Source organism: Pogoniulus pusillus, chromosome 11 (genome assembly GCF_015220805.1).
Source record: "Pogoniulus pusillus isolate bPogPus1 chromosome 11, bPogPus1.pri, whole genome shotgun sequence".
Taxonomy (NCBI): domain Eukaryota; kingdom Metazoa; phylum Chordata; class Aves; order Piciformes; family Lybiidae; genus Pogoniulus; species Pogoniulus pusillus.
The window spans coordinates 19,171,929-19,244,017 of record NC_087274.1 but is presented as its reverse complement, the minus strand read 5'-3'; positions in this window follow the sequence as shown (position 1 = coordinate 19,244,017).

Genomic DNA, 72,089 nt, shown 5'->3' with positions numbered 1-72,089 from the left:
TTACACACACATATTTTTTTATATATATAAAAAAATCTCGGGGACCACTTCTTTCTAGAATGACAAACTGCTGCACAAGGAGAACAGATGAAATTTATGAGAAATTTATGATTTGCAGAAAACCAAAATTAAGTATGCCCTACAAGTCCTTCTGCCATGTGTTTTACAAGTGAAACTCTCTGTCTCCTGATAGAATCTATATATTCTGCTACAATTGTTCAGACAGGTTATGACTTGCTTTTTGAAAACAGTAAAATAAGATTCCTTCAGTCTCCAGCACCAGCCTAGTGCTTCTACTGCTGTCTGCCACCCCATGTAATGTGTCCTTAGTGTCAGCCGTGCACCACTGGTGCTGAGCAGGAGCTTTGCAAGAAGCAGAAGAGTCCAAACCTCAGCAAAACCATTCAGCTGTGAGTGCTCTGGAGTCATAGCTGTGGAGCATGCCTGGAAAGCAGCAAAACATTGCAATTCCTCTATGAGATATCAAGGGATCCTTTATCTTGCTACAACCGTTCATAGGCCCCTATCACTTTCAGATGATGGCAGAAAATCATTGGCACTAAAGTCCCTACTGTCCAGCCATGACAAAGAAAACATCAGTGTGTATCAATTGTCTTGTAGCAATTGTCACTGAGCACTGACAGCATGCAAAGTGCACTGCCATTCCAATTATTAAAAGGTCTTCTAGGCCACCCTGGTTTTCCCAAAGGTAATTGATATCAATTTATTTATCTAGTTTTTCCTAATTACAAGAAGAAGAAGAAATGACTTGGTGAGATGCATTGGCATTTCATAGTGTTTTCAGGGGGGAAGAAATCCTCAGCAAAGTGGATAAAATATGTTTCTGTAGGAGAATGTGATAAGTCATCCTCTATTGATTTAAAAAACTTTGCGTGAGGAAAGTTTTGCACTGTTTAAAATGAAATTGGAAAGTGAATGCATTGGATTTTTTTTTTTTTTTATCTGTATTATCAAAGTCTGGGGTTGGTTTTGATTTTTTTTTTTTCCCCTGATGAAATGTTTCATGTTGTAATGTAATAGAATTAATAAGATCTGATACACTGACTTTTAATGAAATTTCATTTTTCAAAAATAGGCACATAAAAATGTCTCCATAATAAACTTAATTAGAGAAAATAGAAGATTGTATTATTTCATCATTAATACAAAGAGATGGATAATTAGGAGGATGCGGTATGCATATTGAGTGAAATCCATCCTCCTGCAGGAGGCTGGAGTATGCTGAGCCCAGTGTCAGAAGTTATTCCAGCCAAGGAATGGGACTTACTAGAAGGCTTGCTAAGGAGGTAGTACTCAATCCTCTTCAAAAGTGCGTTTCAAAGTCAGTGCTCTCTTTTGCATTGTTTTTCTATTTCATTGCTTTCTTTATAGCCTAAATATCTTTGTATTAGCCATTTGGTTCCAGGTCTTACCTCAAAAATCCTGCACTTTCTATGTTGATTAAGTTTCCTTTCCTCTTCCTTAGCTTTTCACTAAAGCTGTTCTTTCTTGTTTTCAGTGATTTTTCTTCATTTTCTCCTGGACTAGTATATCTTCATGTACCTCAACAATGTTATTGCCAAGGTCTTATGTCATTATGTAACTCCTCCTTACATCAGTTGATGCACTGTACGTGTCAATATTTTCATTAACCAGGTTATACCAAGGAAACAGTGCAAGTCTTCTCCTTAGCCTGAGAGCAGATTATTTGTGAATGTAGCATAACCTGTGTTATTCAAAAGCCTGTGCTGATGACTGAATGAGTTTCAGTTTTGCTCAAGCATGGAGCGAATTAATTTCCTGATGCGATCAGAATGAAAGGTAGTTTTTCAACTGTTGCGGGTGAAATTCACTCCTGTTCACAGGTTCTGTACAAGGACCTCGTTTCAGTTTAGCTGATGCATGAGACCTTGTGTGGGTACTCTACATTGACAGAAATTTATAGGCCTGATTTGTTCAGTCTATTACATTAGTACTGCTCTGAATAGGCTAAAGCTCATTGGTAGATTTCCTGCTGTAATTCCCCTCTTTTTTTTTTTCCCTGTTACCAGTTTTATGGTTGGTATTAAATTAGTCTTGTAAGGGATGGTAGCTTTCCAACCTCACTAAAATATTGTTAACTTGTTTAAAAAAAAAATACAGCCAATGTATTTGCAAATAAATGTTCTACATGATGCTTATATTGAAAATGAAGATTCTCAGTGACCAACGTTTATAGGAAACTATATAATAAAGCAATGTAACAGGATTTGGGGGTGGGGAGGAAAGTAGCTAGTAAAACATTTATTTCAATCCTCCAATGATATTTTGAGGCATAGTAGTCACTGTTCTTCCAAATTAAGCTGTCTAAGGTGACTTCTAAACTTACTTGAAATCAGTTTTCGGTATGGATGCAGAATGGTTTGGTCTTTCACTTGGAAATAAGTAGTGGGTTTTTTTGTGTGTATGTGTATGTTTGGAGTGAGGTGTTGTTTATCTTGCTTTTAAACAATACTTTCTGCTCCAGGCAGCTGCAGTACAGCATCATGCTGTACCCCTTCTTACAAAACAGAGTCTGAGCACTGTTTTTCAAGGAAGCATGAGGAACCAGAACTAACTTGAAATGCCAGTGCAGCATATTCCTGACTATGTGCTCCCAGAGTTGGGAATTTTTAAAATAGACATCTGTTCCACCCTACCAGTCATGTCTTCTGTAGATGTGTCTCTGCCCTTACTCCCCAAACCACCCATAACAATGCAGCTCCACCCATTAACTGCAGCCTTCCATGCAATGTGTCAAAAACATATCAGTGTTTAAGTTCAAATTATTATTTCCTCATTTAAATTTTTGACACTGTGACAAGGGCATTTTTTTCCAACTGAAGATTTCTGCTCTGAGTTGTTCCTTCTTTCTTCTGGCAAATGTATTGCATCATTGCTCCTCAGCTCATGTCAGTAAGTCTGGTGTCCAAGTTCACAAGAAGCCTGTTCATATCTGACTAGCAGTCTTGATTAAATGTTTGTAATGGCAATCCTGCCAGGAGCATGTCCACCCCTTAGCTTCCCTTCCAAGATCACATCACTTCTTGCATACCCCCCTCTTTCATGGGTACTGTTCAGGGTAAGCCAGGCATCTTGCTCCAGGCTGCAAATACCACTGCAGGGGTCAGACATCTGGAAAAGAGTCATCATGGCAAATTTTTGGAGCTCCTAACAGTAATTTATTTACTAGCTGCTCTTCAGCCGGTGTTAATGGTTAGGATCCTGCAGAAGAAGCAGACCTGAAATGGCTCCTGGGCTGCCTCAGCTAACCTGTATGGATGAGCTGTCTGAATTAGAGGCCTCAGCTGCAGTGCTAGCAGGACCCTCTTCTTAACTTCACAGCATGCCAGTCATTTCTTAAATGTGGTCTCTGGTTTCTGCACTAATGTGGTGCTTGGTTTCTGCCACACCATTAGTAGCAGCTGGCAGACTGTACTTTGGAAGTGTCCCAAGATCTCTCCTTTGACCTTAGAGGGAAGTCTAGCTGAATAGCTTTGATTAGATGTCTGATTTAGATTATGAGATTTAGATGAGTCACACACTAAGAAAAGACAACATTTTCTCTCTCTCTTCATGTGTGGTAGTTTTCTCCACAGCTTCTAGAGTGGGTCTCACATAATTTCCCACTCTGAACTTGGTCTTATTCCCCATCTTTTAGAGAAGTATTTGTAGCTCCCTTTGACCCAAAGTGGGCCCCAACTACCACAAATAAACCAGGTGTTAACCACTTGGTTTATGCAGATTTGGAGCTCCTGGGGCAAGACTAGGGCAATGGAGGCTACCACTTCAGCCCAAGATGCCTTGGTTTTTTTTAGCATTGAGAAGCATCAACCTGCCCTGGGTGGCTACAATGCATAATTCAATTAGAGTGATCCCTTATGCTTGTCTGCTGTTATACAAACTTATTCACTGTTTACTCCTGTGATCCCCATTCTAGATGTATTTCGTATTGCCATCATTCTCTATCATTTTATGTCATTTTACTTCTTTGCTAGAAGCCATATATTTCTTATCAGCTCACATAGTGCATCATCCAATCCTCCTTTACTTTATATTGTATGTTGCTATCAATATTCCATTCTTATATATATATATATTTTTAATCTCAGACAAGAATATTGTATCATCTTTACTTTGCTCTGATAAAAGAAATGTAATATTTTGGTATGGAAACTACTCTGTAATCCACATTAATATACAAGAAATTTTTTTTCTGTATTAAAAAGAGGGTTTTTTTTTAAAAGTAGTATCTTTAAATAAGAAAAGGCATTACCTTTTTTATTAAAAAAAAAAAACAACCAAAACCAAACATGTTTGCTCCTTATAGGATGAATTTAGTGCTTGTGAAAGCTGCCACACTGACAGCTCTGTGAAAAGAAGTCTATATAATTGGCCATGGAAAAGATAAGTAGCAGCAGTATAAGCTTCCTACTCTGTTTATGCATCCACCTGGAAAAATCTATGATCCCATTCAAGTCGATGGTAAAACTCCCTCAAACTTGGAACTCATTTGGCTTCTGAGCCTGCCCATGGGAATAATCCTTATGGCAATGGTAGATATATCGTGTTAAAACTCCTTTTCAAGTGGAGACAATGAATTTGCTCTGAGAGCTGTATGCCTTTGACATGGCTACATCTTTGGCTGCAGTTCTTCTACACCAGATTCACATTGGTGATACAGAGGAGAGAGAGGGTATAGCTCTTTGCTGCTCTGTCAGGCACCCCTTACGGTATTAAAACTGTGATGATGTTAAGTGTTCATGTCCACAAACCTCCTTGAAAGTCACTTTTTAGTTGTAAAAGGAGAGGTATTATCAATAAATAGGTGCTATGGTATATAACAGTCTGGTTTGTAATTGTTATGCCCAGGAGAAATTCTGCTTTATAAACAGATGGATCCTTTTTTACTTGATTCACTAATGCTTTGCAATTAACCAATTAACAGGTTTATTGTCAAAATTAGCAATAAAAAGTGTTCAGGAGTTTTGACCAAAGCAGTCTTTGGCAATTACAGAGATACAAAACAATCTGTGTGATAGTTTGAGGCTAAATGTTCCTCAGATCAGAATTTAACCTGCTGTTTTCAAATAAAAGTTGACAAATAGGATACCAAACCCTGCAAATTTTCTCAACCATTTAATATTTGAAAGCCTCAGCCTTGATTAGTATCAATTACAGGTAGCACAACAAAAGTTTGAAGGGCTGATTGTGCATTTCCTAGGCAAACAAACCAATCTAATGTCCTACATTTTGATGGACTAGCTTCTTTCAGGCTCCTCTAACGATATAGTTCTGGGTCAGGAATCGTTGTGCTTTTCATGCTATAAATAATATTTCATTTTAAAGGGCACCATATCACATAGAAATGTATAGAACAAAGGACACTGAAAATCTAATTACTTAATATTGCTACAGGTCAGGAAGAGAAGGAGGAATTCTCATAAAAATAGACTTATATTTGAGTAATCAGTGCACAGTTCCTATGAATAAATCTGTCCCTTTCAACTTGACACCAAAAAAAAAAATAAAAGGAAAATCAACTAAACCTGTATGATCAGAGTTATGACTAATGTTATTCACCTTGTTAATTTGTCTCTGGATTTATTAATAGATGGAGACCAGTGATTCAGTCACTCCTGACCATGAAGGCTTCAAAGGAAAACATACACAAAAATACAAGGCACAATCAAGTCAGGAAAAGAGTAGTTTGCAAGTATACTGAGTTGAGGGTTGTCGTTCCTATGCAACCTGATGTAGGTGAGCCTCCTTAGCAAAGGGCTTGGACTAGATGGTCTTCAAAGGTCTCTTCCAATCCCTGTCATTCTATGATTCAGTGATAGACTGTGTGTGCCCATCCATGTATACTAGTTCACTATCCTTTGTGATTTCTTATGCTTTCTAGTGAAAGTTTGGTTTGCCAACTGTTTAGATTTTTCCTTTTGAACAAAATCTATCAGCTGAAGGTAACACTTAAACTGCCATTGTTTTACAGACCACCCATTTTTAAGTAGAATGGACAGAGAAATAAATGTATAGCTCTATTACCAAGACAAGAAGTTTTTTTCTAAATACTTAGTAAAAATATATTATTTTCTCTCAGTTTCTAACTAAGATTTACCAAACATTTTAAATTACTGGTAGGAAAAAACTGTCCTATAAGTGACCAGAAGAATAAAATACTAGTTTTGATTTTGAATAATGATATAAAGCCTTTAGGACATGGATTTATTAAGACATGATGGGTTGTTTGTTTCTCAATACTGGGAGGTTTGTGTGGAGTGGGAAGATCGTTGAACTTAGCTATTGTTTTAAATGAAAGTTAAGGTCATTTTTTTTCTGATGACTTCATTTTAGTTCATTGTTGTGCTAATTTTTATTCAGTTCAGAAGGACTCCTTTTCTGACTCATAGTTATGTGAATGAAATATAGACATGCTCAGATTGGTTTTGAAGATAGTCCTTTATTTTATATTTAACAGTATTAATATATTTGTTTATCTTGCTGTGTATGGTAGATTGCACTTTTTAAGGAGTACATTGTGTTATGGATTCAATTAATGAACTGAAGCATATTTGCAGTAATTTATTCACAATGGGCCCCTTGTGTTTGTGTGTATTTGAGAAGGACTCTGCATGAGAGGTCATAAAGATTAGGGAAGTTTGGAATTGCTTTAGATTGCTAGAAATTTGCTTCTTTAATATTCCCAGCATATAGGCTGTCCAGAATATTTTATGAAGACCATATGTACTAAAAGGCAAAATTTCAATTTATATCAGTTTTCTCTTAACTGGTCAATGTTATCATTCCCTTAGAAAGGAGCATTATAATAGAAGAAACACTTACACATTTAAATACAGCAGAGCTAGTGGGCAGTGCTATTGTATACAATTCATCCTATTTGGTATTTGTTAACAAGTACAGTGATCCATGAAGAAGATTCTTCTTTGAGGGTTTGTGCCTGAGTTTAAATTAATGATTTGGGAGTAGAGTGCATTACTGAGTGCTATATAACTAGCAACTGCTTAAATTCAACACAAGCTACACACTGGGTCCTAGCTAGGGTTGCGATTGGCAACCAATCATTTCTGTCTCATTTACATTGCAATATGTCACCAGAAACACAAGTTTGTAAGATACTTCATGGGTTTACTGTATGTTTGATTTCATGTACTCAGTTGTAGGGGGAGAAAAGCAGTAACTTAGCGATATTACTACCTTGTTGAAATATGAAGTAAGGACATACATTGCTTTTCAATCTATCTTGGCTTTTAAGGAAAGAAACAGACATCAACAAACAGCAACCAAACCTTTAAGGGCAGTTGATGTAGTCGTATGCCAGCATGGTCTACACAGCAGTGTAGTGAGTCCCAAGAATAGTAGAGATACTATGCAAGTGAAATAGAAATCACAGAATGGTGATCTGAGTATCAGCAAGCAGGAAGGTTTTGACCTTGAAGAGGTTTAACAATGCATTCTGAAAAGCTATCTGGGACATAATTAGAGGCATTTTAACATGATAAGCCCTGAAGATTGCAAACCATCATCTGTGCACACTGGAGAGTAAAAGATATTGCTTTTATGGCTGTGGAGCTTATGGTCAGTAGTGATATGAAATATTAGGAATGTGACAGTTTAATAATAATTTTATTCTCATTGTAATAATTTTCATTTGCAGCATTTTGTCAGTAAATCTCAGGAAGGGCATTAAGTATTTCTCACTTCAGCTTATATTGTCATATTGCAGAGTCTCTGTGATCCCATTTGGTTTTTTTTACCATGGAACTGTGTGTGTACACGTTGCAAGCAACAGGCTTTTCAATGATGCCTGTTATTCAAGCTGACAAAAGCATAAGGAAAAAGAATTGTCACAGACCTTTTGCTGAGTTTCTGTGTGAAGAATACACTCCCAGATCTCCTGAAGTCTTATAAAATGCAAGTGTGGTATTTCAAGCAAGAAAATAAATAAGACTTGTTGACTTCTGCAAACTAATTAATGCCAGAAGATGAGAAGATGAAAAGTAAATATGTAGATGAGAAAACTCAGTACATTTTCTTTTTTCTTCTTTGAACTCTGAAGCTGTCTAATCAATATCCTCTGGACCACACCGGGGGACGTACACCACAGTGTAATTTACACAGGATGGACTATGTAATCCACCCTGTGGCTTCATCACAATGAAATTGAAAACCAGTGATACATTACATGTGAATTTATCTTCTCCTGAGAAGTATGCATGGTTCCAGAGCAAAGAAAAAGCCATGCAGTTGAAACCAAGATAAGTGCTTTATTATTATGGGGGAAGTGCCATAATTTGCCTGCCTGTTTATGACTGATAGCTTTGGCTCCTCAAGTGACTCCCTAACTCTCTTTCTTTAGTTGGGGAATTATTTGTCAGCAGATACAGTAGCAACTTATTTCTGTATTTAAATGTTGTGAATCAGCCTGATATCTGATTGTAGGGTAAACTTTAGCCAAACACTGTGCACCGTGCAATTAAAGTATTTGCATTGTCTCCTTAGATAATCGCTTCTACCTTAACTTGTCAGAAAATTCACCCTCCAGATACTCAGGCTAGCTCTCCAAGTCATGATGTTTCCAATTATTTTTCTTAATAATCATCATAGCATGTCTAGTCTAGATCTCTTCCTCAGTGAGGCTTGTCTGCTGGGAGAAATTGCATTTAGAAATGTCCCATACTTTTAATTTTGGACTATATATGGTCAAAGTGTCCTACAACACAAGAAATGTGTTATTCTCACCATCACTGGTTTCACATATGATTAAAGACTTTTATTTAAACTTTTAAGGATGTCAGTTCTGGGCTAAGAGCAAACAAGGTAAAGTTGTCCTCAAAAGTTTCTTAGGGAGATGCATCAATTTTGAAGGTGATGGAACTGGACTCCATCTGAGGTGCAAAGTGAGGTCTCTGTGACTGGCTCTGTGCAATCTGAGCTACATAAACAGATCTTTTCAATCCTTCACTTCCCCAAATACCAAATGCAACTTTCTTACGTTTTTATTTTTGGTGGATTGTGTTTTTTCTTTTTTAATCATTATCACATTGGAGATTTATACAACTACTGCTGTCAAATATTTGTGAAAGCCTCACAACTGCATCACATCATTCAGATGTTTACTGCGAGTAGGCTTTCCTAAAATGAAAGCTATTGCCTGTACTTACACCTACAAGGAATCTTCAAATTGAGTCACTTCCCCAACAGGTATAATGCATTCCTAAGATGCTAAAGTAATCTGAAAGATACTGTAGAGTCTTGCATATAGATAAACTGCAGTAAGTGTAATGTAACAACTATAGCAGTTCCTCTGAGATGAGAGAGATACTTCCCTTCATCAGATTTTTATTGTTCTCTGCTGATAAGGCCTTTTACTATCCTTAGGGTACTTCTATTTAACCAAAAATGAAGAAAGCTATTTTTATCTCTGAACAATATTTAGTTCTGTGTAAAAATCTTTCATTTTTTGACATGTTTGTAATGCTTTGAGCTTAATGCCTCAGTGAAAGTCTATCTGTTCTCTGTGTCTGCTTGTGGCACTCAACAGAAAATTTTTTATTTCCTTAGTTTATTCATCTTTACATCTACACCCTGCTTTATACTGAGTGTGTAGCAGCATTCATAGCTTTTATTTATGTCTATGTTAGCCTCAGCACTGATATACATTGTTAATTAAAGATGTACAACATTTATTTGATGCCATGAAAGATGCAGTGACAGTTTCCTGCCTTGTAAACTGAAAGGCTAGAAAACATTTAATCACATTAAGGCAGACAGTAAAGAGTTTGCTTCCTTCACATGGGCTCCCAATAGCCACAGAGAAACAGGGGGGAAAGCTCAGTGTTTATTTTCTGCATAAATATTCTTCAGATTTTAAGCTTCAATTCAGAGTGAGAAGTTTTCAAAGGAAGAACAATAGCCTTCAACTAACAGTGTTGGTTTATGATTTCAATTCACTCACCTCCTTCAAAAAAAGGCTAACAGTTTCAGACTGCCTACTGACACTATTAAACTAAATTAAATAAATATTAGTTCAAAACGCTGTGCAGCTACAGAAGAACAGTAGACTTTGTCTGTAGAGTGCTGCTTACATAAGCACAATGCTAACTAACTCGCAGGCATTGATTTGCATGGTATCTGTGTAAGATGCTCCAGACAGACAGATTAATGAGCTCCTCTGCATTTAACCACCTTCCCCATTAATTTTGAGACTCGGAGGAAAGGAGAGGAGAGGTATCCTCTTATGCACAGCTATGTATTCTCTCAACTCTCTCAAAACTTCAGGCTTTTAGATTAACATCTTTACCAATGGTACTGATGGCCTCGCTTTACAGGATTTTATTCTGCATTTCACTTATTTTTACTGTACCGCATCTCCACTGAGGCTTTTAGTAAAATGGAGTCTGAGTCTTGCTAGGTCCTGGCTACATCAGTGAAAAAGATGGCAGAATGTATTGTAGGTTGCAATAAAAGTAATGTTGCTGATATTTTCACTCCTTTCAACCAGTTTCCAAGGTTCTGTGGATTTGTGGGTTTCTGGTTTATTTTTGCTGTGCTAAGAAATCAATGCTAATGCTCAAATGTATTCTGTGTATGATCTGGTTTATCTAGCTCCATACACATCTCATCAGAACAAAATGGAGACAAACTACGAGCAGTTTCCCTGACCCTTGAAGCCTGTGACTGCACATTACTTTGTACCCAATAAGCTTATTCTCATCTCTTCCAACTCATAACCTTTTTCTTAGGTTTTTACTTACAATGGACTCAACTAAGTTTCCAGGTCTTTTACTTTGCTTTCAGACAGACCTTTGCAGCTTTGCCTGAGCTGCTTGGGTGCCCATCACGTTTGGTCAGTAGTCCAATGACTTTATTTGTACAGCAGGTTGATTACTCCCTTTGTGGGCAGGAGAACAGGCATTGATGAAGTCATAATTTAAAATAGTAAATGTGAACTCTGTTGAGAAAAGGTATTTAGATTTATTGTGACTTAGTGCCAAAGTACTGGGGCTTTTCTCTGTTTGTTGGTTGTGGGGTTTTTTGTGGGGGTTTTTTTTTTGTTTTGGTTTGGGTTTTTTTGCATCCTCTTAAGCTGAAAACTGTGCCTTTAAAATAAAATTCCAGGTAACATCTAGAAGAAAATCCCAAGACCTTATCTGATCTGGCATCCCTAGGTCCTTCAGACAAAAAGAGCATCTGAGTTCTTGAAATTCTTAGTTCATATCTTTTAAATTGTGTTAGTAAGTTACAAGCGAAGTAACAGGCAAATTTCACTTTTGAATACTAAAGAAAGAGCTCCTAAATAATTTAGCCCAGAAAATTAAAGTGAGATCCAGAAAATAATGTGAGGAATGAGGCATGGGAAATCTTTTGAGGTTTTTTGATTATTTTTACAGCAAAAAAGCTTTGGGAGGTACAGATAACAATATTTAACTAAATGCCAACCTAAATCTCCTTGACAGATAAAGCTATCAGTCTTTTACATGTAGATGTCTCCTTGATACTGACTGTATTTCAGGTCTAATTGCTTGGATGAGCCTTTTGTACAGACAAAATGAAGAAACAGTACAGTTTTGATGCTACTTGTAACACACAGAATCACACAGAAACGTCCAGGTTGGAAAAGCCCCTAAGGATCACCAAGTCCAACCTAGAACCCTACTCTACGAGATTTCACCTTAAACCATATTTCTAAGCACCACATCCAAACCACCCTGAAACACATCCAGGCTGGGTGACTCCACCACCTCCCTGGGCAGCTCGTTCCACTGCCTGACCACTCTCTCTGTGAAAAACTTTTTCCTAATGTCCAATCTAAACCTCCCCAGTCTCAGCTTGAGGCCTTTCTTGTTCTGTCTCCAGTTACCTGTGAGAAGAGATCAGCACCAGCTTTTACGCAGCTACCTGTTTCATAGATCAGTCTACGAAAACTATGTAATCTAGCAAAAAGGATTTTGCTTTGACTTTGTTAACCAACTACCTGTCCACTGATATATGAGAATAACTTCCCCATTCTTGAATTAACATTATTCACTAACTTGGAAAAATGTAGGCAGTGCAGAATCAAAGAAAGAAATGCAGCATATGCAATTCTTTAGTAATAAAATTAAAATACTGAGAGATTGCTTATTTTTGTTCTACGTACAGCCATGTTCCTTAGGAAACATTCTAAGTTAGAAGCTATGAAAAAAGTTGGCACGACCAGTAAGATAATGATTGAAAACCAGTACAAAAGGATATTGCTTAGAATCATAATCATGGTTTTAAGAAGCATCTCAGATAGGTGGAAAGGACTTCCTTCCTTTGAAATGAAATGAGAAAGAAATTTCCCTTGTATGTCACACAAAAGATGGAAGGTGAAATAAAATATAGTTCTTTACTCTCAAATTGCAGTACAAGACTGGGATACTGTTCTTGATGTTTCACTCTGCTCAATGAACCTTCTGGGCAGCATTTGTTATGCTTAGTAATGCCAAGGAACAAGGAAATTTTAGCTGTAGTAACCATAATAATGTCTTGTGTTCCTTCAAGAATAGTCTTTTGGCTTGAGGCGTGAAATCCTCCTGCTGTCTGCATCTGTCTCATCTGAACTTTTTAGGCCAAATTATTCTAAATAGAGCTTTTTGACAAATGGAATTAACCTGATATTCCTGCTGCTGTGGATAAGCGAGGGAAGTGAGAAGGCTGCATGACTGCAGCCATCACACCGTGCCTGAAAGGAGAAAAGAAGACAACAGAGACTGAGTTATGCAAATTAAGGAGTTGGATACGATTGAATTCCACAAACTGCAGATCAGTGTTGAACCGAATTGGCATTATTTAATTACCATTTAACTCCTCTCTTTGATTATTTGCTGCTAAGTTGATGGCCTAGAAGGAGAGGAAGGGAAGTCTGAATGTTTCAAATGTTCTAAACGTGCAACTCTGCCAAATAGTTATGGCCGCTACAAAGGTCTAATGCAGCACATCTAGTTGCAAGAAAATAGCAGGAGACCTCCCTCCTTTACATGCCATGTTCTTATTGAAGATCTGGGAAAATAAAATAGCTGCCCGTACACTCTTAGCACTTCTTTCCTACCCGTAATGACTCTGCCTCTCTTTCTTTCTGTGTCCAAGCTAGCTGTAACAGACACCTTCCTTCAGAGAGCCCTTCACCTGAAAGATGCTTTCCTTCTGTTTATCTCCCAACAGAACTACATATTGTGGGGCTTTTTGATCGCCAATTTGCCCTTAAAATTTGTATAACCCCCCAAAAATGTAAATGATCCTGAACCAAGTTGCTTTTGCCTTGTAACCCCATTCCTGACTCTTTGTAAAGGAGTAGAATCGGTCGTTCTTGGTCCTCTGATCCTCTGGCAGCGTGGTGAACTAGTGTGACAATGTGCAGACAACAAAATACAGGGAGCTGTGATGCTACAGGAGGGGGATGCAAAAACAGTGTGGGGAAAAAATGAAAGCTGACAGACTGTGAGGCCTTTTGGGCTTACTGTGTGTCTGTGCAGTGTATAATAACATTGGGGCACTCAGGATATGAACAATAATAATGAGAGATTAGTTGATGAGTTGCAAAATGGTTAGCTGAAGCAGTACCTTTATTGATTCTTCAAACTATTTAGTTCTTTCTTTCTAGCTTACTCAGATATCTATTTAGTTGGCATCTGTCTTAACTTCATATATCATTGTAACTGTTTTCTTCCCAGACTGACTGCTACTTAAGGGATAATAGGAGGGATGCTCTGTTTTACTAGACAATAATATGGTTCCTGCTTGAATCAATTACAAGGCTGAAGGGAACCTGATTATTGCCAGAGAAAATGGGGCATCCCTCCTATCGTGCTTAATACACTTGAAGTGAACCAATAAAGTTGATTTTTGGATGCAAAGTTAATTACATTGAAAAATCAGTTGTAATCCAGCTGATGAATACTGCTTTTAAACGCCCAGAAGTATACTCATTTAGACCTATTATTTCCTGTTTGTAGGAATTAGGGTCTCTATAAAGTTAGCTGATCAATTTCATTTTAATTGCTCCCTTATTATGGAAAGAAGTATGGAATGAAGATAATACTCATATACCGACCTCTGAAGGGTGTCCTGAGAATTAACCAGTTAATGCTTTTACAGAACTTTTAACATTTACAAGGAAACATTAATGCTATGCATTATTAACTAATAATTAGTATTGAGCAGGAATACCTAAAGAGAGGTTACAGATTCCTTTCTCGTGTCCTTTCCAATCCCTACCACTTATTGGAAGGAATTGCACCTAGGGTGCAGAGAATGAACTGCCTTAGGAAGAGAATTTACATCTGCCTCTGTTTGTTTCAATAAATCAAGCCTTCTGGTTCTCTCTTTTTCCTCTCACAAGTGAGAGGGACAGGTTTACGGGCAATGCAAAATTGTACCTTTAAGCAAGGATGCATGTAGGAAAAGCATATGCCTAGAAGCCACTGGAGGAGATGGAACACATCAGAGAATAGGCCAGATGGCTGTGCATTTTATCTTTATGGTCTTTCTCCCTCCCAGAATTGGGCCTTTGATAATGTTAGGATTTTGTGTGATAGCCCAAACCAATGAGAGAAGACAGAATGACAATTGTTCTGAAAATCTGCCGGTGATGGGAAGGACACACTGCAATGCCTGACCTAGCTCTCAGGCTCTTCATGTGATGTGAAAGGCAGGCATCTAAGGAAAAATAGTCTACTGCAGATATTTACATGTTTATAAACTTGCACCTCCAAGTAATGGTAAGGCTCCTGAAATCCACCCAGGAATACGAAGATGTGTGTCAGTCCTGCTTACCGCCACCAAAAGGAGTTTTTATGGAACGATAAAGATGAGCTCCTGGGAATTTCATTGCTAATACTTGGAGTTTATTTTTTTTAACAGCACATACATGAAATAGGGAGGTTGTAATGTGGTAAGGATTAACAAAAGAAAGCCACAGTGGTACTGTCATGTCATTTTACCCACAAAAGTCCTCACTTTAAGTAAGACTGTGACAGTAACTCTATGTTGTTGTCTCTGGCTGATAATCTGCATTTTTACCATAGTTTTGTGTAGTCTTCTCATCAGTTCAGAGGAAGATAACAGCAGACTCTTATGCAGTACTGCCACTTTTATTTATATCACAGGAACAAGTCACTTAAGCTTTGAATTTGGAGTTAATAAACTGTGAGCTAGCAGATAAGGTGGAAAATGACATCCACAGAAAATACCCACTGTGACCTTTCAGGAAAGAGTTGTCCTCTTTCAAGGCTTGTTGTGAACACAGATGTAGGGTTACATTATTCAGTGTGCTAAGAGCCAAAATCCAGCCCCAATGAATAGTGAGCAGATTGCTTCTGCTATATCTATGGGGCAAGGACAGACCTTTCCAAGCCACGAAACACCTGTGCTTTGCTCACTCTCTGTTATTAGGACAGACCTCACCAGACTTGTTCTGTATAGAGGTGGAAGAGTTCAGGGCTGCTGTGCTGCATAGCCAAACCCTACTTGGCTATTTATCTGGCAGAGGAAAGAGAGGATACTTTCATGCAGGTTATTTTTAACATGATCTTGTTCCCTCAAAAAAAAAAATAGTCTTGTATGCTTAATCTTCAGGTTTATCCTATGCATGTTGTGTTTCTGTAACATATTTTGTATGAGTTTCCAATCCTGCCACATCAAGTGCTGCTTTAATGCAATTCTTCTGCTAGTCAGAAATATTAGTAATTAAATTCTCTCAAATATGCTGGTGTAAAAGCAGAGGGAGAACATCCCAATTCTATCAGCACTGGTGTTAATTATTTTAGGCAAGCTGTCATTTATGTTTTCTAAAGTGGATTTTGTTCTTGCAGTCAGGAACATTGCTTAGTGCAGAATTAATTAATCATTATAAATATAAAACCTGCAGTATCAGCTTCTGCGCTCAGTAAGGTTTCAAGAGGCAAGGTTGAAGGAGTCAATAGGCTGCTGTGGGGAATCGTGGTTTTTTTCATCTGATACAAGGACAATTAAATTATACACTTAATCTTTACAGGAATGTGCATTTAAAGCCTCATTGCAAAATAACAGAAAAGAAACTTTCATAATTTATTGTGACTGGCAGCTTTTGCTAATGCAATATTGCTTTAAAAATGCTGGATAAAACAAGATGAGTGAGGAGGAAACTGAGAAGCTAAGTTTGCCATAAACCTGAAGGGTTGTTTTTAAAGGTGTCTTTCTAATTTTACCCCTTTGGAAAATGATTGGGTCATTAATTTGCTCACCATAGTACAAACACCAGCATAAAGCTCTACAAGCCTGCAGGAGTAACCAGATAAGAATACAACCTTGCCTGGAGCATGTTGTGTAAGAACTAATTGCCAACACCTGAAACTGTGGGAGTGGCTTTACTAGAAAAGACCAAGCAAGGCTGACAGCACAGGTAACCTGGAATTAATGACAAAGTAACCAAAAAAACTCACCTTGCAATGTGGCATATAAGTGCTGTTGGTGCTTTTTTCCTTTTCACTGACACCCTTATTCTCCTATTAAAGTAATACCTTTTTTAAAAGTTAAACTGCATTCATCCTCCACGAAAAGGGCCACAGTTACATTGCCTAAGCTGTGTCCTGACTTCACAGCAGCACAAAACTGGGTGATTTTCTCTTCCAGGGTGGATGGCCACCAGCTGCTTTGCTGCTTTGGCTGCCCCCATGGTGTTGCACACCTCGCTGTTTTACGGCATAGGTTTGCTGGTGTTCAGCCTCCAAAGCAAGGGGGGACCTTGGGCTCTGCAGGGGGTGTGACAGGTGCAAATCATCCACCCTCGGGCAGAGCTCTGACGCACCCTGAGCCGGGCTTGCTGATGGCCTGGCTCTGGGATTCGTCCGGCCAGTTAATTAATAAATTGAGCACAGCTGAAGCTCGCAGGGGCCTCAGCTGAAGCTCATAGGGGCCTCAGCAGAGACCTGCTAAAGGGAGGGGTTGTGTGCCTGCTGGCTTCACTTGCTTCTCGCTCTGCACCCGAAAGCACCTTGGCAGCGTGGAGGATCTCCCTTGGTGAGTACATGTTCCAGGTGTCTGTTGGAGATTTTTCCTCTTTCCCTGTAAGAGTTTGCACGTTTTTAATTGTCTCTCCAAAGAGTTTAAATCGTTTTCCACAAATATTCTGAGTGACATCTGAACTTTGGATTTTGTGATGTTGGTGCTAAGCTCCGTTTGTGCCTTTGTGACCGAGGGGAAGGAATGTGAGCCAGCCGTGTGCTCAGGCAGCCAAGCAGGCCGATAGCGTCCTGGCTTGTACTGAAAATGTGGTCACCAGGAGCAGGGAGGTGATTGTCCCCTCATACTTGGCTTCAGGGAGGCCACACCCTGAGTATTCTGTTCAGTTTTGGGCACTGCAATACCAGAGAGATGTGGAGGTGCTGCAGTGGGCCCAAAGAAGGGCAGCAAAGCTGGAGAAGGGCCTGGAGAGTAAATGCGATGAGGAGTGACTGAGGGAGCTGGGAATGGTTAGTTTGTGTGAGAGGATGCTGAGGGGAGACGTCGTTGCTGTGTACAGCTACCTGAAGGGACAGCGTGGAGAGGCTGCTGCTGGGCTCTTCTCACAGGTAATTGGAGACAGAACAAGGGGGAATGGCCTCAGGCTGAGGCTGGGGAGGTTTAGATTGGACATTAGGAAAAAGTTTTTCACTGAGAGAGTGTTGAGGGACTGGAATGAGCTGCCCAGGGAGGTGGTGGAGTCACCCAGCCTGGATGTGTTTCAGGGTGGCTTGGATGTGGTGCTTAGGGGACATGGTTTAAGGTGAATCTTGTAGAGTAGGATTCTAGGCTGGACTTGGTGATCCTGAGAGGCTTTTCCAACCTGGAAGTTTCTGTGGTTCTGTGAAACCAAAGCTGTCTAAACAAACATGCTCTGAATGCTTTGGCTTATGTGTTGACCTCCTGTTGAAACTGTGCCTTCTACTTTTCAAAGGCATTCTCCTGACATGGAGGCTGTATGTGATTGGAAGGTGTGGGTCTCTAAGTGCAATAGATAGTATTAATTATGCAAGCTTCCTCAATTTATAGCTGATTGTCAAATATATTATTTGTATCACTACAATTATGTTTCTAGTGGTATTTTAACTGATTTTGAATCTAAAGAGAGTGTTTTTAAAACAATTAAAGCACACCTGACTTGCTGCCACTTTGAATCTGTGCCAAACTGGCAGACTCTTGACTCATTGTGTCATCATTTAAATGTCTCACTGCAATGCTAGCTTTAGGGATTCAGAAGTGATCTGCATTTAATACAGTCTCTTAACTTGCAGCAGTTTCAAAACTCAGGAATGATGGAATCTTCAGTAAGCATCTGGTAGCATGGTAGCATTTCAGTTATTTTTGACAATTGTTGAGCTGATAACCTTGTGATTATGTTTTTATTAATTAGCACATCTACATCCCAATAGATGCTTGCAGTTTGCTCTCATTCTGAGTTGGTAGGTGTGCAATTAAACAAATAACTTCCAAACAACTTTATTCAAAGCATAACTGACATGCACAGGATTTGGGCTGAGTAGAAATATGGACCATCATTTCGTGATTTGGGTTCCTTGTTGTCACTCTGTATCTCTCTTACATTGCAATTTCCCAACCCTTTTATACTCGATTGAAAATGCATAGAACTTGATCTGGGACTGTTTGAGATATTTATTAGTTATGGTGGTTATTTTATACATGCAAAACCCTTTCTCAGTAGTTCAAATGACTCCACATAAGCTCATTCGACTATAAATAGGGCATGTTACTGCCCTTAGGCTGAGGCAAGAGCCATTGAAGACAGTGGTTCATCTACTAATATCATGAATATTCTGCTGTTGCTGATGATGATTTCAGTTTATGTTTCAATCTGTGAAGCTTTCCAGTGCAAACTTTCCATTAACCCAGAAGATTCTAAAAGGTTAATTAATCACTGAGCGGATTTGAGGGAAATTGCAGTAAACTATTGCCCAAAGATATAAAAAGTCTCTTTTGATGGGCTTCAGGCAATATTACCTAATCCTAGGAATGGCTTTAACCCTCAAGCAGTAGTTCATTGCGGTTGGCTTCAGGTGCAATCAATAATCTGTATTTGCTCTTAGGGCTGTGCTGGTAATTGAATTTTCGTTTAGTGAAAGAACCAAGAACTTCAAGGAACAACAACAAAAACAACACCCAAACCCAATTCACAACTCCCTTTTTTTTTAAGGTTCTTTAAGAAATCTCTTTTGAGAGCATTCTTGATAAGCATGAAAAACATGAACTTGGAACCAGAAGGGTATGTTAGCTAGATCTGTTTCTGTAAAGGATTTGGCCCACTCTCCTCTCCCTGACTAGAGGAGTGCTCTAAACACTGATCTTTGGGACATGGATTCCGCCCCCCCCCACTTTGAAATTGTTCCACATTTTATAAAATGTTGAGATACTAATTAATACAGAAGCTGGTACCTGCCTACCAGGATGTACATTTCAGAACTGTATGAATATCTGCCCTAGTGAATGAAGAGTATATCAAGCCAGCTAATAAGTCAGCTCCAGGACTGGTATGGTTGTGTCAGTACAAGGCTGTGCTAATTATCTCATTTGAAGGGAAGAGCTAATTAGCTCTGGAAGAGCAGTGATCAGCTGCTTCTCATATGCAGTTACTACTCCTGCTGCACACGTCTGCAAGCTCTGGGTCTGATGTGTAGACCTTTGGGTGTAGTATTCTTCAGTGTAGCCTTTCCCCATGCTCTGAAAACATAGTGTGTGGATAGGTTTAACTCCAGTAATCTAACTATTGACCTTTTTTTTGGTTCTTCCTGTTCATGATTTTTATCTGTCCTTTTGTTCAGCATACATAGTATACCTCTGAAAACTGTTCAGCAGTGCAGTTTCTTGCTATAAAAGAAACAAAAATGTGTCAGAAACAGGTAACATAAGCCGTGTAACTACACAGGCAGGCAGGATTTCTAATGGCCCTTCTGTTTTGAATCAATGAGTTTAGGAACTGCTTAGCTGACATATCTCAACTATATGGCCAGGCACTTGAAGAAACATAGCTGTGACTTTTCTAGCAGATGCTTAAAATTTCCTGTTTAAAACTTGTCCTTCTGTTTTCCAGTAGCAGCACTAGTATAAAAGATGCAATTCTATTACCCTGCAGTTTAATTTTTTTTCTCTATACAAACTCTGAATACAAGCTAATACATCTCCTCTCCCTGTGATACACTCGAGTGTAACCCACTGAATAAAGAATAGCTCCCAATGCATCTGAGCATTATATTATAATGAAGAGTCTTAGTTATCAGCTTATTAATATTTCCAAATGAAACAATCATTCTGAAACAAGAAACAAAATAAAGAAATGTTTCTTTCTATTTTGTATTTGAATTAGGCTGTTTTCAGTCCCATTATTGCAAATTAGTTCAATAGAGCTGGCACAAAGTAGTTTCACATAATACAAATGTTGAATCCTTCCCTAAGTTTAAGTTTCCAGGTGCCATTGCTCAGCGTAACTCAACAGGCAAGTGAGACATTTAAACACCTGATGGCAATCTTTCATTAAATTTGATTAAATAAAATTTGTGCTTCTTTCTATATGAGAATGTCTTGGGCATAATAATACAATTTAGTCTATATAGCACTCTGGTTTAAAAAAAATGCACAAATTGTTTTACAAAGAGGGACAGAAGGGAGAGATAATGCTGCTTAGATGTGGGTTCAGTGCTTCTCAGGAAGGCAGCACAGGAAGAAAATTACATGGGCTCGAGTTAGAGAGGATAAAGGCAGGAATTTTAAAGCAGCAAGGACAATGGTAGCATTTTTGCTGCCAGTTAGAGAGAAGAAACTGGAAGGAAGGAAAAGGTGTGTGAGGTTTATGTTGTGTTAAATGATGCAATATAACCTAATGCCATGCATGGATTGTGTTACTTCAGAGAGTTAAACAGATGCTGCTCACTTTTTCTTAGGGCTGACTGACCAGCTAGCCAAGCTTTCTTATTGCTATGCCATGTACAATAAACTTATTTTCACCAAATGAATGTGATCATCTGTGACAAATTCTACCCTTCTTCACTGTCTGTAGTCATCTTAAATATACTGAATTTTGCAGCAACTCCATACTTGAAGCTGAGAGGAAGGCATGCTCATGGAAATAGGCATTCAAATCCATCTGGTAGCTGATATAATAAATACCAGGCCTGGTGTGTGTCAGTCTGTCCTTAACAATAATTATGAAACACAACTCTAAGAGCTTGACAGGAACTCCAAAGAAGGAATCAGTTGCCAGAATCCTTTGGCTTCTGCCAGTTTTTGTGGGAGCTGAGTAGCAGCCAGGGTTTGGACTATAGCTTTTTTTCCTCATCTGAGGAGCATTTCCACTCTCTCCATGCACAGGGACCTTTATGGGAGATAGCTGAATAGTGCATCCATCTTCCTTTTCTGTCTCCTAGAGAACTCAAACACAATTATCCACATTGGTCATACTGAGGAAGTAGTTTTTACATGCATCCAGTTCTGTGCCTGCCTGAGGGGCTCAACCACAGCTGGTGAGTAGAGACAGATGGAGGACAGGTAGATCCTGGTTCACAGCCATGGTTGACTCACCAGACAGCGGTTTCACCTTGCTGATTGCCCAAATGTGGAAGCATATTGTGTGTGCCAGGGACTGTGGTCACTGAGACAGAGACTTTGATTAGCTTTCAGGAGGTAGAACAAGAACCTGGTGCTCTTTTCTTCCTGAAAATATGGTGCTGTCCTGGAAACAGCTTAAAGGGATCTATTTAGAATTAGATGCAAGCACAAATGAGTGTTTGATCCTGAACAAAGCATAGAATATCTCATTTATACTAAAAGAATCTCTCTAGTGTGGTGCTTGACATGTAAGAGGTTCAGTCAGAAGTCTTACTTTCTGGGTTTTAAGAAATCTACTTCTTGGGTTGTAATTCTGTAATCCTGGTAACCCTAAAAACCGAACACACTGACACAGAGGGGAAGGCATATTCCAGCAGTTGGTATTTTCTTTGTGATATACAAATCCCCATTGGAATGAACAAAGTAGCACTCTCAGTACATTTATACATGTCCCTGAGGGGAAGCAAGGGCAATTGATTTAAATCCAAAGCAAATTTTACCCTTGTTTCCCAGTTGACTCAGCCACAGAGTATTAAACAGCTATTCAGATGTGAGGAGATACCTGATTGCTTTGTAAGTGGAGGATATGAGATGCCACCTTCTTCTCTGGTGGAAGTTGGTGGTGTTCTTCATGCCTGACAACTGGTCAAGACTCAGGCAGACAGCCTCGTGTTTGAATATTCTTTCAGTGTTTCTCTCTCAGATGTATGCACATCAATTTTATATTTCCAAGCTCTCTTTTAGCAGCACAGTACTTGTTCATGAAACAGTCATTTTGGTTTGTAGAGGTGCATGAACTGTGAAGAGACAAGCAAACAAGTCAGATATTTGCTTTGATCCTTTTCCTCAGAAAAGGGCTTCCTATAGTCATGGTGTATATATATACACACCTTGTATATATATATACACACCATGTATGTATATAACACCTATATAAATATGTGTTAATGTCACATTAATGACTCTACATACAAATTTTAACTCTAGAAAAATCGAAAGGAGGGCATAAAACTTGTTAAACTATGTTAGTAATTGCAATAGAACATTTAGCTTCTGCTTCTAGAAGGGTTACTTGATGCACTGTGATCTGAGGATAACAACTGAAACACAGGAATTTAACCCTTAAGAGAACCCATTTTAATAGGTTAAGGTTACCTAATATTCCACAAACACTACCTTGAACTTCCATTTAGGACTCGGAGAAGTTAAGTAAAACCATGGGTAGGCATGTAAGTAATACTTTGCCTTCCAAGGAACAAGTATATTATCCCTGCACCCCTGCCCTCCAGAAGGTAATAATAGAACCTTACCCCAAATAAATCTGAACAATTAGAATAGATATCGGAGGAGATGATACAGCTTGTACAATAATGTAATAATGACAGGGTAATCACCCTGTGCATATCTTAATGTCCTAACCCAAGGTGTTATGGAAATAGTCATCTGACAAACTTTTATTGCATCACCTTGTCTCCCACTCACCTGCTTGTGATATTGTCTGGCTCTCAGCCACTTTTCTTTGAAGAATGTGAGCTACAGCTACTTTATCACAGCAAAAGAAACATTTCTTTTACTAGAAACCAGATTTCTGGTGGAAAGGCAAAATTTTCATGTATCAGGACATGCACACAAGGCCTGGCTTATTCAGTTGTCTCTTTCTTCTTTGTGAATATGATTCCCCCCTCTTTCATTTTGGTAGTCTGAGAACTCCCTAGCCTTTGTTTATCTCGAGTTTTAAAGCAGCTCTGGATCAGTCATCTTTCTCAACACCAGGTGTCAATAGGGAACACCTCCTTTTCACCACCACAAGCTACAGGGATTAGATAAGCTACAAACAGAGTCATTAGAAGCATTATGTAATTGCATATACCAGTTATGGGTCTATGGATGAATGCCTATTATATTAAAATACTCTTGGCAGACAGCCTGAGCGGACATATGCAGTGGAGGCTGCAGCAGAGATCTAATTTAATTTGCTTTTTTAAACCTTCTTTTGTTTTTTTGGATTGTTGCTGTTTTCATCCCAATAGATTTAGTTTGTAAGAAGCTAAAAAGCTGTTCTAAAGACTTGGAAATCCAAAGCTGTCTCTTCCAGGAAAATTTCTTTTCTTGTGCAGTTTTAGAGGATAGGATGATTGAGTTGCCATTTCTGTGATGTTTGATAGGGATTTGAAACCTGGGCTGAAGTGACCCATATAAAAAGAAAGAAAATAAGGACATTGCTTCTCTGCTAGAAAAACTGGGACAGCTGGTCACCTCATTTATTACCAAAAGAATACCTTCAGAGTATGATATCTATAGATATAAGGCACTCAATCCTTTCCAATGATTTCTTTATAATGAGAGGAAAACAGAGATTCTGTCAGTTGAAAGTTGATCTGAATCCCTTGTTACAGTTAAGAATTTTGAAATGAGAAAGAATGATTTTATTTCTTAGATTTACAGCATTGAGATTCCTATGCCTAAGGCTGTAAGCACATTCATATAATTAACATCATAATAAATACAGTTACACTGAGTCTCTCCAGCATTAACATAATCTGCTAGCTATGTACTCTCTTCGAACTTATTCAAAAGCCTCCATAAAAGGTATTTTTTGTAGTCTGGAATGAAGTGTTTTACAGGCAAAGAGGAAATCCTTTGCATAGGCCATACAAAAATATGGCAGAAATATGTTAATGATGAGAACGTGAAACGTAACCACATAAATTCTAAGGGCGAATGTCACTGCAGTCCAGTACACCAGTGGACAAGATTCACAATTACTACAGATGCAGGAAAAAAAGCTGCAACTTGAACTCTTTCTGCATTTCAGTGTAGGAGAAGAAATTAGCCTGCAGTTCAACCACTGAGAAGAACTGGAATGTTTTGTATTTAGGAAAAGCAATTTGTCATCAAAATCATGTTGTTTGGAGCTGGTTTTAGTACTGTTGTGTAAGGTTACAAGTCTAGGTGGTTTAAAAGTATTTTCTTTGAATGTAATTCTTTGTCCCTGTCATCACTAAACACTTGACTGTGAAGGGGATCGTCCACATAAGCTGTGAAACATCACTGTGTGGCACATCTGCTGAAGATCCATGATCTTTGGTCTGAGGAGGTCCTTCTGATATTCTGTTTTAGTGAGGCCACCCCAGATTCAATTGACTATAAATGTTTGTGATGGGTTAGAGTGGATTCTTCCCCCAGTAGAGTAAATTCACTACAACTCAGAATTTGGAAAGTTGGAAGAAGTGAAATTGCTTTTTTTTTCCCTGTTTAAATATAACAGTATAAGGAGAATAAACTGATACAGAACATTATAACCTCAAAGAAGATGGGATGAGGTTAAGCAGTAGTGAAGCAGCAAAGCAGCTGCCAAAACAGCAGCAGGGGAAGATAGCAACGGGGACAGCAGAAGCAGCAAAGGGGAAGATCCAAGCTGTGCTTCCAGACAAAGCTTTTGATGCTCCAATGAAATTATATTAATTTATCCATTGTTGCTATTTTATGGCCTATCTATCCCTGGAATGTTCACCCCTCCCCTCAGAGACTCCAATACTCTTCCACTTCTAAGTTTCTCTGTTCCAATTTTTTCTTGTCTGAGCTAGAAATATAGCTCAAACAGCCACAATATTGTTAAACTTCTTGAACAGGGAGGCTTATGATTCCTTAATTGTGTTTGTTGCTCCAGAGAGACCTACACCATTTTGCAACTTGCTAGGGAAGCAGCAATTGTTTCCATGATACCTTGCTGCCTCCACCAACTTCCACATCCCTTGTGACACTGCAGCAAATGCACCCAGATGCCCAAAGGACCTTCCACCGTCATCTTAGCAGTTTCCTTTCCTCCTCTCTTTTGAAACCAGCATCCAGCTTCACGGTCTCCAACAATTTCTGTATTATCCTTCGGATCTGTAAGGTAGAACGCAGGTGATCCTTAACCGCAGAAGACTTTGAAAGGCAGCCTCAGCAGCATGCTATCTGTAAGCCTGGGGGTCCCCATGAGGATTTTAATTTTGTTGAGATGTAATTAGGCTTTCCTGTATAGTCGAGACAGCAATGGTATCAGGTAATACTCCCATCTTTGATTAGCTGTGATAGATCTATCACACAATTTTGCTAACTGGCTTGCTAAGCTGCTTTTTTCTCTCTTTTTGTTTTGTTCTCAGATGTTTCTTAAGGGCTCTGCTAATGCATGACACATGATTGATTTGTTCTGTGTATTCTCTTTCCTATTCATAATGATTGTGTTACTAATATTGTGGGCTATGGGAATGAAAGTCAGAAAGCAAAGTTACCAAAGTAGTGTTTAGAAGGAAAACTTAATTTTATTAGCTCAGGAGGTGCAAGGAATTTGAGCCATGCTGAGACAACATCACAAGGTAGGTCACACCCAAGGGCTGACATTATCTCTCAGGAGCACAAACTCCTGGGGTGTCTTATTAATTATAATTTAATTGCATGAAAATTAATGATCTCTTTCAGTGACTACTGGGCTACTCTGCAGCTGCAAGACAAACTATATTAACTTTGATTTTTATGTTTCTTGGTATTTGAGCAGCTAGACACTTTCACTTTATCTTAATTCACTCTACTCTCCTAGTGTATAACTAATTTAATAGGCTTTATTGTTTACCAACACCATTGCTTTTTGCTTTCAATAAGAAATTTGCTCTGCTGTCTTGATTGTGTTTATCATCTGTGCCTAAGAGCAAATTTACCTTATTTACCTTAATCCCCCTTGATCTGAGGAAGGTTTAAAAGCCATTTGCTAATACAAATATCTAAGGAACACAATCCATGATTCTGTTAGTTTCTGGTTCATGTTGTATTTAGACAATATCAAGACAACCAAGATGCCTATAGTCAAAACTATGCTAATAATGCTTCTAGAAGCAAACTTCAGGAGATCTGTTAAACAGATATATTAAGCTAATACATCCTCCAAATCGATACTAATGTTAAGGAATGTGGGCCACTGAAACACCAGAATTGAAAAACCTCAAGAATCTGTATTTGTGAAGGAGTTTCCTAGCTCAGAGACAGATATTTTGGGTTTCCCTTTGACTTGACAAATCATAGTCCCTGTTGGATATTCCTATCCTCTCTATGATAAGCTTATGTACTCCATACTCCATGTACCTGTGACACTTACTAAACAAACTCAACATTCAAGACATTTCTATTTTTTATAACCTTTTTTGTTGACTATAGTATGGTTGATTTAATGGAGTACCTGTAAAAAAAAAACTGGAAGAAATGATGAATGAATGGAGAAAAGCTTGGTCTGAACAAATAAGGATGATGCTGTGCTATCACTGCTGAGTGTTATTCATTATACACTACAAGTACTGCTGCAGAATAATTAGTGATGAACACTTACCAAGCTCAGTGCATCTTAAGAGCCCAAAAGAATTAATTTGGGACTTAACCTTCTATTAATTTTTAAGGCATATTAGACATCTTTCTACTGACAATGAAGCTTATACAAAAATAGTCTTCTCTCAGATTTTCCAGATATTTCCAACACCATAATGAACCCCACTTTTAAAGTCATCTCTTCATGGTAAACACCATACTGAACACTTGAAAAATCCAATGCAGCCTATACCTATAAAACTTACTCTTTGTACTAATGTGGTCTTAAAGTTCTGACTCGTAAGAGCATCATTTTATGGAAAGTATAAAAATAAGCTCCAAATGAGTGTGGAAAAATGAATTTAAGACATCAGCTGCTTATTCTTTGCTGTATAGCATTTGATATGCTGTTTAAAAACAGTTACAGCCTCCATAAGGAAAGAAAAGAACATATTCAATAGGAAAGTTATAACCAATTTCAGGTCATTTTTGCGTTGATGTTGGTGATTCCATGTACAGCTGCACTTGATGACATGTTTTACTTCTCCAGTTTGCAACAACATAAAAATATCCAGGGCAAAAATTTGTGTGAAACTTTGTTTATTACTCCTCTTCAAAATAGCTGTTTAAAACTCATCCCAGTGCTTGTTTAAGAGGCGACTTCATCATGTACTACATGAAGCAGACTTTACTTGACAACAGGCAGACAAAGGCATAGAAGAGTGAAATGCTTGGAAGCTGAATCTTGAGGAAAAATAAGTCTGGCACACACCTCTTTAGAAATGAGAATGAACTACCACAACAACTTACTAAAACATGTACTAGATTTTCCACTCTAGAACTCTTTAAACCAGTGTAAAAGATGGTCTTTTGTTGTTTGTTTTTTTTTTTTTTTAAAGAAGGACTCCTGTAGTCATAACATTTTCTGACTAAATGTAAGAATTTTCATGCACTACAGTCTGTTACTTACAAGGTCAGCCTAGATTATTGTAATAGCCTCTCTTAGTTTTAGTATACAGTTTCTGTTCACATCTGCTCCTTAGTCTGGTCTCTTCTCAGAGATAGTAAGTGATAGAACAAGAGGGAAAGGCCTTGAACTGTGACTGGGTAGGTTTAACCTTGACATCAGGAAAACTTTTGTCCCAGTAAGAGTTGTCAGGCACTGGAATGGGCAGCCCAGGGAGGTGGTTGAGTCACCAACCTTGGATGTGTTTAAAGGTCATTTGGATGTGGTGCTTGGGGATATGGTTTACGGTGAACCTTGTAGAGTAGGGATATTGGTTTGACTTGGTGATCCTGAGGGGCTTTTCCAACCTGAATGTTTCTGTGACTCTCTGATTAGTACTGATTAGTAGCATGATTTCCCCCCCCCCCCCCCCCCCCCCCCGCCCTTATGGCTGATACATTCTCTCTGGTTATATCTTTACAATCTCTTGTATATCTTCCTAAAATGTGTGTTATTTATTATTATTACTTATTATAACTCTAAATATTTATGTTTCTGTTCTGCAGTAGACACAAATAAGTTCTCTCTTAATATGCCACAGAGGGCATCTTCAGTGCAACGTGCAGTGTGCATTTTGAATTGATACTGCAGCAGAGTACTCAGCATTCCATCCTTAAGAAGAGATTAATTAGGTTGGTTATTTTTGAAAAAAACATCTCTTAAGGGGAGATGTACATGGACATGAAGAGAACCTTCAAGATATTTGTTCCATTACAGGACTTCTACACTAAGATATATAATTGACAAAATATTTTTAGGTATTTCCAAAGATATCCTAAAAAACTCTTCACAGCTCATTACATGATAAAAAGGCCACTTTGTGGAGAAGTAACTCTTATTGGGGATGGTATTTCTAACAGCCTGTTGACAACATACAGAGTGCTGTAATGACAGTGCTAGAATTGGCTTTTACTTCCTTAAACCATCATTGTATTGAACCATGTAACCAGAAAATCACAGTGCAGTGATCTTTCTGTATGTTAATCCTTCTATGAGAGCTTAATGACTTGTCTGCTCATCTTGGAGATAATAACCTGCACAATGAAAACAATAGCTGTCTGGGTGACTTCGCATAAATCACTATTTGTAAGAGTGAAAGAAAACCTATATGCAGAAGGTAAGCTATGAGATTGTTCACATTTTTGGTGTTAACTCTGATAATTGGCTTCAAGCACCCATAAAGCAGTAGATAAATAGGTAAAAAGCAAAAAAAAAAAAAAATTCTTTCCTACATAGTCCATAAAATCATTGAATGTCTCAGAATGATTGACCTTTCACAAGCAAAACCATGCTCGGTGCTTGTAAATACCAGCATCTCATCCAAGGACCTGAGAAAATGCAATACATGGAAGAAAGAAATGGAGTTTAACAGTTCAATAACTGAAAGCTGAGGTACTTGTTAAGCTTTTACAGGAAAACATGAGAGATCTGAGCCTTTTTAAGTAGGAGACCTGACCACCCTGGGTTATGGGTTTGTGATTTACAAACTCTGCAAGAAATAGTTCTTATGATATCTCCCAGAGAAAACACATCCGTAATTAACTGAACAAATGCAGCAGAAAGAGCACCTTTTCTGTCTAGTAGTAAGAAAGCGGAGCCTGCAGAGGAAATTATTCTGGCATGTGTAAGTTGTGAGTGCTTGAACATCCATTCAGCCTGAATTGGAACAGCAGCATGAAAAAAATTAGTCTGTAACTTTATTTCCAAACCCAGGAATGTGAAGAAGAGGGTGAACGGGTCTATTCTTTTTCTTCTACTACTGGAAGATGGTGGAGTTGCTGTCCCTGAATGTGTTTAAACAAGGACTGGATGAGGCACTTAGTGCCATGGTCCACTTGATTGGACAGGGCTGGGTGATAGGTTGGACTGGATGATCTTGGAGGTTACTTCCAGCCTGGTTGAATCTATGATTCTATGATATACTTTTGCATTCCTCTCAATTAATAAAGAGAACCTATAATCTTCAAAAGTAGGGAAGTATCCATCAAAATGCACAGAGATGGTAATACATGTGGGTGTTTAGAGTGGGTCTTGCCTTAGCTCCCTGTGATGGTTTGGATGTTATCCACCCACCCCCCCCCACACTTTTGAATTTGCCCCAGCTAACTCAGATGGGCTCCAGGAATATAAATGAAGCTATTTATTTACAAGCAGCACAATATACAAGCAGATATGTACAATATATGCAGTTATATACAGAAATATACAAAGGATAAGTAATACAGAAGCACAACTCCCCTCCCAGAAACCTGAGTCCCCAGGAGGGGTTCTCAACCACCCCAGCACCTTCCCCTGCCCCTCTCAACCTTACCCCAGTTTTCAGAAAGGAGAGGTGTGCAGCCAAGAGGTTAGGGAGCAAGGTTAGTGGCAGTGAGGTTAAGGAGATGTGGCTTGGTCTGAAGGCAAAAGCAGAATGAGAACAAAATGGAGAATGTTATCTAATGTTTACTTCTTCCCAGAACTCTCAGTGAGATTGATGAGGGAAGGAGACACAACCATTGTTTCCCTTTTCACAGCCTATTATCTAGTTCTCTTCACCAAAACATTCTAGCTTGCTTCAAACTAGCACACTCCCCTCATGCTGTCTTCTGTTGTTGGAGTTTCTACTTTAAGACGACACAAGCTTTACAAGATAAGGACTGTATCTTTATTAGTGATTACATAGAGCAAAGGATCTGACCAGAAGATGAAGAAACAGAAAGAGCAGGAAAGATAGAATGAAGCAGGGCTGAAAAAATGGAAAATGGGCCCTTTCAGTACTTTGCTGAGTACTGCTTTAGATAATTAAAGAGCAGCTATTGACACATTGACAACTTGATGCCAAAGAAGATAAGTGGAGGAAGTATTAATATAAATTCTAAATACAATGAATTTACTTCAGAGTCCTCTGAGAAACCATCTCTTAACCATTGCTTACATTCTCCTCTTGTTTAAAAATAATTAGGAAATAATCTTTTCTCAGGCACTGTAGATAATTTGCTCCACCTCATGTAAATGTATAACTTACAGGGTGCACCTTGTTAATAGCTTGAATAGAGCAAAGTTTTATTAGAAATGGTGATTTAATCTTAAACAGTCACCTGAGGGATATAAAAATGATGCAGAGAAGCTCAGCCTCTGAAGCCAAAGCAGATCACTGGATGGCTGACTGCTTTAGCATGACAGGTAGCCTTGCAGCAGGTTGAGCCAGCTCAGTTGAAGCATTTGGATTGGTAGATCTCCACATTAAGCTGTTACTCAATTTTGAGCCACTAGCAGACCATAAAAGCAAGCCACTCTTGTCTGCTAGAAGCTTTGATTCATAGTTTGGGATTTAGTATGCTATCCACAGCACACTGACATACCCTTGTTCTGATAAATGTTAAATATGCTCCAGGAAACAAAAAAATACTCCTATATCCAAAAGTATAATATATATTTTGACATGAAAACCTGAAACTGACTTTCTTCTGTAACTGCTGTGGATGGAGCACCATAGGTTTACAGGTAGAAGGGAAGGGTCTTACTGAAAGAGAGAGGATCTCATCTCAGTTTGGGAATAAGTAATAGGCAGTCTTTTTTTTTTCTCTCTCAGCTATCTGCATAGCTCCAATTTATGTTAACAGACTTCACGCATCTACTGAATGAACTCCTTAGTGTTCAAAGCAGTTGTACTTCAGTCAGTAATGAGTTGCAATGCATTCTATGAGTATTGTTGAAGAACATACTTAAAAAGATGCACATCACACTGGACATTGTGTGTTTCCCTGGAAATTATTAAAGGTTGTTTTACACTATGAGTAATGGTTAAAAAAGGTTTGTTGTTTAACTAGCTGCTGTGTGCAGTGAATAATTTAATGGTTAAATGCTTTTTGTGGATGCTCACATCACACTTTGTCTGGCATCCGTTTTAGTTTCATCTGTTTACAATATCCAAAGGCAAAATTTATACCTGAAGAACTTAGTTTCCTAAAATGTCTTTGATTTATATTCCTCATTTATATTGCCATAGCATTTGAAGCCAGGCTGTTATCAAAGTGCTATGGAGGAAATATCCTCTCTATAAAAAGCACAATCAACAGCATCTATCCTGTAAGCTGCTTCTTCACAGGAGTATCTTTGTCCCCAAGTGAAGTGCTTTTCAAACACAACCCAGGAATAAGGAACCATCTCTGCAGGACTTATTCTTCTTTTCTTTCTTCCTTTTTTTATAAATGAGGCTGGGAAAGGAGAGAACACAAATAAGAAAGATTTTATAATTCAGTGTTGTACAATTCATCACTACATTATGAAGCATAAGACATGATCAATATCTTCAAATATTTGACAAATAAATAAAAATGCAACCAGCTAATTATTATAATTACCACCAAAAGCCTATATTTTAAAAGAAGTTATCTCTAGTGCAAAACAAAGCGGTCAGACAATGCTGGACACAAAATAATCCATATGATCTTAATTCTGCTCACCTCTGTGCATTCACAGAGTAGAAAGAGGTATTCTTAGCTCTTCTAGGGACTGAGTTCTAAAAATAGTCTTCCAACACAGGCTTTTCATTTATCTGCTACAGGATTTAAAACAAAATGTTTCATAAGATACACTTGCAGTGTCTCCATCATAGCTCCTTAACCATTGCAATGCAGATTTGATATAAATTAGTACAACGTCAGCTCCCTTCAGTGTCTCTTCACAAGCTTCCGAGAGAAGAACCACATTGCTGCAGATGGACCCGAGTGGCCCAGGAGCTAAAATGTTTTATGGCATTATTCAGGGTCCATCTGCCAGGAAGAGGAAGTGATAGAGGCAGCTGAGCATCTCTTTATTCCCAGCCTGCATAGTTGCGTTTTCAAGGACTTCAGGTTGCAGTGTCCAGCAATTATTCTCTAAAACTTTATGAATTACAGTAAAGGATGACTGTGTTGTACACCTTCCAAAAGTAAGCTGGAAAGAGGTCTTTAAGTGTACACCAGGCAGCCTTTTCCATTCACCTCTACTGAAAAGTTTGCATTTCACACAGTCATTCCCACATCCTGAAGTACCAGTGTATTGCTCTGAAAACTTTGGCTCAAACCTATTGTTTTTCATGTTTTGATCACTAAATTTATTTTTTTTTCCTAGTGCCAAGGAACAGGTATGATTATTCAGAAATCCAAGAGAAAGAATAAGTTACGGCAAGCCTGAATTAGGTCCACATTTTCCAAGATGAGCTTTAAAACATAAGATTAATTGTTGTACAAATCTGCTAAATTGTCCTTTGCATTTCTATATAGATCCCATTTTTCCTAGAAAAAAAATTTTCAGGACATTCCAGTTATTGTCAGAACTAACACAACCTCTCTTATCTATGGAGCTGGGGTTCCCAGCTGTTGGTTAGAGGACGTGCTTTTCTGATTACCCTCATCTGGTACTAAATGATAAGGAGGACAACAACACTCCATTTTCAAACTAGCTGTTGCAAAGAAAGGCTCCTATTGTTACATGGGGCACTGTCAGTAGTTAATATTAATCTCTAAGAATCTAATAACCTAATGAAATCATTTGCATCAGGGCTTATTTTGTATGCTGTTCCTTGCAGTACATGCCAGTAATGTGAAGAAAGGGATTGTTTTTCATAATTTAAGCATCTTGTAGCATGGGTGTATTCAGCACATCAATTGAATTCCCTTAAACAATGAGAAATACTGCATCTGCTGCAAATGAATTGATCCAAACAATGAGAAATACAGCACTTCTCGAATGAATCCATTTGCCAAGTACTGCAAAGTTCTCAAGTGCAAGGGTTTTGGTGTCCCATGTTGTCTGTTTAGGAATGTCTAGAAGATGGAGGAAACCAACCCTCACAGCATTCTTTCCCTCTTTTTCTCACCCTTTAGTAAATATACAATACGTATTGCCAACCCTACTCTCAGAGAATCACAGAAACAACCTGGTTGGAAAAGCCCCTCGGGATCACCAAGTCCAGCCTGTAACCCTACTCTACAAGAGTCACCTTAAACCATATCCCTAAGCACCACATCCAAACAACCCTTAAACATGTTCAGGAAGGGTGATTCCACCACCTCCCTGGGCAGCTCATTCCAGTGCCTGACCACTCTCTCCCCCTTCTTCTGCCTCCAATTACCTGTGATAAGAGACCAGCAGAAGCCTCTCTACAACATCCAGTCCATCATCATTAAGGCTCTTTTGAAGTGATCTTTTTCATAAACCCAGACACAAAAATCTGATCATCCTAATGCTGATTTGCTGACTCTGCTCTTGTCTTTCCATGAACAGTCCTTCTTACCTCTAATCTGAACTTCCACCAGAGGCAAGTGTGGCTGTTTGGTAACCAGGTGTGGGTAGTTAGGGTGCAGTTCCACAGTCTTGTATGGTGTGTTCTGCTCTCCAAATTCATGTCCCTCAAGAAAAACAAACGTCTTGAGGATTTCTATTAAGAAAGTGTGCATGTGCGCATATACAACGTGTGTGTATGGACTGGATGATCTTGGAGATCTCTTCCAACCTGATTGATTCTTAAGATGTATGAACACTTAAAACAGGAAAGCCTATAGTTTCAGTTCTTACAAAATATCTCCAGGGATAGAGGGTCAGGGCAATTCTTTTCTGTATCTGACCATCACAGTAAAAGAGTTTTTTGGGTTCAAATAGGATTTCCTGGATTCAGTTTGCCTGTTTCCCCTTGATGATTCACTGCACACTACTAAGAATCAATCTCTGTCTTCAGGTATTTCTAAATATTGTCAAGACATTTGGGAGCCACCTTGTCTCAAGGCTGAGCTGTTAAAGCCTTTGCAGTCTCTCCTCATATGCTCCACCCCTTAGTCATCTCTGTTACCCTTCTTAGGATTAGTTCCAGTAAGCTCCTGACTTTGCTGTAGAAATGAACTCAGCCTTTCATACATCTCTCACCAATGCGGAGCAGAGAGGATGGATCATTTCCCTCACCCTGCTGGCAGGACACTGCCTAAAGCAGCCTGGGAGGCTGTTGGCCGCCTTTGCTGCAAGGGCACATTGCTGGCTCAAGTTTCTTTCTCTAATTTTTTTTTTTTTCTTTTTAATATACCCATGAAAATGCTAGCAAAAACTGGAACCTAGATGGCATAATAAAAACTTTATCTGTAAAGACTGTGCACTGCACCAACTACTATACAAAGGGAGTTAGAGGGTTTCAGGGCATATGTTTTTCTCTAGGGAGTGAGAAACTATCCCATTAATTGATCTGATCTGGTTGGACCTTCATGCTCGATAGTTACTGTGAGCATTCCTCATCTGGGTTATCAGTGCACATCTTTGGGTGCAAGTGCTAGATTTCAAGAACTGTCTTCAGAGGCTCTGTTTTGGAGGTTATCATTCTGGCTTAGCTCTTCGGCTGTGTCTCGGATGTTCCCTTCTTAAAACCAGGCTCAGGTGCTATGCTTCTGTTGATGTTGATAGATAATTTGTAAATTGCGTTGTCAACACAACATTTAATCTGCTCCAAACAGCTCATAAACAAACCTTTGATTAATTCTTCCAGTCTGTGTCTTCTGGACAGGATTTACAACATTCTACTTGTTTGGATGAAAAATAGAGAGAGACAAGCTGTCACCACTGAGAAAAAGAGTATTTTTTCCCTTCACTATGTAGCTTAAGAACCATTTTATCATGACTTCACTGTATGAAAATGGCAGAAGATTTAAATTTGTGACTGATGATGCAGAAGCTGTAAAGCTCAACAGACTCAAGAGTGTTCACACCAAATACTCAAGCTACACACATTTTAGGCCAAGAACATCCAGTTCACAATGCAATAGAAACTTGGAAGCATTATTCCATGATCAATGCATAGGATGATGCTAGCCAATGACATTTGAAAGAGCTGTTTATTTATAGCCTCAGCTGAACATCGCAACACAGCTGGAGGAAAAAATGAGTAATTTCAAAGACAAATAATTCAGAAGGAGATCTGTCGGGGGTGGGGGCACTGAGTTTACTGTGTCCAGGCCCTTGATAGCATTAAAGCAAATAATGTGAAGGAGTAAGGCTTATTTTACTGACCTTGTCTTTTGTTATTACATTAAATTTAACTTGCAGCTCAGAGGATCGCATTAGTTCGGCTTTGAAATATTTTTCATTTATGTGTGCCTTTGAATCAGCACACCACTACCTCTGTTGATTTAGTCCACTCAAGATGTATGTATAGTTCTGAAGCACTGTTTATGTAAGGATCTTATATCACTCTCGGCACAGCTACCATCCAACAACTTCAGCTTGAAAATTAGAAACTGAATGCCACTAGAATAAAATTCAATTCCTATCTAGATGATTATGATACAACATATACAAGCAGTTTGTGGCTAATACAGAAAGATTAAAGCAAATAGATAGCTATTAATTCCAGGAGTATCAGAAATGTAAATAAGAACCTGACACACCAATTCCTTTTTTTAAGTGCTAGCTAGTTTCTGCTACCCAACGCTCTGTTGGATAAAATGCATTTTTGCATTTCTGAGTTAGCATATTTGCAGCTTTAAAGCCACCTTTGCTTTTTATTATTTTTTCTTTTTTATGATGCACCTTCTGTGTTTATAAGAATACAACAACAGTTTCTCTCTTTCAATTCTTGTTTTGATACATGCATCGAAGTTCATAAAGTTGAAGTGAAAAGTCTATTCCTAAGGAAGGACAGCAATAGATTGATGTTTGTATATAGCACCCAGGGTAATACAAATCCAAATATAGAAAGTAATTACACTGACCTTGATATCTGTCATCATTATCTTGCTTATAGCACAAATGTTTTGCTAAGACTGTCATCAAAACCATAGGTTTAGATCTATTTCCAGGAAGAAACTCCTTCTAATCATTGCTCTACAAATATTGTGATTCTAAAGGATACAAAAGTATCAGTGTATCTAATCACTATAATTGTTCCAAGGGAGAATTAAGATAAACCTCCTTCATAGATTTCATTCCAGTGGCTTTCATGTAGCACTACTTGCACTGTCAAAGCATTTCAAAACACTGTTTTGTAGAGGATTATCTTGTTCTTTGGGAAAAATAAAGAACAAACCCAATGATTTTAGGGAGTTAAAACACCTGAAGTGCATTTGATTCTGTTGTAGGAAAAGATGTCAGAAGTTGACAAAAGACCCTAATGTTTCCAAACTTGCAGGAAACGTTTCCTCTATATAAGGCACACACCAGCAGCATGGCTAAATGTAACACTAGCCCCTGAGAAACTAGAGCCATACATCCACACAAAGAGAATAATACACAGCGATTTTCAATCTTCTGAGAACTGCAGTGGACTATTGGGCTTATTTCACGATTATAAAAGCCTCATAATCTATGATTGCTGCAAGCAGAAGTGATTTATTGGAGTACTCTCACATATATGAGATAAACCTATAACTTGCTGGCAGCTATTTTTTTTTTTAAGAGGGTATTAAAGGAAAGGCCAACAGCTTGCTTGCTTTATAGCCCCAGAAAGTGATGATTTGCAGCTCCAAAATATCCGTTTTGATGAATAGTTGTGGTGAAATTATAACCGTTGTTGTACAATGAGATAAACTTTCACCTCCATGAGGAAAATACAGATTACAAAAGCTGATTGTAAGCAATCGATGCTTTATATTCCTCTTCCCTAACTGAGCAAGCTTTGAATTCATGCCAGTCCAACAAATGCATTAATAATGTTTAGCCACTAGGTATTTGTGAAAGAAATGGGAAGTTGTTTTTAATTTGTTAGTCTGGTGAAGTGATAACACACTGATTCAAGAAGTGCTAGTGTGTGCTTGCTGTTTCCATATGTGAATATCCAAACACATATCCAGGTGTGTGTTCACTTCCACACATACGCTCTCCTACAGAAAGAAAGACAAGTATAGAGAATATAACATGGTTAGTTGCTAAACAATAAGAAAGGGAAGTAACTCAGAAGCAGGAATCTCCAATGACTTATAAAGCTCACTCAAGTGTCACAGACATTTTGAACATTCATTTAGTACTTCTTATATAAGTAAATATTAGGAAGAAAGTCTTAAACTGTTGAGAGTGGTGAGGCACTGGAAGAGGTTGCCCAGAGAAGATGTGGGTGACCCTTCCTGAAAGTGTTCATGACCACGAAGGGTGAGGATTTGAGCAACTTGGTCTAGTAGAAAGTGTCCCTGCTTATGGCAAGGACATTGAAACTGGCTTTCTTGTTGGCCCCCTTAAGATACTTCAAGGCCACAATAAGATCACTTCAGAACCTTCTCTCCAGATTCCAGTCCCAACTCTCTCAGTTTTTCCTCACAGCACAGCAGCTCTAGCCCTCTGATCATCCTCATATCTGGACACCTTTCAGCACATCCATATCCCTCTTGTAACAGGGGCTCCAGAACTGGATGCAGTACTTCAGGTGGGGTCTCACAGTTCTGAGCAAAGGGAGAGGATTACTTCCCTTGCCCTGCTGCCCACACTTCTTTTGGCGCAGCCCAGGCTCTGGTTGGCTCTCTGGGCTGCAAGAGCACAGTGACAGCTCGTACTGCCAAGAGCAAGTAACCTATTTCACTAATAGGGAAAGCATTAAACATAAAAATGAGGCGAAAGAAGAATGAAAATTGGGGAGTGACTGAAATGCATGGTTTCTAGAGATGCCATCAGGTTTTGTCTTCAGCCTGGTTTGCTATTTGATGTAATTTACAATTTTTGTAACTTTGTTTCTTACTGGAAATTGCAGTGTTGTTTAATTTCAAGGCTTTTATGACTTCCATATGAATTATTTTGAACTAATTTCAGTCCCCAGCAAGTCAAACAAAACATTTGTCAGTCCTTCCTTGCTCTGTGTTCAAATACTGTGGCTGGATTTTTATCAGAGCACAGGATCATACCCTCTGAATAGACTACCCCTCACAGCCATCAACTGCCCTTTTTTTTTTTTTTTTTTTTTGGTGAAGAACCAAAAATAAGATTAATTATGTAATCTTCCAAAGAGAGATTTCCAGTTACACTTTTAAAGAGGGAGCATTTTGTTTAAAGGATTTAACTCAGACTTAATGAGAAAGTTATTGTATGCTAATTAAATACACACTGATTTCTATGAATATTTATCGAAGTGTAGCAATAATTTGCATGAAGATAGATGTTGAACAACTGCATTTCAGTAAATATGTTCCTAATAATTATTTAACATTCACTACATTATGCAACTAAATGATTTTTTTTTTTGTTGGTGAAGATATTGAGTATTTATTATATGACATAGGCCCAACTGTATTGTCACCTACACAGGTGCAATCCCATTTAATTAAAGGGGAAGTTGTCATGCAACTGAGGGCAAGATGCAGTCATATACACCAGGTGGTTACTAAGCACATTTAATGACACTGAACAGCAATTCTGAGAGCTAAAAAAAAATACTAAAAACTCATTGAAAACTAAGCTGGGTGATCCAGACTCTTTCCTTAATTGTACACTTTGGCCCTAGGATCCTCATTTGCTGTGGAGTTTCTTGCCTGCTCACATTTGTACCCTGGATCTTGAAGTTTTGGTAGGGCTGCTGCTGCTCCTCCTCTGTGAAGGAGACCCTGTGTCCAAATCTAGTCTAATTTACCTATGGAAATACTCAAATATAATTTCGGGTGTTACATGTCTTCTCCCTTCTATATGCAGTACAGATTAGTAAAAGTATCGTGTGGCATCCTTAGTTTTGCTTAGCCTAGCTTTTGGTATCCCACTGAGCTGGAGGATTTTAAAGACAATTTCTGCAGCTTCTTAGAAGAAAGCAGCAATCTTGAGGCTACTGTCAGGGCTGGCACTTCCTGTGCCTCTTAAGTCAATAGTTCAGAAACTAAGCATAAGGAAAGATTAAACATAAGAGACAACCTGTTTCTGTAGGTCAGTGATGACCATATTCATTTGGGACTGGAGAGCATCCTGCCCTCAATCTATTTCTGAAATTCTCTCTAGTGTCCCTTAAATGCTCATTCAGTCCTTGAATCAATTATCTGAACAGAGATTCTCCATCCTTAGGCTTCCTTGTAAACAACAGAGAGGGGAAATGTCAGAGATTTTGTTCAAGGAATAACTTAATTTAGAGCAATTTGGGAGCTTGCTGTGTAGCACTAATAGTAAAAATCTCGAAGAGAATCAAACTGGACAGAGAATAGAGCCTGCAGTTATGCCTTTTGCACTTATTTGTCAGTCTACTTCTATATTTACTTCTTATGCCACATCTTTTGAATCAGCACAATGTCACAGATTCTCTCCCTTACATGTGACAGTGAAGCATTGGAATGGGTATTGGGATTTGCATGCTCACTGCACATCCAGTGCACTTCAGCCAGAGGTGGGAGGGATACTGAAAGGGAAGATGTACTTCTAAAGGAAAAATCTGTCAGTCATGGTGCAATGGTCGTCCATCTCTTTCCTTTCTATCTGTCAGTACTACAAGATATGTGGAAATAGATTGTGTCTTTGAAATCTCAAGGTCTTTCTAAGAGCTATTGGAACACAAAAGGTTTCTATCCTTAGCTGGAAAGTCTATCTGGAATTTTCTTCTCCATCTACTGCCTAACTCTTTCAAGGACTTAATCTCTGAAGAGTGAGAAATTCAATATGATCATGTAATTTTATTTTAGTGCATGTTTATCTCGCTAAGTCACCTTACTTTGGTCTTAGTCTTGTTTTTAGAAAGACAAAAATAGAAAATGTAGATTTAAGAATTTTTTTAATCCATCAGTGAATTGTAGATGTGTATAGGAATGAGTCCATAATTTAAAGAATCTAATGGCATTATTGGATGGAGGGAAAGTAAAATAGAATTATGAAAAGGGTTGCATAAAGTATTACCTGGGTTTAATGAGCCTTATAAAAGGTTAAGATTTAATTGTAATATTGCCAGTGTAGGTGACGAATTCTAATATCTGATGTATATTTAATGAGTGAGTTTTGTAAGCAATAAGACTTATAAATCCTGAAGTTAACAGAATCTGAGTTCAGACTGTTAGGGGGAAATGAGTGTCTAAGGGAAATAAGATAAATCAAACCAAGTATACTTAAAAGAGTATTTCTTTGTGTTTTCTTTTTTGTTTGGTTTGGTTACCATCACTAAGCTACTATATTCTTCTTGGTAGTAATAAAGGCATAAATAAAATCTGAAGTATAAACACAGATAACAAGCTGAAGTAGGCTGTGTCTCCCACTGTGCTTTGATGAAAGGTTTTAATAATAAAGGATAGTAGCAGCAAGCTGATGTCAATGGCTGACTGCTTTTAACTTTTAAAAATCAAATGGTTACTGATAAGCCTAGGAAAAGGAACTAGTTTTTCAGTTTCTAAGTCAACAGCTTTCATCAGAGCTATGCCATGAGTATAAGTAACAGGAAGCTAGAAGCTCTGTCAGACTCTTTGTTGCTACCACCCTGACTGTATTTTCCACACATGATACCTAAATCCAGGCATCATTGATAGTGTCTCACTCCTCTGTTTTTTCTTGAATCTTAGCATGGTTTTTTGACACAAACTAAAAGCTTTCAAGCAGGTCTCTTGATTGCTTGCTTCCTAGCTCAGGAGATGAAAAGTGTCATAGTTCCCAGCCACGAGTTCCCAGTTACAACCTCCAGTACTCCAAAACCCTCAGGTGTGAAACACCTTTCAAACCAAGATTAGTCCTCATAAGAATATCCCTACCATTGATGAACACCAGAAAGGTCATTTTCAGCTATGCCACTTCTTAGTAGTCATACAGGACAGGCTTCTCTTGCAGATGTTATTTCAGGAGGTGTCCTCGGTTAAGTATTGTTGTCAGTACTCCAGCAAGGCATTGCCTCCTGCCAGTCTCCGAGTGGGGATGTAGAGGGAAAATAAAAAAAAAAGATAAAAAAAAGGCACTTCAAAAACCACAGAGTTTTGAGCTGTGCTACCATCTTGTATGACCTACCCTCTCTCTTTCTTTTGCTTAGATTTCATAGGCATAGTGGTCTGCTTGTTCAGCCTCTGCACGGTGACTGGCAAAACCTTCCTTCTTGCTAACAGTCCTCTCAGAAATAAATTAAGCATGAAGGAATGTGACCATATGTCTCCTGTAGTAGGGATTAGGATGAAGTTGGGCCTTCAGGCAGAATTACACCAAAGGGCAGACACTCCTACCTCATTTTCTTGGTTTTACGAGACACAGAGTAACTTTTAATGGCTGAATAGATGCAGATGCAGTGATCTTCAATGGAGTTGTGCAGTATTGATTTGGGATGGAGAACAGAGGGGTTAAGGACTTCTAAGGATCTCTTAGCAACAATTTTGTCACTTCAGAAGCAAGGAAAGAACCACTGAAAATTGCTGAACTGGTGAATACGAGAGAAATTTAATCCTGTACTACTTCCTTCTTTGCACCCCTCTTTTTCAGTCGTCTTGATTTATTAGAACGTGGGCAGGGAATGGGAAGAATGTTTCTCTATCAACATCAATTCTTCCCTGTGCTTTTGTTCAGGAAAGAGTACCAGGCTTTGAATCCCAGCGAGGGAATGTGATTCTCTGTGGCTCTAAGCAAGGTTTTTGTGTCAGGAGCGGACTCTTTCCCCCGTGTACTTGAGCCTACTGAAGAGGATCCAGACCCATAAATCCTTTTATGGATTTGACCTTAACCTTGTCAAGTTCTGCATCTTTGGTTTTTTTGTGAGCTCCCAGACAAAGAGGGACATATTTAGATGTGCTTATTTTCTTAATATCTGAAGTTTTGTGTTCTAAAGCAGACTGTTTCAGGGATCCTTGTTTTATGCTGTCATTTCCTGGAATAAAGAATGTATTTGCTTACCTGGCACTTAACTTGCTGAGTTGTCAAACTGAATAGAAAGATCCCAAGCACTTAGCAATTTTTGTCACTAGTCTGCAGAAAGGATACCAGAGATGTCTAGGGCAAGAGTGCTAGTCCCAGAAGGTTGATGGCCAGGTGTCTAAGACTGATTGGAAAACCATTACTGCAGTCAAAAATGAGGCCAAAGGTGCAATTAACTCAGAAACTGCTGTAATTTGTATTTCATTATTAGTTGTAAATCAATACAAATAGTCTTGCCAGACACAGTCAATTGCTTTTTTAATAAAAGAAAATTAGCAATGAAAGAGAATGCAGAATGTGTAACAAATACATATAAAAACTGTTTGCATTGTTTCTAATTAAACCATAGCCTTATATTTGAGAAAAAGATAGAAGCTTTCCCTTACCTTTTCTCCACTTAAGTAGTGTGGAGGTCCCACATGAAGTAACTGATGTGTGAGCTGATTAGCATGGTTTAATTGTAACAAGATACTCTTGGTGTGCATCAGACTTCATGAACATCTGGAACAGAAAAGTGTCCGTACCAAAGCCAGCAATTAACAAAAGACCCCAGAAGAATCAGATCATTCCAATGATCTCCCAACCCTATAAACTACACACAGAGAAAGAAGGAGAAAAAGGTAAGCATCTGGCAGGATTAAAGCATTTATACTATGGACTTCCTGGATCAGAACCTTAGCACACAGGAATCAGAGAACACTTTTTCTTAGGCACTGTGATCAGTCATTTTAGCCAAAAAAGCTACTGGTAATGAACAAAGAAAATACTCAGAAGGCTGGAATTTAAAAGTTCATGTTGATGAAGTAGTATTGCAAAAAAATATTATAAAACTTTCTGGATATTTATTCTTTTAAAATGGCCTTTTAAAATTTAAATGAAGCAGATAAGAATTTTAGATGCTTGCCACTTAAAGTCCTTTGACATTGTTCTCCACTACTACTGTAATGCAGTGTTTCAAAATGCTGCCCTGGCTGTTACATAGCCCAAGGCAGGTAAGACTGTCCCTCTGCTGAAGTTTGTGAGCATAGGTTTTGTGTAGCAGAGAAAGAACTCTCCATATAGCTGGTAGGAACCTTGATCCCAGAATCACAGAAATATTCAAGTTGGAAAAGCCCCTAAGGATCACCAAGTCCAACCTAGAACCCTACTCTACAAGATTCACCTTCAACCATGTCCCTAAGCACCACATCCAAATGATCCTTAGATGCATCCAGGGTGGGTGACTCTACCTCCTCTTGGGCAGCTCATTCCAGTGTCTGACCACGCTGTCCATGATAAACTTTTTCCTAATATCCAATCTAAACCTCCCCAGTCTCAGCTTGAGGCCATTCCCCCTTGTTCTTCTCCATTTACCTGTGAGAAGAGATCAGCACAAGTCTCTCCTCAGTGTCCCTTCAGGTAGTTGTAGACAGCAATGAGATCCCCCCCTCAGCTTCCTCTTACTCAAACTAACCATCCTGAGTTCCCTCAGTCACTCCTGTCCTGGAAGGCTAATAGGCCTATTAGATGTCCTGGCTTGCTCCACCCTTCTGCCCTTGGGGGAAGCAAGGGCAGGAGGAAAACAAAGGCTTGGGCCATTGTGTCCCAAAGTGATAAACAGGTACCCTCAAGTGTTTAGGTACTTTGTCTTGCCCAAATAAGGGTAAGCAAGTCCTGGTTTCACCTAATATGGTTAGTTTTGCATATGCCACTTTGGTGAATCTCTGTGGCCAAAGGAGCCGTTATACTTGGACAAATAATATAAATTGAGCTAAGCTGCAAGCAGTTGAGCTTCTGCTTTGCTGTGGCTGCTTTGCTACTCTTGGACATGTTCTGCTCTGCCTCATGTTTCAGACCCGCTTAGCCCTGATATTTTGGGCTTGAACTGTCTGGAAACTTAAGTGCCAGAAGTCTCCCAGGAGAAGGCATTTAAGTGCCTCACGACATGGCAAGAAGTGCCACTGACATCATGCTCTCTGCACATCTGCAAGAGATCCTGCCCACATCTTCGCAAACCTCTGTGCCAAGAGGAACCAGGATCATGTCAGAGATCATCTGCCTCTTTCTCAGACCCTGGGAAGATCTAGAAGCCTCTCAGTGACTGAGCAGTTCCAGCACTGCCACAAAGGAGCCAGTGACTATCTTGAAATGTCTACCACAGTGAGCAGAACAGACTTTCCCTAGGGCTGCAGGCTACCTATTTGTAAGTGGGGCAAAACCATTTTGTGGCCAAACCTTTTCCAATTTTTCTGATTCTTCTAAATAGATGGATTGTCCATAAGCATCCTTGTGAATATTTTCCTGACTGAATTAGAACCCAAATGTAACTAATATGTATATAGTTATGGGTAGGGCTTCCAGAGCTAAAATTACCTACTTATACAGTAATTCCTGCCTTCTTAATTGCCCCAACTAAATCAGCTCCTCATAAGACTTACTCTCCTGGCACTTCCCCAGCTTTGTTGCCCTCCAGCACCTCCACGTCTCTCTCATATTGCGGTGCCCAAAACTGAACGCAACACTCAAGGTGTGGCCTCACTTAAAGCCAAGTACAAGAGGACAATCACCTCCCTCCTACTGCTGGCCACAGCATTTTTAATCCAAGCCAGGATGCCATTGGCCTTCTTGGCCACCTGGGCATGCTGCTGGCTCACATTCAGCTGCATCTCTATTATAACCTCCAGATCCCTTTCTACCAGCAGCTCTCCAGCCACACTGCCCCAGGCCTGTAGCATTGCTTGGGGTTGTTGTGACCTAAGTGTGGGACCTGGCATTTGGCCTTGTTGAAACTCGTTAATGTTGGCCCATTGATCCAGCCTATTCAAATCCTTCTGAGGAGCCTCTCTACCCTCATTCAAACCAATCCTGTCAAACAGATGTTAGACTAACTGTTAGTCCTAGGTGAGCTGTTGATTGTAGGCATTAGAAAACTCTAGGACAGGGATCATGTAAGTGCTGTGGATGACCAAAAAAAAAAAAATTAGGGATGAGACAGTGGAAGAGACTGAGCAGTAAAGCAGGTCTGGGCTCTCTGTAAGGAGCCCAGGCAGTGCTAAAGCAATTCAGAACAACTCCTTTGTCTTCAAAAATTACAGACGTCATTTTGAGTTCTTCTATCCCTTGAGGTCTCCATGCATAAAAGTAATTAAACCCCACATTTACCTTCTCTGTCCTCCTCTACCTTAGTCATTCCAAGGGTGCTTTTTTTTCCTCTTTTAGTGCAAAAGGGATACACTTCTTGGTTGTTGAAATAACTTTGTAAATACAGTGTTGATATTCATAAACATTGAAAAACCACCCAGAATTTGCTACTGCCATTGTGAAAGATGTCTCACTCTACTATTATCTTAGCTTTATGATATCATGTTTTGTGTGGGATGAGACTTTGTGCATATCTTACAGGAAACAAAGACAATAATTATTGAATCGGCAGACCAAAAGCAAGAGCAGTTCTTTAATCACACTCTGTTCCATGAATACTGAATAGAAAACTACAGTAAAAACCCCTGATATTTTGACTGAGACATAGCAGAGCTTTAGTGCTCATAATACTCCACTTTTATGGGGTCATATTTCTGTCTGAGATATATTAGTAGATTGTGCCAAGATTTAGGCTGCGCAGCTGCAGGAACTTGAAAAGTTGCCTCTAGTGTATCAGATACAAAACACGCAACATTAAATTTTGTGAACTATAACAGTTAGCTAAGTGTGTGATGTCTCTTTAAGGAAAGAGATTCAAATCAGATTTCATGCAGGGTCCATTGAAACAAATGTGAATTTTGCTAGTAAAATGTCCAGAGCTCCAGGTCTTTACCAGAAAAATGACAAGTTAGATCATTCTATATCAGTTCCCAGCTGCTCCTTGGAGGAAGGCAGTACCACAGAAAAGCTGACCTCTATCTATGGTGTCTTGGCACCATATCTACACATCTGTTAAATCCCTCTGGGGACAGTGACTCCACTACTTACCTGGGCAGCCTGTTCCAACTCTTGACAATCCCTTTGCTGAATAAATCTTTCTTGAGGTCCAATCTAAGCCTCCCCTGGTAAAACTTGAGGCTGTTCACTGTTGCCTTACTGCTTGTTTCCTGGGGAAAGAGTCATTTCACTATTTTAAGGTTTTATGAATAGCATGGTTGCTACTTTTGCAACAATGCCACTGCATGTTGGGGCAGTAACACATAGAGAGGGAAGATTCATTTTCAAAGTGTTCATAAGGTAAGGAACTAGGTCCCTGTGGTACTTGAGGATCACATCTCCTCAAACTGTTTTAAATCTGGAATCTTACATCTAGAGTCTGATATAATTGTTAATGATGTTGTGTGTTCCAGTATTTGGGGCCAAATATGTTCAGTCCAGAGGGCTATATAATTTTGTTTTCCTAATGTAGCTTGTAGAGTGTATTAACTCCATCTGCATGGAATCACTTAGACAAAGCCTTCCTCTTTCAACAATAGTGTGCAGAAGATATGAGCACATAGTGTCTCACTATCCATGGCTTTCCTGAGTGTGATTCCCAAGAAATCACTTGAGTCAGAAAATCCTGAAAAATGGAGTGAAAAAAACAGGACAAGATAGAAAGTGGTTGATCATTTAATAAGCTGTGTTGAGGAGGATAATAAATCATTTGGGCTAGGTGAAACTCCATTCCCTGGAAAGCTTATATTAAGTTACTTAGCGGAAGATACTGTCTGGAAAACAAGGTCATAGGTGAAAATCGCCTTCTTGTGCTGTTAGTTGGAATTTAACCAAAACTGAAGAGTACAGAAGACACTATTTGCTGGAGACAAATTAAAAATGCAGTTGAGTTTACATCCAGAGCACAAATTTTATTCAAAACTAGAAGCCAAGCAATGAAGATGGGTGAAATTTTCAGTGGACTAGATGAACACATGGAAGAGGGAGAGTTTTATTTTGTTGCTGGTGACTGGCAGCACCTGGTTGCAGCTGTATATGTCAGAAGAAAGCTCTAGAGACAGGAGTGTTAGAAGCCACAAAGCTGGAGGTGACCCTTCTGACCGAGTCCTGCTGGAAAGTGGTCTGGAGAATCTTGAGGAAGGAGCTGCCTTTGCTTCATTCTTGCTGTCTTTAGGGAAAGCAGAGGGAACATGAGTTGCTTGTAGATGACAGAATCAGTTTTTTTTAAAACTTGGATTCTTCAATCCAATGTAATTTCTTCATACCAACCATTCATACACCTTCAGACTTTTGGCTAGCTATTCTCAGCACAAGCAGATAAAATGGTTCAGAGCATACTATGCAATTGTAGTATGCTCCAGAGAGCAGTGGTATCTCTGCATGTTGCAAATAATGCAGAAAGAGCAAAAGATGAAGAAAGGAGGTAAATGTTTTGTCTGAGATTGTCAAAGAAGCATGAGAGAATTAGAATCCTAAATCCTAATGAAATTCAGCAGAAGTTGGAAACCTTAATTCCCTGAGACTCCTTTGAAAATCCCATTTGTAATTTCATGCTATGGTAGAACACTGGTTCTATGTAGCATCACTTTTACTAGGAAGACACCAGTCTATTTTCCACACTTTTCATTTCAAAAGGTTTGATTTTCAGCACTGTAAATATACCAAATCCAGCCAATCAAGGAGGCAAGATGAGACTGCAAATGTGGGGCTACTTTCTGTGCTGATTTGTGGTGTGAATGGTCATACTACTTTGTATTTTACCTTCATTAAATAAAAGTTGTACTTTTTAGTATTTAAACTATTCCCCCTGATGTTTCCTGCTCAAGCCCTTTAATTATGAGATAAGGTCTTACTGTTTCCTGCTTTTATAGGAGTTGCTTACCTCTGAAGTAAGTTGGAGTTAACCACGTGTTGGTTTGATTTTGCCTTTTTTTCCACTTCCTTTGTTAGCTCCTTGCCTTAGTGCATCAGAAATACCACCCTGCAATAAGCCCAGTTAAACTCTGCCGGTTTCCTGGGTTGTTTTGCTCAGCCACGTGTACCAAACTGGGAAAACAGGAGTTCATACTGATTTGGCCCTAGCGTACAAGTGCAATGTGTGAGCTTGTGGAGAATAAAGTCCTCTGGCTCCTGGCTTCTGTCTATATGTTTTTATGCATTGCTGCAAGGCAAACCCCAGTTCTATCAGACAATACTTTTGGGGATGCAGCTGTGTACTAATTACCTTTCCAATTTACCAGCCGAAAAATAGAAGCAATATAATGTAGTCCATTAGTTTTACAAACATTCGTGTGGATCTTCAACTGATGTAAGTGGACATAGCTGCAATGAGTATATCTGATGGATTTACTCCTGCTGGGGATAAGGCCTCCTTTATTGACTTCTCAAAGCATTTCCAGATTTCAGGCCAAGCTGTGCAGTACAGTTTGATTAATTTCTTTTAGCCCATGTATATCTTGCCCATCTTGTCTACTTTACAGATTATACTCATCCTGTAGTGTAAGGTTACTATTGTATTCTGTTTGCTGTGTTTTGTAAAGCTCCTCACTGATTTTTAATCCATGGATCATTCTTATTCAACATTGCAAGTAGATTTACAGGATCTTAACGCAATAATTCCCCCCAAAATGAACTGCTGTCAGCTGAAAGATTCTCAGTTTAATAGTAAAATAATTCTGTATTATTTGTATTTCAAACACTACTGAATAACTTGAGATTTTGTTATGATGGAAAGCATGCTATTCTTTTTAATGTCATTTTGGGGACTGCTGAGAATATTGAACAGTTACTGGACACATTGAAACCATTTCTTATTTCCCTTTCTCTTTCTCTTGGCTGTAACAAGCTAATCTACCTACACTAAAGGCTGAATACAAATATGAGGAGGAATGTCCAGGGAAAGAAAAAGACCAATAGTCATTGTTGAAGTTTGCCAGTTTGGAGCTGAATGAAATCCGTAACGTGAAAGTACCTTTAAAACAATGTTAAATTTAATGAGCTTCTTAGGAAAAAAAATCTGAAATGAAAAGGTTCCTGGATCAGCAGAGATCCTGCCTTGTGAAGAAGTATTTGTTAGCCTGAGAAGGCTCTGTGGTGAAACCCAAGGTCAACATTTCTCATTCCTGTGTTTCCCTATAAGCACCTGAATTCAGTCTGACTTCAGAACACAGGAGTGGGGGATTCCAATACCTGAAGGGGGCATACAGAAGGGCTGGGGAGGGACAATTTACAAGGTCTTGTAATGACAGGATCAGGAGTAATGGGATTAAACTGGCAGAGGGGAGATTTAAACTAGATGTTAGGAAGAAGTTCTTTCAGTGAGGGTGGTGAGACACTGGCACAAGTTGCCCAGGGAGGCTGTGGATCCACAAGCTCCCTGGAGGTGTTCAAAGCCAAGCTGGATGAGGCCTTGAGCAACCTGTTCTAGTGGGATGTGTTCCTGCCTAGGGTAGGGAGTTGGAACTGGATGAGCTTTGAGGTCTCTTCCAACCTAAACTGTTCTATGATTGTACCCAGTCACATCAAGGACAGTCTAGAGAGGACTCTTCAGGCTTTATCACTAGAAGAGGCAGTGATGCAGCTGGAGGTGACACATGGTGGTAGCCTGTACCTATGGTTGTCCATAAACATTCTCTGCTAGGAAATGGCAATAGTCCACAACAAAGAGTATTCACTATAAGGAATCCCAAGAAAATCATATGCAGTCTTCCAAACCCTTCCAAACTGACCCTAAAGGCATTTCTTTCAGTAGGAATCATGGACAAGTATCTCGGCTGGCCTAAAGAGCTGCCTGGAAAGAAGGTGATGATGAAGGCGAAGATATGTGGCCCCTATCTACCTTGATGAAATAAGTTAGGAAAAATCAACAGAATTATAAAGTAGCTGTAAACAATAATTATAAAAAATTCTCATATTTCATGTCCAAGGAAGGGGAGAACAGGAGAATCTATGCCTAGTAAAGTTGTTGCTGAGTTTGTACCGCTAAGTGCCATAGAAATGGCAAAATTTATTTCTTAGACCGTTCTTTAAAAAAAAAACCAAAAAAACAGAAAGAATCATTCAAACAGATAACATTGATTAAATATCCAAGGAAATCCAAAACAAATTCATTGCCTGATCAAGATGAAAGGACGAGAATACTTCTGATGTTTTCATCTGAAAAGTAAACAGTTTAGTGTATTGATAGGGCTTAATTATGTCCTTTCTTACTTAAATGAATTCCTCTGTTAAAACTGTAGATGTGTAATTTATGCTAAAGAGATATATTCTTTATCATTATTTAACATTTCTTTTGTACTTGTGAAACTTTTGTGAGGTTAGTCCAAAAATTCACATCAAGCATTTTAATGCAAAGGCTTAAACTCATCATCTGCTTAATCAACACTTTTAGTTTATTATCGGAAAGCATCAGTAACCTTGATACACTTTATCTTAGTTTATGCTTTCATCTAATAGAGAGCTAAATAATATGTGAGATGCATTCCAAAAAATAATTCAGCAACATTTGGTAGCAAATATTATCTCCATGCAGCTAATCACAGTTGATATAGTAACACAGGAAACATCTACTCTAACTCAAAATACAACTGTCTTTATACCTACAGCACCGTTAGATTATATGTGATTCTCAAAGTCATTACCATCATCCCAAGGCATCTGTTCTTGACGATATCCTTTCCAGAGTCTTCTCTGAGTCCTTGTGTTTACTGACTACATGAGGCAGTCCTTGAGAAATTCCCAAGCACTTCAATCAGATGAACTTGAGGGCAAAGTCAAGTTTATATTGACAGGTGCCAAGTGCAAATTAAAAAAATGAGGGCTTTCCTCCTACCAAGTTCTCAGCTAATGAAGCATTGAGCACTAATATAGGGTTTGTCTGAGGTCTTTGTTTAGCTTCATTCTTTTTGAATACTCTGAAAAGCTATGGAAGGGGAAAATTGCAACAACCATTCACAGAAGTACCTTTTGCATTCCTGGGTAGTGATCTTGGTGGCTGTGAACAGATTATTAACTGGGTTTTTTTTTCTTTCCCAGAAGAATAAAGTGAGGTCTTTGGTTTTTGTTTGTTGATGAATGTGTTTTTCTCCATGTTATTATCTTTTTCACTGAGAACATTTTCAGTAAAAATCTTGTTTAGGAACCACATGAAACTGACACAAAGCATCTGCATTCCCAGATTTATTTGTCTTTTTGCAAAGTGAGTTTCTATTACCATGTGTACCCTTTTAAAAGCTGCTGAGGTATAAAAGCTTTTACCATTTGGCGAGTAGCTATTTTGCATTACTACTTTATGGAGTCGCATCGTAATCTGTCAAACTCCCCTTTATAATTATTAGTGAATCCTAAATGACAGAGTTCAGTCCTTGGCACCTTGTATGACAGTGAAAAATAAGATTTTTTTTTTTCCCCATGTAAGTTTCTTGCAATATAGACTCATTGGCATAGTAATTGACTTTTACTATAATTTATTGCTTATTGCTTTTTGAGTGTTAGCTGGCATTCATTTTTTCTTTACTAGAACACAGTAGATATTGTTTTTGCAAAGATAAATGTCTTTTAGTTGTACTATACCAGTGAGATGTCTTGGGTTTTGTGTTTGAGAAACCTATGTACCTAAGGTGATTGTTTTTCCCCACAGTTTTTTTGTTTTGGTTGGGGATTTTAATTTGGTTTTGGCTTTTTTTTGTTTTTTCTCCAGTGAAGATCAAATTGTATTTCAACCTGGTGTGTGAGCAATAGAGTACATTGTCATTATACAGGTAAAGAAATTAGTGCAGACCAGATTTTACACATCCTGCAGGAGGCCCAGTCTAACCTGAACTAGCATTATTCAAGTGTCAGGAGCCTTTACTTATAATTAGCTGACCTAAAATACTTGGGATGTGTGCTAAGATCATTTATTATCTTTTGGATCATATGGATAAGGTTGTTTAGATCCAGTATCTGCAAAAGTGAGTTTAGCACCAAAGACCTGGTTTAGGCCAAGACACACACACAGAAAAAAATCTAAATCAAGTTTTGTGCAATCCTTTGTAGACATGTGTTGGAGTGGAAGAGTCTTGATAGTATGACTTAGAAACAGTCTCAAGTTTACATCTGTGTTTCTACACTTTTTTCTGAGGCTGATGTCCATCGCTGGCTGCATTTTATTAAAGTTAGCTTAATAGTTGTGATTTATGCATGTACTGTGACAAGGGATCTAGATGAACCTTTCAGATTCCTAAAAGAAGTAGCTGAGATTTTTGCATGACACATGAAATTTCAGGATACAGTACTGACCATTGCCTGGGCTCTATTCAGCTTTTTCATCAAGAAAGACATTAATTTCTTTGACACCATCAATAAAATTAGTCTATTTCATTTAAAGCATGTTTTATTCTGTAGTGTATATGAATATTACATCATCTTTATTTTTAAGCATCTATTTTACAGTAATGTTATTGCTCATAATAAGTTTCATACTAGTAGTGCTGACAGCACTGAAAATTGTCCTCTCTTTATCCACAGAGACAAGCAAAGCTAATTTTCTCGTGCTGCAGTCCAGTTTTAGCGCCATGCAGATAGGCACTGTGATCTGTGTCACACTTATACATATCTAGGTATTTAACACAATAAATTAATTACCATTGCCTGGTGCAAGTAGCTCTCATTCTATAGCTCTGCTACAGCTCCTCTTCAACTTTGCATGGGAAACTGGTTTATCCTTACTGTTGGCTGAGGAGATGAATACAGATTCATTTGTCCTAGGGATTAACTGAGGAGCACTAAATGATGTGCCAGATCTTGCACAAATGTGGCAGAGCTGGGAGAAGATCTTTAGTGCTTCCAGAAGGAACACTTCACCCTTCTTGTAGGCAACACATTTCTTTCAGAAATAATTTCACCATTTATAGGGTATTCAAGTTTGACAAATATGTAACCTTTCTGTTTGGATTTTGGGTATGAAATCCATAAATCTTCATTCCAACGTGGGGACATTTATTTTGCTGTGCATTTTTTTTAAGCACTGACATTCCAAGTTTATGAGATTGAAGGAGTCAATACACTGATGGGCAGAACAGTATTTAGAGATGTTAAATGGACAGACACTTCAAGAAACTATTGACATTGACATTAGATGCTCAGAACTGGACATTTTATCATCTAGTTAGAGCCTGAGAAAGCAGGAGGAAAAGACTGAGTCATAAAGGAAATTAGGAAAAGTACTTGGGAGATTTTACTGAGAGTCTTATTCTAAATTTATAGTGAAGGAAGGAACCAGAAGGAAGTTGAGAACAAGCTGAAAGCTTGGCTGCAGTAGCTGCTAGGTAGTATGTATCTTTCAATGACAGACAAAGTCTTTTGTAGTGTCACATTATCCACAATAAAAGATATAACTGGGAAAAACTGCAGGAGGAGAACAAAGATCTGAACAATTCATTCAACAAAATGAATTTGTAACAAACACTGAGATTTACAAAGGCAGTGCAGAACAGAAGACAGAAATATGTCTGGCAAGTGTCAAGTATCTGCCACAACAAGCATGCCGTCAGGCAACTGATAAAACAGTGATCAACTTACTAAATGAGTCAATCCACTGAAATTGTTTGAGAGAGAATCATAGAATCATAGAATGTCAGTGGCTGGAAGGAACCTCAAAAGATCATCTGGTCCAATCCCCCCTGCCAGAGTGGCGTCACCTAGAGCATATCACACAGGAATGCATCTAGAAGTTTCTTGACTATCTCCAGAGGGAGACTCCACACCGTTCCTGGGCAGCCTGTTCCAGTGCTCTGTCACCCTCACAGGGAAAAAAATTCTCCCTCAGCTTCACATGGAACCACCTATGCCTCAACTTCCACTCATTGCCCCTTGTCCCGTTACTGGACATCACCAAGAAGTGGCTGGCTCCATCCTCTTGGCGCTCAATCCTTACATATTTATAGACATTAATGAGCTCACCCCTCAGTCTCTTCCCTTCAAGCTAAAAAGCCCCAGGTCTGTTAGTCTCTCCTCATACAGAAGGTGTTCAACTTCCTTAATCATTTTTGTGGCTCTGTGCTGGACTCTCTCAAGTAGCTCCCTGTCCTTCATGAGCTGGGGGCCCCAGAACTGGACACAATACTCCAGATGAGGCCTCACCAGGGCAGAGTAGAGGGCAAGGAGAACCTTCCTTGACCTACTAACCGTAGTCCTTCTAATACACCCTAGAATGGCATTGGCCTTCCTGGCCACAAGAGCACACTGGCTCATGGCCATCCTTCCATCCACCAGGACTCCCAAGTCTCTCTCCTCTTGGCTGCTCTCGAGCAGATAAGTCCCAAACCTATACTGATACGTGGTAAGATCCGAGTGTAGTTTCTTAAGTGGTGTCACTGGGAAGAGACGTACACAGATATAATCATTGTAAGAGTATTGTTAATTCCATTTAACTCCATCATTAAGCGGCCACACTTTAAGTTCTATATGGCGCTCAAGATGTTTAAACAGCCTTATAAGCTCAAGAGGGATAGAGACCTCCCATTGTGGTTGTGCTCAGCACACTGTCTTTCAAGAATGCCTTTCAGATTATGGTGAAGTTACTGGGATAAATCAACCTTTTTAATCTGACTGATTAATCAATGAGTTGGGGGTCACTTTTAAACCTGTGCAGAGCAGAAGTATCAGAAGGATTAAAATTAAGCCAGAAATGCTGAATAGTAGGATAGAAGTATAATCATGAGTGAAGCTGCTATTGATGATGACTTTCTAGGACCAAGCAAAGATATTTGAAGAGAAAGAAAAGGAAGAAGGGTAAGACAATAATACTTGAGGCCAGAGGGGATGCAAGGACACAGAGGCAATTCTGAAGGAAAGAATGTCAAAAGTGCAGAAAAGAGAAATAGTAAGGCATGAGTGACTTCTGAGAGTAGAAATTTCAGGGGGAAAGGGTAAGGTATAAGTGAGTGAAAAAAGACACTGATACAAATGATAAATCTTGTCTCTTCAGATTCACTGACTACCTAAATGCCTCTCTTCTATTCAGATAAATAGAAAATTATCCTTTGGTTTCAGTGAGGAGGTCAGTTCAGCTGCAAGGATGCAGATTCTCAGCAGTGTGGGTGGCATAGAGTTGGGATAGGTCCAACAATTATAAACTGTATTTGATAAATATATCCTGCAGACACATTCAAAGTTTAGTAAAGGTAGTTCACTTGAGGGAGTGTGGGGAGATGGGAGAATGGAGTGAGATTCCCTATTTGCTTCTGGTATCAACAAAATGAGAGTTGCATTCCCTTGAGACATCATTCTCTCCAAATTTAACACCTTAGTTACTCACTTGAACCGATTATAGTTGGCAGTCTTAGTTTGTCCATTTGCAAAAACCTGTCTCAGGATTTAAAATTCACCTCTTTAAAACTGCATTTTGGTTTAATGACACAGGTCTTATTAATGTTAATTGAAGTTTGCTCTCCGAGTCCTTGGAAAATCACTTCAGATTTTACTCTCAGCTTTCAGTCTGTATCCTCACTTCCCTTCAACTCACTGTGAAAGGTACTTCTGGTTGTCAGGCAAATACCACTTCTAATTAATTAAACTTTAAAATTTCTCTCTCTTTATGTAAGCAGAGGAATATTTAGTTAATGTAATGCCTCTCTTTGTCTATAGGATATGTGAATCATTGAGTATCAGCTGCAGAATAACTCCACTGTGAGACAGAACTCAAGAGTGGTCTGTGTGTCAGCTTACCTTTATAATCCTTCATTAACCTTTTAGCACTCAACTTCCAACTTCCAGTATCACAGAACAGACATCACCTAGGCAGTCTAATCAATAGTTCCTCTTACCACAGGACAGTAATAAAAAACATGAAATGACAGTTTTGCTTTTCTTTTAGACCACACGTCTTTGCTTACAATGACAACTGAAATCCATTGAGAACTGCCTGTTTTTTCCTTTTTTTTTTTTCTTTCCAATTAATTCTTCCCCCAGACATAACATGTAAATACCCTGAGTGTTCTTGATAGCAGTTCTAGATTCCTCAAGCACAAGTTCTATGTCTACAAACATTCATGTCTTGGAGTGTTCAACACTATTAAATTCTTGTAATTTGGTGGTTTGGGGTTCCCCCCCAATTTTTCATCTAGCTTGTGTAATTCCTTTATAGCCTTTTTAATCCTACTCTTGCTGTCTTGAATTTTAGATTGTTTAATCCTTTTTCACTCTCAATACCCTTGTCATTGAATTAGTTTCTTACAGGTGTTGTGGAGGATTCTACTGTCAGTGAGAGACTTTTCTAAGCTGCTAGGTACTGGCTGCTTTCAGAAACTGGTTTTAAGTATATTTTTGCTGCATTTATGTTTGCTCTCATTATTTTCAGGGGTTTTGTGTTCTCTGTTATGCTGCAGTCTCCTCTTTGGAATTTTCTGTCTGATGTCTGAGTCACTTATATTGGTCTTAGCATTTTTTTTCATTTTACTGTTGTCCAAATCATGTTTCTTTAAAAAAACACCAAACAATAATTTAGCTGGGCTGGCTTCTGCTGCAGAGGTGCCACACTTTCACAGTGTATTAAATTAATCACCTTTAGGATGCTATGCTCTGAGTGGCATACATTAACTGTCTCAATGCTGTGCTTGTTCTCATAAGTGCCATTTAGCTGCCAGGCTAGGCATGGCAACATTTTAGTCATCTCAAAAATGTATCAGTGTTCTAACAGAGTCTCTAATTTTACTAAAAATACTTAGGAAATTGAATCAGTACGAATGTCTTCTAATTTTCACTGACTAAAAATGGTGATCCATGTGTCACAAGTGCCTAGCTAGGCGTTCTGTAATCTGCTCACATAACAGAGCATTTCAAATACCTGGCATATGTACTCCCAAAGCATAAAGCTAAAGAAAATAATAATGCTATGATATCTAGCATAAAATGACTTTCTCATTGGTTCCATTATGTTATTAATCTTTCTAGCTGTTATTCATGGTGTATTTTCCTCTTTATTGCCTTCTCTGCATTTCTTTATAGCCCACCTCAATGATACTCAGTTTACATAATACCCAAAGTCTTGAATATGCCAGATTCAAAATGTCTGCTCTCAGTTTTCAGGGTCCTGCCAACAAAATAATTTAACCTGCACGTTCATTTCACACTCCTGAGCCCTGGGCTTGCAGCTTCATTTGCAGTCACTCTTCTGTCTGAACAGATCTCCACAGTTCCTCCATTTCATCATTTCCTTCTCCCAGCCCCACTTCATTTGTGCTCATTTCATGAGGCGTAGCATTTCTTGTAATGCAGTGTATATTCTTCTGCCCTGACTTGTTTTGTGGTAAGCATGTAAATGTGCTGGGGTTTGCTGAGCCTTCTCGCTATCTTTTTCTGAAGTTAACGTTGTAGTTCTCATCCCAGTCATTTTATATTTGCAGAAATTAAAATGTTAAAGAGAGCAAAACTCCTGACTGTTAGGTAATTCAATCAGAAAGAGTAATTTAACAGAAAAAGGCTACTGGTATGTATCCAGACTAACACAAACTCCCTTAAGATGCAGTCATTTCTCACCAGGATATATTTTTCAGTTGTGATTATTTTGGCAGACAGAGACTTTGCTAATGCCACAGAGCATTTGTAGTAATCCTTTTTCTTTTCTTTTTTTTTTTTTTTTTTACATAAATTATGCCTATTTCACTACATCTGGATAAAATTGCCATGGGTTTTTTTCTTAGTGATAGGAAGCTGTGTGCATTTTCTTAACCTTAAGAACATTAGTGTGATCTAGACTTGGAGACCCAACTATTAGCTGAACTAATAATTGACTAAGGTATGATTACCTTAGTCTCCCTTAGGGGGGTGGAATTGTTTGGGTTTTTTTTCCCCTCTTCCTTCAATTAATATACCTATTCCATGCTATTGTCTCTGTTTCACCAAGCATCTCACTTTCTATCCAGATTCTATTCCATTTTGCTGCCCCTACTAAGCTACAAACTTCCAGACTTAGTTTTAAACAAACCTGTTACAAACTTTTCTAGAAGTTTGCTTGTCCCACAGCAATTTAGCTTTCATTTTACTTTCTCTAATACACATTTCATACCTTGTCACTTCAGTTCCATTATGTCCTGTCATTTATATTATAATAAGTCATTCCTCAGTTAATCAACATCCCTACTAACAATGCTTGTTAATGTGACACATTGTGATGTTCCTCATTCTGTGACCATTAAATTTTAAAGTCAGCTCCTATTGTACCTCTCCCTCTCTGGAAGTGTTGCAGTGTGTTGTTTGGGTTTTTTGTATTTTACTCTTTATTTTCACATTATTTTCCCCACCCTCCATGTCACTTTAATTTCTTTTATCTTGCATACCCTTGTCAAATGAGTTTAACATTGTGGTACTTGTTTTCTATTTTTCTTTTTTTTTCCCTCCTCCTTTCTTTGGAAACAATGTTCTCAGATGCCTAAAAGATCATTTATTCTAATGGTACCAGTAACTATTTGTATGAAGGTAAAGCCCACGGGACCCAGTCAAGTGAGCTGCTATTATCCTGAGTGCTGTGCAAACACAGTTGTTGCCAGAGGTCAACAGGACACAAAGTTATGATTTTGGTTGCACATTTAATTTAAGAAAAGATGTAACAGGGGATCACAACAAAGGGGATAAGATGAGTGAAAGATACTACAGAGCAGTTAATACACTTTGGCCTGAACTCATATTAATTTTCCACACTTAAACATCTATTTGAGCCTAATTACCCCAACTCTCTGCAGAGCCTGCAGCTGGAATGAAGTGCTGTGGGAGCCTTCAAACTAAGCTTCTATGGCAAACTCGACATCTTACTTCAGTTTCTCAGGAGACTCAGAAATCTTGAGATCACTCAGACTTGGTATCTCAGGACAGGTAAATACTTGCGTTGAGCCAGTATCAAGGTTTCCTTCCTATGAGCAGTGTCCTTTGCCATTTTTAAAGCCTATTTGTCCATATAGATCCAACAATTCAGACATAAGTATAGGAAATGCCAATTACCCAATAACCTCTTACTCTTGACTGAGATATCTGATGAGACATGTGGGGATTGCCATCTTTCCGCTATCCTTACAACCCACAGGTTCTAGTTCAGGGTTAGCTTTAAAGGCAGACCACTGGTGTTTTTACCATTTCTCGTGGAAGCTTGTTGTCAGGACTATTGTCTGATACAAAGATGAAACGTTTGCCTGAATTATCTTGTGAACAATTAGACTGCATAGTTTTAACACTCAAAATAAATCCACCCTTTCACTAACATTCTTCAACTATTGGCAGAGTATCAACACCTTTCCTCTATATTTCACTGCTCTATTTGTGTATACAAAAGACACAGCAGTGAACTTCATGGGTTTAGAATACTGCTTGCATTCTTGCCTCCTTTCTGCAGAAGTGACAACAAGAATACATTTCTTTGTTCCAATTTCCATTCAACCCACCTTTTTCAAACTATATCAGTACATCAACTTCCAAATCTCTTTAGCTGGGGATTAGAACACCATTACCATACCTACTTAATTCTTTCTTCACAGGTCAGCCCATCCAAGTTACTGGTATGTTGTTGCTTATCTCTGAACTGGCAGCAACCTTATTACATCATTTTTTGCAAAGCAGTGTTTACAAATAAGTGTCATATTTCAGGGGCCATTGCACCAGAACCCAGCTCGCAAGGACTAGAGCTGTATTTGCTTTTTCACTGGCTTATACTGTAGGCTTGTACCTACAGGTCACATCTATAGTTACAAGTTACACTGCTACAACTTGGGTAAGGAACTTGTTGTTTAAAGGTAGTGTGGACCTTAATGTGAAGATGTAGATTGACTTTAGAGAGAGACTGCTTAACTCCATCTCCATGTGTAATATCTATACCAATATAGATAGCACCTTTACAACTGCATGATCATGAGCACTCTGAGAAGATTATACAACTTTAAAAGCAGTTATAGTTAAAGTGGGAGAACTTGCTGTTCAAGATGAGCTTCTTTGGTTCCTCTAATCACTCAGCCTTTTTCAACCCTAAAAACTTCCAGAATTTCTCTTCTAGTTAAGTATTTGAGCTGCGGATCATTTTTTTTTTTCCTGAGGTATATTAGCTTTCATTTTTCCTGTGTTAAATCTCATGAGTGGTTAGGCAGTTTCTTTATTACTCCTTCTATAGTCTTTTAACTCTCTGTTAGCTTTCTGCTTTTTAAATCCTTTATGCTAGAACCAAGGTGAAGTCTGGAACATATGCACACAGCTACCTATCTTTTAAATTGCTAAAGACATCTTTTTTTTCCCTGAAGACTGGGAATAGATTTGCTTTCTTCATAGCTTTACACTGCTGTAATGTCACTGGTTTCTATAACATTATGTAATATGAGAGAAGAGTCAAGCAGCAGGATCCTGATTTGAAAGAAAAGAATATATTGACTTCAGCAGGCTTAAGATTCAGCCATAAATCTGTAAACCCAAATGATAGGGTCAATGGTTTAGTACTCTATAAATTTTGTGTAATAAATGGATGCAAAATTTGATCCTAAATGTCTCCATAAATTTATTCCTCTCTTTTCTCATTCTTTAAATCAATATAGATGAAACACAAGGAATGTATCAGTGTCAAGCTATCAATAGTTCTGCCAGTGTTGTCTTTTTGTTTTATATGCTTTTTCCCTTTAAATCTGGAAATATAAATATCTCTACCTTGTTCAATTTTTATAACTATTTAAATTCCTATTCTGAATTATTTCTCTGCGTTTATTTCAGTTAGAGCTTAAAAAAAAAAAAGACAAAGCAAATGCAAATATCACTCATTGAGAGCAAAAGAATTTGTCTGCAAAAATTTTAACCCCATGTGGCATGTCTCTGTTGAAAAAACTTCTTTTAGAGAGCCAGGGAAAGGAAGCTCTAATAGCAGCGGTGACAGTGTTAATGGTGCTGCTGCATCATACGGAGCCTGCAGAGGGCACGCAGGCCTTCTTCAGAAAGATATGGAAGGACGTTGATGGATCTCATAAAGCTGACAGGTCATTGCTATCCATTGTCTTGCAGAACAGATTAATAGATTCATTGGTTCTTACTAGACAAAACTGTTCACAGCAGATAGTATTTATCCTGAATAGTTGCTGCATTCTGCTTGCTGGTACAAAATCTGCTTCAGCTTTCCATCTTTCTGTTGTTGGCAGGTACTTATATAAGAAACACAGAGAATTCATTTACAGTTTTAGGTCTCTGTCCTCACTCATAATTGGAGTTATTAGTTAGAATTTTTTTTAAGCTCTTTTTGTCCAGAATAGAACATTACATAGACCCCAGGGGCACAATTAATCACCCTCCAGATATGTCAGCAGCGTGATGCAGGAGTTGGTAAATGTAATGCTATTTTTTTATGTTGGGTGAGAATCAAGAAGGAACTATTTGGCAGTGCAGCCTAGATCATTACAAAGTTGTCTACTGTGGCACTCCAACCTTGACAGTCACAGACCAGCTGTGGAGGAAACTTGCAGAGCCAAAGGGGACTTGTAAAATCAAACTGATCCGCATTCTGCTATCTGGAATATTTTCACTTGAGGCGCTCTGATGCAGTTGTTAAAATAAAGAAGGAGGAAAAAAAAGGGGGTGGGTATCTAATTCCTTTTACATCAGTGAAACAAACAGAGCAGTGGTATGATGCTTGCTAATGTTGGTGAGCAGTTAGAATTTGTGTAATGTTCCCTTTGGTAAGACTGAGTGATGGATCCTCAAGAGCATGTGTAGGGTCCGGAAGCTGGTTCCACGTTGCTTTGCAACTGATGTAACAACTATTTGATCGTACCCTTTGTGTCCACCGCTTTTCAAACCATGTGCAAAAAAAATCACAACACCTGAAAAGCTGATAGAAAACATTCCTAGCTTGCACCCTGCTGCTACAAACCAAATGTCAGAAGATATGTGCTCCCCCAACATAATGCACCTTGCAGCCATGATTTTGTATTATATCACTTATTGCAGAAGAGTGGGAACTGTTTTACAATAACTCTCACACAATATTACCAGTCTCATAGTGTTACTTGAGAAAATGTCTCGAGTGGGCTTGATTACTATGGTTACTTCTTGTTCCTGTCTTTGTACTCCTCCTCCTCCTTTCGTTTAACTGAAGTGTGGTTACAATTTAAAATCAGAAACTGCTTCACACTATAAGGTTTTTGATCCTTGACTAACAGGGCCACTAGTGTTGGCTTAAATCCTCTCTTTTCAAGTCCATAAGGGAATCCGGCTAAGTGATGAAGCCAATGATTCCTTGGTGAAAGAAAACCCAAACAATGTCAGTCATATTTCATCGTCTTTCCCAAGCTGGGGGAGAAACAAGCACATAGTTGTGGAAGAAAAATAGTAATCTGGGTGCTGAACTTTATTGCTGACACAAGTGTCATCCATGAACAACGTACTGGAAAGCCAGATCCTATATTGATCACAGCAAGAGGAAAGGCTTTGTGGCAAAACTGTTGCTTCAAAAACTGTTACATTTATGGACTTCCTGGGTGGGGGGGGAAGACAATAATCTGCCCAGAGAGCTGGTGGAGTCTCTGGAGGTGTTCAGGAAAAGACTGGATGAGGCCATAGTCTAGTTGACTGGATAGAGCTGGGTACTAGATTGGACTGGATGATCTTGGAGGTCTCTTCCAGCCTGGCTGATTCTATGATTCTAAAATTCTCCCAGGACAATTATTGGCAGCTGACTAGCCAAATGGCTCTACACCAGGAGTCAAATTGGCTCCTGTGGAGGTGGGAGGTACTTCTGATATACTTTGTCTCTCTGCTTCTGATGTACTTTGTGTCTCTTGAACAGTTCCATTTTGATGCTTGAGACTGAAATGGTAGGTTTCAAGTGCTATTTATGCTTTGATGAGACATCATGGTTAAATGAAGATCATGCATCAATGAATTGGAATATAGTCTACTAAATTTATGAAGACAAAATATTCAGACTGCCTTTTGCCGTTAATTCTGGGTGGTGGATGTGAAAAAAAAAAAAAAAAGAGGTGCCCTCATTTCTAAGGGTTTGGATGGGACTTAGAGTAGCACAACTGTGTAGCTGCACATCTTCTGTATTGTGTTATATAGACCTACAAATCCTCCAATATCTATCTATATTTCAAGGCACTGAAATGCTCTAGATGAGGGCAAAATTAATGGTAATGAGGGCTCTGTGTGTGTGCTGGAGTTTCTGAGACATTTAATGCTAATGCAAGTTTTAGATCAGGCAAGTTCCAGTAAACATATACTCACTCTCCAATCTGCAAGTTCTGACCAATGTGTTCTTTCTCTATCAAAATACACAGCACCATGGCCAAAGAGCTTCTGGGGGAGATCTTAGGCTCTGGTGTTATTTTTAACTTCCTGTGTTGCATCTTTCTCTCTCCAGTTTGCTGTTTCAGAATTACAGGAAAAAAAGGGATAGATGACTATTCCTTGGGGTTTCTCTAGTTCTTTCTCCTACTCAGAAATGCTCTCATCTTTTAAACACAAACATTCTGAGTTTCTAATCACCGAGGACAACAGCTATGGAAAAAGACTTGGCTACAGAAAAAAAAATTGAAGATCTCCTTCCTGCACTCTAGCCTTCAATTTACTGTACAATAGCAACTTGGAGCAGCCTGTCCACCCTCAAACTCAGGATTAAGGAATTTAGATTAATTTACTCTTCAAATGCAGTCTGATCCTGATGGTGTGTCTAAAAGGTATAGGCAGAGGCATACTCTACAAAGGCTTTTAGTGATCCCAGCTTGACCATTAAAACTCTTCTGCTAGGAAGTATTCCCAGTTGCAGCAAGTCAGATAAGGGAGCTCTGAGGTTTAGGCAGAGTGAGCCAACCTGGCTCATCTTCACAGGAACATGTTAGGGGGTGACTATGTGAGCAGTGGAGTCAGAAGACACAAGGCTGAGTTGTAGGGGAGGGAGGAGAAGGAATAATCTCAAGGAGAAGGCCAATAGTGAGGAAGGGAACCAGTTGCACTGGCACAGCTGGAGCTAGGCAGCAAAAGCTATCCAATGCTCAGATGCCATTGTGCTGGAGACTGAGGAAAAAGATGTAGAATAGTTTCCATGGGGTACCAAATGACTAACAACATCCCTGGTTTTGATGCCAGGTGATGCAAGAATGGTCCTTTAGTATGTCTCCAGAATGTGCTGTGACAGCAGGTGGTGCCTGCTGTGGAACAAGGCATCTATAGCTGTACTCTCCATCTCTTTGCTCTGTTGTGCTCTATCAAAGTCCACTACACTCACAGCAGAGGAAGGGAAAGCAGTTTGTGTACATTACTTTGCCAAAAAAAAAAAAAAAAAATCAGGTTGGGAGACTTTGCACTGAAGCACACAGAAACGCTCATGCAGCCACATCTACTGTCTCTGCCGTGGGGGTTCTCTTCTCCTGTAGATGTGCAATAGCAGGAGGTGACATTTTAAATGCCCTGGCTGTAGGGGTTTTTTTTCCATCTAGCAGCTGACTAAAGCCTGACCCATTTATTTCTAAACTGCTGCCCTGCCATTGATGCAATTACAAAGAGATCAGCTCTATGGTGCTGACAAAACCCAAACTGATCTTTAGGGCTTTCACTGATGCTCTTCAAAGTAGACTATTTCTAGAAAGAACTGGAAGGCAACTGCGATGCTGTCAGATTTGGCAACATCATGCAAAATATGCTTTTGCAGAAGATTATGTGAAATGAAAACATTTATTCAGAAGAGTTATATTTCAGTTTTCTCTGTTTCTCAGTGCCAAAAGGTGAGCAAGCATATTGCAGGCCTTTGCCTGTGTCTAATCCCAGGCAGGTGGAGGATGTGGGATGATTCTCCAGTTGAATCACAACATTCTTGCATCATGAGCAAGGTATTGCAATGCCAGGAGGCTGGCTAGAGTGTGCCAATATCTAAGATTTCATTTAAAGGAAATACAAGCTCTTTCTGTCTCTCACTTTTTAGGAATAGAAAAATACAGAAGCATTGCAATGTCACAGTATTAAATTATTTGCATTTTAATCTCACTTTCTTCAAACAATCCCTTTGCCATATCTGTGTCTTCTTATTAGTGTCTCCTTTAACTCCTAGTTTTGTTTTGTAAGGCCTTCTTGCTCTTTTCTTCCTCCCTTCTTTGCTTGTCTCTGACATATAACCTTTCTATCTTCCTTTTCCTTGCAATTTGTGAAATTCTAGTTTTCCATAAGATTTCTCACATTACAGGACTACTATCTAAATGCAAATGTTTAAGGAAAAACACAAGAAGATAAAGTGAACTACTTCATCACTGAAGCATGTATTCAGCAGGCTTCAACATTAAGACAGTAGCAGCTAAAAAAACCCCTACCTGATAGTAATCCTTAGTAAAAAGGTCTAAAAAATTACTGAATTTTGATCAGAAAGGAAGTTTTCCTTTGTGTATCTCTTCTCTTTTTTCTTTTGTTCATGGGAACGTACTTGAAAACAATATCATATGCATTCAAAAAGTGCCCACCAAGCCAACAGTAAAATACAAATTGTGCATCTGCGACGCCTCGCTCGATCGGCACATTTAGAGTGCCAAAACTACCATTGTCTGCTCCTCTACAGAGCCTTCTGTTCAGGAATTTAGTCATATCACCTGTTTATGAAATGCATTCAAACCAAAACCATCATAATTAGACCTTTTTGCCAGAATTTCAAGAGAATTAAAATTCAGCTCTTCCCTATAATTTTCATCTGCTTAAAATCAGAGCTAACTGCAGAGTGAAGGATCTTTTTTTTTCCTTAGGATCTGATTTAGATGAACTTTTTGATAATATCATCTGAGACAAGCTGATATAAAGAGACTTCCAACACAGAACTGGTAGTGACAGTGGATAGGCACCTGGAATTACCTATGACAGATGGACAGATAGGTAGAACATGCAGTTTTACATCAGTTTTTCTAGGAAATGAAATCTTCCACACCTAAGATCTGCAGAGCAGTTTAATTCAGTTTCCACTGGGAAACTCATCTATAACAGCACCCTTAATTCCATGAGCTGTGTTTTAGGTAGTCAGCCTTTTCATGGTAGGCTGACTACCTAAAGAAGTCCCCTACCAGATGAGTTTGTAGAAACCTTCTGACAAGCAAACTCAGCTGCCTTTGGCTGTGTGACACTTCATGGCCCATCACAGAAGCCACAACCCCTGAGGCAGAACAGCTCCTGCTGCCCTTGGCACCCTCCCACTTTGCTACTACATCTGATCACTGTGTGTGGTTTCCTCCAGGCAGTCATCCCTTATGGATATGGTCAGGTGGTGCTGAGCAGCTTCCCAGGCTGTGGCAGGACCATGGGAGTGTCTGTGCCAATGGTCCCTTGACCACAGGCTAAATGACAAATTGATTGTCATTTCCTCTTCGGACAGACAGGATCTATTCATACTGAATAGCCAGTAACCTTATTTTTCCTTTTGGTCCCAAGTGATGGCATTAATGCATGTATATTTTTGGGTGTGTTTTATACTTGTAAGTGCCTAAAGAGCCAGCAGTGTGCCCAGGTGGCCAAGAAGGCCAATGGCATCCTGGCCTGGATCAGGAACAGTGTGGCCAGCAGGAAAAGGGAAGTTATTCTTCCCCTGTACTCAGTACTGGTTAGGTCACTGTGATGGATTATGCAAAATTAATAATCTGTATTAATTTTTATATCCAGGTGATTATTGTTAATAACTATGAAAACTGTTTATTAACATTAAAACCGGCCAGAAAACTTATTCACAAGGTTCAAAAATGCACAGTTGGATATTCATACCCTCAGGGAACAGGCAAAACTAGAGCATTTATTTCTTTAAGTGGCAAATGCAAACATTATACTGGAAGAGAAGATTCTTGTGGTTAATTATACTGCTTATTCACTAGAGGACACAGGAAGCCCCTTTCTGCTTATGGCAGAAGACAATTAATGAATTGCAAGAGGCTTTTAAGTATTTACTCACAAAATATTATCAGACAGTACCCAAAGCACATGGAGGGGTTGCTGTCAGTGGTCTCAAAGCTGTTAGAAGCTTTGGTGTTTACCAGGCTCTTTTCTCAGGAAGCTGGGAGTCTATGACATAGTCTCTGACCCGGTTCCTCTTGATAACCAGTTCAGCAGAAGCCTTGCAGAGGGACAGGCAGAATGCAACGCGATGTGCAGCCTTGGCACAATGTCATGCTGGCTGCGCAGGCCTATTGCATGCAGGCATTTAGAGCCTGCTCCTGGTAAGCTCTCCAGGGCATGGAATTTCCTGGCAAATTCAGGATGCAGTGAGGCAGCAGCACACTGTGCTACCTGCTCATCTCTTTTATCAATATCTGCCCGAGACTAACGGGCCTTTGGACATAGATTAGCTAATCAGAGTGGCACTTTGCCAAGCTTGACCATATTAGGTGAAGTCAGGGCTCTCATTTTCCTTTGCTATGGTTGCTTCCTCCAGCACAGAAGGAGAGGAGCAGGGGAACATGCCTGGACAAGCCAGGGCACGGATAAGCCCATTTTTGGCATATCAGGTCTACCACAACAGCCACACCTTGAGTACTCTGTCCAGTTCTGGGCCCCACAATTCAAGAATAATGTTGAAATACATGAATGTGTCCAGAAAGTGGCACAAAGGCTGGTGAGGGGCTGGAGCACAGCCCTGTGAGGAGAGGCTGAGGCAGCTGGAGGTGCTCAGCCTGGAGAAGAGGAGGTTCCAGGCAGACCTTATTGCTCTCGACAACTACCTGAAAGGAGGTTGTAGCCAGACAGGGGTTGGTCTCTTCACCCAGGCACCCAGTGACAGAACAAGAAGATACAGTCTCAAGCTGTGCCAGGGCGGGTTTCGACTGGACATTAGGAAGAGATTCTTCACAGAGGGAGTAATTGGCATTGGAATGGGCTGCCTGGCGACGTGGTGAAGTCACCATCCCTGGAGGTGTTTAAGAGGAGGCTGGATGAAGCAATTAGTGCCGTGGTTTAGTTGATTAGAAAGATTAGCTGATAGGTTGGACTCAATGATCCTAGAGGTCTTTTCCAACCTGGTTAATTCTGTGATTCTATAAACCTGAGAACTGTCACAGCTCACTGGAGTGATGTTTCTGGCATACCTCTAAGGATTCTGCCCTCAGGCATGACACAAAAGCTTAATATGGCCTTGGATTTGTTGCCCTGGGTATTTCGCACAGATATATTTGGAGGATTTTATGGAAAAAAAAAATAAAAAGGATGACCTGGTAGTCTTGCCTGCAGTGAGCTGACACTTGAGGGAAGCTCCCCCACATTTCACCCAAATTAAATCTTGGAGGGAGTAAATTGAATTAGTCCCAAAGAGTAATCCAAGGGCAAAATAACACACAGAGAGCGGTGATGATCAGTGGACCAGGACCTTCAATTGAACTGGAAAGCCAGGTTATTTGAGAGTGGAGCTGCACTGCAGGTATTAAGACACTTTATTTCTATCATTCTCAGTGGAGACCTAAATCCACACAAGGGTATTGGTCTAACTTGTCTGAAGCAGTAGACAAGTCAACTTACTCTCAGTCTGCAAAATCCAACTTAAAGTCGCTAGCTAGCTGAAAATCAGTTTTATGCTCTTACTCCGTTTCATTGCAAATACTGAATCAAAGCTCAAGATCAGAGTCCTCGTGTTCCACATGATGCTCTGCAATCCTAAAGCTAGCTAGAACTTAAGGCCTGAGCCAAAACACCATCTGAGCACACTGTGTTCACATGAAGGACTGAAAATGACAGTCTTACTTCTCCCTGTCATGGACAACAAGTGTTTGTAGGGAACTTACTCTTTGCCTTTACTCCTTTTCCTGGAGACAGACCAGGTCAAAAAAAAAATGAGGTTAGCAGTGGGGTACTGCCTGCCATCTTCCTAGTCTGAAATACTTGAGGAAGAAGAGTGTCTTGGACCTTCCACTTGTGATGCTTAGTCCTACACCAAGATTTGCTTTAGATTCATTCTTTAACTATTCCCTAAAAGCATTTTTCCTTCAGTTGAAACGGGGTGTGTGATGGAGGTAAGCATTTGCCCTATATGTCCTGAGCTACCATTATAGCTGCTGACTTTAAAGGGCAGTGGAGGGAAAAACAAACTTCCAGTCTAGTCTTGCTTTCTCAAGTAATCACTCTAAGAATATATCAGCATGAGTGCTTGAATTATGGTCACAAAGTGTTGTACCAATTTACCCAGCTATGGGCAGGTTGGATGCTAACAAATCTGTATTTTCAGCATATCCTAAATCAATAAAAAGAATGCCAGAAAAAGAACATGCATAAGTGAAAAACCAAGCATAAGTGGGTTGGCCTCAGGATATCATTATTTATTGAAACAGATTTTTCTTTTCCTTATGGTTTTAGAAACAAATGGCAGGTGCAAACAAAGAATAAAATAAGTCATAATTAGTTCTGCAGACTATTTTGGATCACACAGCTGAGATCTGGAAAAATAATTCCAATTGTACTCAGTAATTCTAAACCCCAAATCCATTTCTAATCCAAAACTGGTTTTTAATATGTAGCTCTCAGGTTAACAGTTTATGTCAATTATTCAAGTATTGGTAACCTTCATCATAAAATGTCAGAGGCTGGAAGGGACCTTGAAAGATCACCTGGTCTGGACCCCCTGCCAGAGCAGGATCACCTAGAGCAGATCACACTGGAATGCATCTAGATGGTTCTTGAGTATCTCCAGAGATATCACATCCCATGCCATGGTCCTGTTCTTCAGTGCAACAATATGGGTAAGAACCCACAATTTCCCTGTTTCAAGGCAGTTGACTTCTTCATTAGAATATTTGTGAAAATTAGAATCTAGGGGCTGAGTAGAGACAAGTTTCTTTTTAAGGTTCTGGTGAGAAGAGGTTCTGAGCATTTGGAGGAATAACAAACCCAGAAGCCTTATGGGTGAAGGTAATTAGCTGAAATAATAATTTAAAACAAAGCAGCAAGAACACTTGGGAGATGGTGGCAAAATAGGGGCCAATCAGCAGGGCTCCTGCAGAGGGAAATATTGTCGTGTTAATCTCCCAGAACTCCTTGAATATGTTAATAAAGGAGAGCAGCCAACATAATTTATTCTAACCTCCCTGGGCCGCTGACAAAATGCTTTGCAAGAAGCTACAGAGGAAGCTAAGTAGTGATGGATCAAGAAGTGGTGGAGGGAAAAGAGGTGAAGGGCAGGATTAAATGGTCAATTTCATCATGTCAAAGGATAACAGCGGTGAGCCCTGAGGTTCCTGCTCGTCTACTTATTTATTAATCATCTAGGAAACGAGAATTGCTGTGAGGCAGCAAAATTTGCAAGGGATAAAAAAAATAGTTCAGCCTAAGTTCAGAGATGATTGCTTGCAACTTTGGAAACAAACAGAACTGTGTGACCTGCCCACTCTGACAAAGGAATTACCAACAAAAGCGAAGTAAGGTACACCGGGTGGAAAAAAATATGAATTACTCAACACCTCACAGAGCTCTAAATTAGCGTACCAGCTTTAGAAGGGGACCTAGTTATCCTTGTAAATTACTTCAGTAAAGACTTCTGCTTAATGTGCAGCTGTACCAGATAAGCAAACATATTAAGATGCATAAAGAATGGGAACTAATAGAGAAAGGATTAAACGGGCAGTGCTACAGTCTGATCTGAAATATTGAGTGCAGTACCAGTGACTCCATCTTATAAACAATAATGCTGATTTAGAGAGGGTTCAGTGAAGGACAATGGAATGATCAAGAGCATTAAAAAGTTCTCTTACCAAAAAAAAAAAAAAAATCAAAACAGATTGAAGACACTGGGGCTGCTCACCATGAAAAAAGGGATGTCAAGTCTACAAACGATAACAAAGGCTAAAGTGAAGGTATGTCTGGTAACATACACAAAGGCAGAGGCAAAGCAATTAGAACAAAATGGAAGAAGAAATACTTCTTCATGTTATTTGCAGTTAGACTCTGAAACTGAGGAAATCTTTGGGGTCAAAAATTGAAGAGTATTAACAAAGACACTGCTGAACAGGCAGATTGTTGTTACCCCTGAAAATTCTGGGCACCTGATAGAAATAACTCTTATTTGAGATGAATGGTGTTAAGGAGGCTACTGTACCACAAATTATCCCACATTTCTACCTCTGAGCACCTTCCTCTGAATCGCCCTAAGTGATATAGAAGACAAAATATTAAATAAGACTGATCTGATTCAATTCCTACAGTTCCTAGAGCCAGCCTGTTCTCAGCGATGCCTAGTGACAGGACAAAGGGCAATGGATGGAAGTTGAGGCATAGGAGATTCCACATGAACCTGAGGAAGAATTTTTTTTCCCTGTGAGGGTGACAGAGCACTGGAACAAGCTGCCCAGGGAGGTTGTGGAGTTTCCCTATCTGGAGATACAGAAGAACCATCTGGATGCATTCCAGTGTGATCTGCTCTAGGTGATCCTGCTCTGGCAGCGGGGGCAGGACCAGGTGATCTTTCAAGGTCCCTTCCAGCCCCTGACCATTCTATGACTCAAAAATACTT